Source organism: Cryptomeria japonica, chromosome 6 (assembly GCF_030272615.1).
Source record: "Cryptomeria japonica chromosome 6, Sugi_1.0, whole genome shotgun sequence".
In the NCBI taxonomy this organism is placed as follows: Eukaryota; Viridiplantae; Streptophyta; class Pinopsida; order Cupressales; family Cupressaceae; genus Cryptomeria; species Cryptomeria japonica.
In genome coordinates, this window is record NC_081410.1 from 10,327,979 (window position 1) to 10,400,067 (window position 72,089).

Genomic DNA, 72,089 nt, shown 5'->3' on the forward strand with positions numbered 1-72,089 from the left:
TAATTGTATTTATGTCCACTACTCAGCTTGAGGGAGGGAATACACCAACATCAAATTCTCCACCTACTTGAAGGAAAATTGAATTCGGCATCAATTGGTTGTTGCTTACACGCCTCAACAAAATGGAGTTGTTGAACAATGTCATTGCATTATCATGGAGATGGTACACAACATGTTGAAGGATTCTTACTTGGGACATACATATTGGGCTAAAGTTTTACAAACAATGGTTTATCTTATGAATCATGCACCAACCAAAGCACTTGATGACATCAGACTAGAAGAAGCATGGACAAGAATAAAACCATCTATCTCTCATCTTCGTGTATTTGGATGCACAACCTACATGCACATTCCTAAGCAACAAAGAAAGTAGCCTACTTAAAAATCTATGAAATGTAATCTTCTTGGTTATAGTAGAGAGTCTACGGCTTATCATCTTATGAATCCTACCACAAAGAAGATATATATTAGTAGAGATGTCATTTTTTACAAGAAGAGCGAGTTAAGTTTTACTCCCACATCATCACCTATTCTAGATAGTGCTCCTATTTTCATTTTGGGTGGAAATTTTGATAGTTGATCTAATTCAACATCCACAAATATCATAAGATCTATGTCTAAGTTGTCTACTAGTACTATTTACAGTGCAAATCTAGATAGAGTCCCAAACACTTCAACTTTAGGGTCGAAGACTTACGCCATGGATTGCAATGAGATAAATCTAGCTTTAACAAGTCAGTTGTTGATAATTTTGAGACACCTTATGTTTTAGAAGCACTAAAATCAAAGCCTTGGAAAGAGGCTATGGATGCAAAGTATCAAACTTTAATGAAAAACAAGACTTGGGAGCTTGTTGATCTACCACCTACAAAGAAAGTAATTGGATATAAATAGATATTCAAAACTAAGTATAAGGCAGATGGTAGTATAGATAAATATAAGGCTATTGTATCTAAAGTTTGTGCTCATAAACAAGGTATTGACTATGAGGAAAATTCGCTCCCACAACAAAAATTAAAACCATTGGAATGCTTTTTGCTTTATGTACACAAATTGAATGGAATTTGTATAAAACGGATGTAAAAAGTACATTTCTCAATGGTGACCTAAAGGAACAAGGGGGAGATTGTGATTAAGATTATAATTATTAATATATATGTTGATGACCTAGTTATCACAAGTAGCACATAAACAATGGTTGAGAAAACCAAGAATGATTGCAAGAAAGCATTTGATATGACAAATTTTAGACTATTGCACTATTGTCTAGGCTTAGAGATATGGCAATCTAATCCAAAAAATATATCAAGAAATTGCTCGAGAAGTTCAAAATGATGGATTCCAAACCCGTCTACACCTATGGAATCATGATTGCAATTATCTATTTCTGATCCATCTCGTCAAGTAAATGCAATTGTCTATCGATAGATGATTGGAGGTTTGATTGTCGATAGATATTAGTTTTGGTATTAATTATCTTTTGCAATTCATGCAAGAACCAAAGATGTGTCATTGGAAAGTAGCAAAATGGGTACTAAGGTATATCATAGGTACAACAAATCATGGTTTAGGATATGAAAGGAATGATCAATTCTTCTTGATAGGATATATAGATGCAAGTTATGCAAATTTTGTTGATGATAGAAAATCCACATCTCAATTCATTTTCTTCTTGGATTCAGGGCCCATTTCTTGGGCAAGAAATAAGCAAGCCATAATTGCTCCAACAAAAGCATAATATCGTGCAACAAGTGTAACAATTTGTGAAGCAATTTGACTACAACGCATACTAAGACTAGGATGCCACAAAATCAACCGGCAATCCTGTATTATGATAATCAAAGTTTTCTTAAGCTTGTTTGTAATCCAATGTTTCATGAACAAACCAAGCATATTGAAGTTAATTGCCACTTCTTATGAAAACATGTTCAACAAAATAATATTCAACTCCAAGTCTGCACTTCTCAAGAGTAGTGTGCTAACATCTTCATAGCCTCTTGGATTCTCTTCTTAGTACTTTAAAATAATGATGTAATAAGGGGGGAATGTTGGATATTCCATCATTCATCCTTTGATTGTTGTGTTTGTTTTGGTTTTGGTTTGTTATTATTTTATAGTATACTTATGATAGTATTTGTTATTTTGTTGAACTTGTGGTTCATGAGATTCATTATATTTTATTGTATAAATCTGACTCTTGATGTAATGCAATTCAATTAATCTAATGCTCTCAATACATCCATAGTCAACTCTCAATACATCCATAGTCAATCTCACCTTACGCGAGTTTGTTGACCAAAATCTAAGAGTAAATGTATATGAAAATCAAAAGTAATCCAAGTTGTTAATGCAATGTTGTACTAGAGAAAATATTCAATAGACAATAATTTAATGTGATTGATGTCAAAGTTATTAACACTTTCAATTCAAGAGATATATAAATTTAAGCTAATTATGTTGACTTTAACATCTAATATTCAAATAAACGTGATGGCAAACAATATAATTGCGAATATTAATCCACATTACGAAACCCCAAACGTAGCTTTATTGGCCTCCCATTGTCGTCAACTCTCTTGTTACAAATTTACGTCAGAGATCTCCAAATGTCAAATGTAATTTAAGTCCATGTTAATGGGGTTCATGTGGAAAATATATTCCAATAAGCATAATTCAGCTATCACATTACAACAATATGTAATTCCATCGAGACTTATGAATTGATCCCAATTCTTTGTGCCATTATTCTCAAATTATATCTAAGTCATAGTGGTTTCATACTCTACCTCTTCTTTAACAATCAAGCTTTTTCAATGGAGGGGATGTTAATGTACATACCCACATAATCTTATTTAGTGGATTGATCCCAACTCTGTGTGCCATTATTCTGAAATTCTATTGAAGTAATAGGCAGTTAAAGCCTTTTCAACGTGTTAATATACCACATAATCTTAATTAGTTTTTAATCATCACTCCTAAGAGATACAACTTTTCACCCTGATAGGACATATCCCATCAAACATGCCCTTGAATCTGTATATAGGTAACATATACTCTATGTATTAACACTTATCTATTACTATTTTCTTATTTTATATTTCAATATATTAAGTATTACATATTTATCACGTATACACCTACTTGGTTTGTGACAAAGCAAAAGATACAATAAATACATCTTCTATCTTTTGTTTTCTGTGCTAGACATCTCAATATGACATTTTATATTTGAGACTTGCAAGTCCTACAGATGCTTGAATGTTTCATATTATATACTTCATATAAAATCACGTGTCTTTTTACAAGAGCTAGGTAATTTACACAGTGAATGGACATTCCCCACATGAGGAGAAAGAAATGACTAATTCCTACATTTAACAATTTAATCTTCATTTTGAGGCAAAAAGCACTTCAGTACTTGGTGGAACCAGACACTGTTCCAACCAATAACCAAAACTGCTCTTCCTGGTGTAAACATGACATGGACTCCAAAATCATATGCTTTGTGGCTTATTCTATATTCAAAACTTGCATAGCAGATATCCCATAAAATCCAATGTTTGGCCACGGTTATTTAGCAAGATCATGGTAGACCAGAGTTTACCAAACCCATTGCAGCTGCAGCTTCTCTCGAATATAGCAGGCGTTCCGTTTGTTCCTTGAAAGTACATGGTAAAACACAAGAATATGTCAATTTCCTTAATGAAAATATAAAGCTCAGCTTTTCCTGAATAATAAAATGTGCTGTCATTTATGGTGATCTTTAAAAGACAATTTATATTGTACGGTAGATTCAAATAGAATCCCCCAACAATTTTCCCTATGGCAAGCATGAGACTAAAATAGGTTCTTCAAATGATAAGAATTATAGGATGTCCACCCTCAGTTATTTTGCACCAGAAATAGAATAAAGTGAGTAGCATCAGGAATGGGTATAAATTTAGAATAGAATGTCACAAATTCCCACATTATCTCCTAGATGGAGTAACAACCTTTTTCGTATATGGATTTTATATTGTGATTGAATATGCTTAATTGGTAATGCAATAAAATGTATTCAAAGATCATATCAAATGCATTAAGCATACCTGAAGACGATGCAACAGGTAAAGTAGAAAAATGTGAACAAACACCTACAAGAAGATACACATGCATTCAAAAACTAATCAGCATATCACACATTCCTTTTACCCAAAAGATTGCATCTCAAGCGTAATTGTACAGTAAATTGTAAAGCCATATGGATACTTAGGTCATGAAATTATTCTACCAAGTAGAAGAGTAAGATGAGTCGAGCCAATGGGTGGTGCCATAAAAATCTTCCAGCACTAACTGCTCCAGAGTCCAAGAACTTCGCTGCTTTCTGTAAGTCAAGATGTATTTTATTTCAAACTTCTATGTGTTTTCTTGACATTGATTAGACCATTAAATGAAATTTAATCAGTAATTGCAATCCAAAACCTTGTGCTTTATACAAAATGTCACAAGGAACTTAAATTTAATTAGATTTGAGGTGTTACCCGAATACTTGATCCAACCATACGTCGACGTTGCAATGCAAGTGGCCTGTAGAGACTTGCTACACTTAGATTTAAAAAACAGTAGAATTCAAAACATGTCTATTTTATTTCAGTCTTGAATTAAATATTCCTATATGGAAAACTAAAAACACTTAATCCCCAAAGTAAGTTTAAACTTTAAACAACGCTTAAAATATGCTTAAAGCAGAGTAATGAAACTTGGTAAAATAAACAAGGATAGAGTTTACAGCAGCTGCTCCAAGAATTATATTTGACTAATTTTATATCATATCGACATATTTTAAACCACCTCATGTCCTACAATATCGTATCAAGATATTATGAAAAAAGCTAACAGTACTTACACAAATTATATGCAAAAGATGCCTATATATATGGAAACTCAATTTTTACAAGTTTACCTATACATGCCATCAAAATTTAAGTTTAGATATTAATAATGCATACAATGTATCGAAAGACATTGCAGCATGTTCATTGATTCAAGTATAGCAGCAACTAAAATAAAAATATTTGATTTCAATATTTTATTACTTAATATCAAAATGAAAATGCAAAATTGTGCTTCATCTAGGCTATCAATATCCAAAGAGGCATCTGACTCTAAGTCAATACATGTATCACATTACGACTAATCTAGAACCCCAACCAATCCTGGCTGCACCTCCTCATTAATCTGTCTATAATCTTTAGTAGCAACATTCCAACATGTAGTTGGAGTTTGTCGCTAGTGATACTATGAGCTACGACTAGCTTTTCCATTTGTCTATTTCTCGACTGAGTGGATGAAGTTGTAGGTGGATCAATTCTTGTTTGTAACAAAGAAACTAACAACCATGAGAGTACAAATGTCAAGGTACACCAAGTCTGGCGTAACATGTTGTCAAATGTTCCATAAATCTCTCCAAGGCTAGGAGAGTCTTTATTGGCATGCCTGATTAACCCCACAACAGTGATATAATAGAACAAATACATTTGCAAGAAACATTTAACAATTTAATAACAATATTTGATAAACAAAAGGTAAAATTGAATGCTGAAATTTATCAAACTAAAATTCATAATTTAACATTAAAAATAACTTAGCAAATGCATTTAAATTTCTTATGTCATGATGGACCACCAATCGCCATCAAGTACCTTTGGTTTTGGCTTCTTCCTTTATTTTGTCTTTGATGTAGAACACTTTCTCCACACCTCAAGAAAAGGCCTGAAGAACATAAGTGATTTGTGGTGATTACATATTTACATTTGTACATCTCTAGCTTTTGCAACCTTTGTCTTCACCCAGTCTATTCTTCCGAAGTCTTTAAAGAATGAACACAACATTAGATCCAAAAACTATGTTTGCAAGTGCTCTCAATCATTGAACTAGTGAGCTTACAAACATGAGCTAAATCAGTCACAATTTGGATAACATTTGAAGGCCCAACCTCCTTTCAAGGCCTCCTTCAAGAGCTTAATGAATTCCTTGCATTTTTCAAATGAAACAATAAATCTCATACAGTAGGATACAGTTGGACATTTAACAATAATATTAATGAATTCCCGATGTCAAATATTAATCCATCCATCTATAACAATGGAGCAACTTGTCCTAATTCATTTTTGTCTCATGTCTTCCATCAATAAGTTCATCTTGGAATATTGTTTGTTAAGAGAGGTATGCTTTATGTTCTACAAGGGGACATTCATGGTTTATTACTATTTTCTATTGCCAATTGTAGTTTATCCAAGAACTCTCCAATTTCAGTGGTTGGAGATTTCCAAGCTAAATCTTACCTATCCCACTGCCAGTGCAACAAGACTTTTGCAGATCATATAAAATATTTGATACACTGGTAACTTGAGCCTATATGCTGCAAATCTCACCGCAATCTTCATTAATTTATCCATAGTGTTGATATTAAAGGTTGAACGTTCTCAATTGAGCCACGATTACTCATTCAAAGTTGTTCTTCACTACATCTTGGTTATCCTCAATAAATGTGAAAGGAAAATGCATATAAAAAGATAAAATATCCTGTTCAACTATCTTCAACTTCTCTTTGATCTTTTTAATTGCCTTCAGAGTTGGCTCCTGCAACTCAAATAGCACTTTACAATTGGCTATCCACTTCAGAATAATTAATTTGTAGATGAGTTATCACCTTCAATCTCATTAATTCATCAACTACCCAAAATTCCATGGGTTCTCATGCCATCTTCACACAAAATCTCAATCCACTGCTGAGTTTTTCTTCCATGTGACTCCAACTCAACAATGTTGCCTATGCAGTCCCTCTTCTAGTCTTGGCAATGAATGAGCTCGTTCCTGCTTCTTATACTAGATTCATAAGATGGGCAATGTATGCCCCCAACTCGCGTTTTGTGCCTTTACTTCACCATCTTTTCCATCATTTCCTGTACATTTTCTACAGAAAAACATAATAAATCAATGCTCCCATTTCTGTTTGCAAGACCAAGATTAGTCTCAGCAAACTAGAAATCAGCCACCCACACTTCATGAACATTTTTATCTATGGGCGAATGACAGTCTTAGCAATCTATGTCCTTCATTATTCTTGATGGCACCATTACCACTTTTCTTTTACCATTAAAAGTTTCTTGAACCCACCCATTATTGCTTGTACTTAATGCTAGAAGTTCTACCTCCATGGCTATAATTTCTTCAGTGGACTGCACTGTTGGAAGAGAAGTTGTGCGTATAGAATAATTAGGAACCTTTGGACTATTCTGAGTGAACTAGTGTCAGCGCAAGAAGTACAACCAATGAAACAATCTGCCCACTCTATGATAACCATTCTAGCTTGATACATAACTCATTCATGGCTTTCATTTTCCAAACCTCTGACCGTGGGCATTGCAAAGATGTCATTAACTATCTTGAAATGTGTCATCCCTTCTCAGTACTCCAATTGTGGACGCTTCAAGAAAAAATGTCTTCTTGTCTAGATCTTCTCCAACCTTGTAAGCCTTTGCCTGCACCAATTAATAGACTAGATAGTACTATAGGACACAATATGGAAAAAAATGGTATTGGAGAACTTTGGCAATCGAGAAATAAGCCCAATCAACATGTTTTCTTCCATCACAAATAAAGTTGATGACATGAAGTGATCATAAGGCTGAGCTCTTCTCTAAAATCACTTTGGTACAATATTGACAAATGAGAGGCTCTCTTGGTTTCATTTAGCCACTTCTGTTCAATCTCCCTTTGGCATTCTTGTATGTTATTGTTGCACTAAAGCTTACATTCTTCTAAATTGATCATCTATGTCTCTTCATAGAGCTGCAATCCAAATGCAAATTCAGGAGTGACACCATCCAATTTACAAATGACTTGACTGTCGGAAGATATGATTCTTCTGCTACGAGTTTCAAAGTGATGAGCACATGCTATGACAAATTTAAGGGACTAAATTGTCACAGGTACTAACTGGACTGCCAAATTGCTTCCAGCTCTCACCTTCTCATCCATCTTCAAGTCCAAAATATTCATATGACTCGATATGGTATCTTTGACATGATAGGAACTGTTGAAAAGGCATGTGTTGGGCTCCACAATGTCTTCATGTAACAAGGTGATTGAAAGTGACTTCTTCCCTTTCATAGCTTGAAATCAAGAAAATTCAAAAAGCAGAGCTTGCTGTTTACTGAGAAATCAGAACTTTGAAAAAAGGTTTTGATATGAAAATTGGAAACTCTAAACATATATACCTTTGGCCTGGCATCAAAATCAGTCTTTATCAGCATGTGACAGCAGCAAACTGTGATTCAAAACATAAAGAGAGAAAATTTGGAACCTAATGACAGTCCTAATGTATGATAGTAGATTTAAAAAGCCAGGAAATTTGAAGATGCGATGACCCAAGCATTATAAGATTGATAGCATTTTAGTTCAACAACAATAAAACTTTAAAATCTAGAAAAGGAATTGTTAGATGGCTATGTTAACGGAGGTAGGATAAAACTGTTGGTCAGATTGATTGGTTGTTTTGCCATTGATGTCAAATACATTTCAGGTTATCATAATCTTTATTCCAGATTAACATTCAAAGTGATATACCTTGCAATAATCATTTCCAGATTATATCTTGCAATGATCATTTTCAGATTTCGCGTGATTCCTTTGTTTATGTGGCTCAAGAGACCATCTTGGGTGCCATCGCATAATGTTCTCATTTTCAGATTTTCCAGATAGTAATTTTCTGAGATTGACGGGTTTCATTCTGCTATCGGATTCTTCAATGATTTTTCAGATATGAATACGTTTCAGGCAGTTTCTGTGTGCTGTTGTACCATCTGCATAATTGAAACCTTGCTAATAAATATGGTTGCTAAATTATTAAGTGTTTTGATTAGTTGAAATCTTCAACTAATTAATAATTTGGTTGCCAACTCTCAACTTCCTCTTAAAAGTTTGCTACAACCAAAAGGAACTTATTTATGTTTTAAACAGAGATATGATTAGTTATTAGTTTGCTGTAACTGTTTAGACAGTTACAAACTGACTTTAACTACTCTATAACTTTCGATAAGCTTGGGCATTGTTATAAGAGAAGTTTGACAGTAGTTTGAAAGATAACTTTTTGAATATTGGAGATAAAGATACGTATTTTCTGGAAATACTTATAAGTGCAGTGAAAGATCATTGAAAGAGAAAAAGTTTATCAAAACTTGGATCCTAATAATAGTACGATAAGGAGAGTTCTGTACATCCACAGTGTGTTATTTGGAGGATAAAAGTTTGAAGACAGATTGAAAGCGATTCAGTGTTGCTGGAAATTCTAGAGGCAGCTCTTTGATAATGTGTGGTATAATCTTTGTTCATTTATATCATCCAAAATTCTTAATTCAGCTTTGATATACAGAGGTAATTATTTGTCTTTGGAAGAACACTGATTTTATGCAGATTTCTAATAAAGAAACACAGGTCTTTTCTAGTGTTCAGATTGATCTTCAAATGCAAATTTATACCAGATAGACACAGAAACATTCAGATCAGATTATCTGACTCGGTACTTCTTCTGCAGATTAAAATACATGCTTTCTTCTTCTGTGTTTTGTATTGCTAAAAGGCTGTAGCATTTAAGATTCAGATTGATAGGCTTACACACAGTCTGTTTTGAATTTGTATTACATTTCCAGATTGTTCAGGGAATACATTGTCAAAAACTGTATCTGTATCTCTGTTTCTAAAAGTGTTTAGTGGCAGTGAGATCTTTTGTAAAACTTTGAGTTGGCGCTCAAAGGGTTTGGATTGGAGTGTTGGTGCAATTTTGATAGGGGTTTGGAGACCTCTTAGGGTTGGTGCTCTTAAAAAGCATTGTAATTGAAGTGAAGATTGTGAGGCCAGATTAGGACAGTAGATCCTAGTGGCATTTCTCACCGTGGTTTTCCCACATTCGGTTTCCACGTAAAATCTCGTGTGTTGTGCTTTTGATGTTGCATCTTTCCTAGTTTCAGTGGTTGCATTTTATGTCTTTCAGTTTTCAGATTAAAGTTCAGTTTCAAGTTGAAAAGCAAAATTAATAGTTTTTGTACTACTGATTCACACCCCCCCCCCCTCTCAGTAGTACTTCTGTGTTCTACAAAAACCCTACTATGTAAGTGATTAAGGGATATCAAATTTAGGATAAAAAGTAATGCAACGAGGGTAGTTGGATGCATTAATTACAAAAATGCCCATTTTCTCTATGTAAGAACTTCAAATGCAAGGATTGAAAACACAATACAATAAAGGAGAAGAATAGGGTAGAGTCAAAATAAGCTTATGTGTGTAGTGAAAAGAGCTACAGTTGTAATAAGAAAGTTGTAAGGGATAGAAAATAAAAGCTCAAGTAAAGGTGAAAATGGATTTGAAATCGGTGAATTCAAGATAAAACGGTTACACATTTGGATGTCATTAATGTCAAACCTTTGTCAATCTCATATTGCCCCGGTTGTTATTGGTAATCTTGATTTTGAATAGGATCAGTTGGTGGTCCGGATGTTTTGTTCTCTTGACATTATGCTGATGAGAAGATATGGAATGATGTGTCTGTTTTTGGAGGTTTGGTGTTCTTCACCTGGTCCAGAAGTACTTCTATTCATTGCTCTGGAGAAACTTATCGTGGACTGGAATTAGTATTTGTTCTAGATATATCTCAGGAGATTATAAGTTACTGTTTTGTTAAGACAGATGTCATGGGTCCCTTGGGTGGACCGCTTTATTTGCTTTTGGTTCAAAATAAGCAGTGCGTTGCACGGAATAGATTTTTGGTACCGGTTTGTGCTTTTTGGTTCAAGCAATTGGGTATAAAATATTTCTGATATTAGTTGGAAGGAGTGCTGACTTTGTACATATTCCTTTTACCTTTCGGATAATATATTTTGGGGTTTATGCTATATACACGTCACATACATGCTTGGCTGACCTAATGATGGTTGTTTTTGGATCTGATTGGTATATATATATATTGGTTGTAATAAATGTGGAAGAGAAATAGAGAAGCAATAAAAAAAGCAGATGTGATGTGAGTGCAGGAGGGATAGATGACCGATAGATGCGAAGTGAATAAAAGCAGTGGTTTGGAGGTATAAAGAGCAATCAGATGAGTATACTCAGGGAACTGTTATCTACATTTTAACAGATGCTTTTTGTATACAGTTCAATTTATTATTCTTATTGCTTTATGAGATCAGTTTTGTATCTTGCCCTGAAGAAGTGATCTTCAACAAAGCAAGTCTTTTTTGTATCTTGTCTAAGGTTGTGCATCTCAGTCTGCAAGTCTGGAGCAATAAGTTCTCTTGGCAGGAAGCCTTGTCTATTGTAAAATTGTTACTATATATTGCGAGTTTAATTCTCACTGTGGTTTTTCCCAGTTTGGGTTTTTCACAAAACAATTTGGTGCCATTGTGTAGATGTTTTGTTGTTATTGTGATTTACTTTCAGCTCATTAATTGGAAGATAGCATAAGAAAGCAGTTGAAAAGATTTATTTTTTAAGAACCTTGCTAGACAGAGGAAAGAAGGTTATTGATGAATTTGAAACTAAACTCGATGAGAAGACCAAGGAATGTGCAAAGCTTGTTGAAGAAGTTGTCAAACTCAAGGAGGAACTAAAAATTGCAAAAGATCAAATTGATAATGGGATAAAACTCAAAGGTGGCAGCAAAGTATTGGATGCATTTCTGAAATCTCAGAGGCAGAATAAAGATAAGAGTGGGCTTGGCTTTATAGAAGGTGAAAGATCAAGAAATGACAAAGGCAAAGAAAAGGTTAAGGACAAAGTTCAGAATAACCGAAGCTTTCGAAATGTTCGGAGAGCTCCTCGTGCTCCTATCAGGTATTCTTCTTTTAATGGTAACTGTTTTACTTGTAATAGATTTGGAAATAGAGCTAATGAATGCAGAAGTTAGAACAAAAATCAGTCAAATGGCATGAGATGTTTTTCTTGCAATAAGTTTCGTCATAAGGCTACCGAATGCAGAAGTAGAGTAATGAGGAATGGATACCAAAATTTAAGCTATGTTCACACTTTTAATGGAATATGCTATGCTTGCAAAACATTTGGACACAAAGTTGTTGAATGCAGGGCAAACAGAAACATTGGGAACATCAAGATGAATGATAGAAAACCTCAAAAAAGGTCTGGTATGTCATAATTGTAACAAAATGGGTCATATTGCAAGAAATTGCACAAGCAGAACAAAAAGATCTAATGGTCTGGATAAGAAATTTGATATCAGTAAGGAAAAGGAGAAGATGAAGATGAAATGGGTGAACAAGTCAGATGTTGAAACTAAAGAAAAGACCGTGGATGGATCCGCACCTTCCGAGGGTGCAGACCCTTCTTCCGGTAACTAGCTTAGGCAACTGTGTTTGAGGGGAAGATCTCAAAAGAATATCTTTCATCCCCTCTTGGATTGGTGTTGAGTGGCTCTTAGCAGTACGGATTCGTGGAAGTGTTTTATGGTGGAGTTTAAGCAACTTTGATGGTTCGAAACATTTTTGGCAATTGCAGGTGTATAGTATATCGGCTTTTTGAAAACCCCTAATTGATGATTATATATTGCTTATTCAAAAGTCATTTGTGCAAATGTGATCGAAGAGTAGCAGAGCGCAAGGAGAAGTGAAGAAGATTTGTTGAAGGTATTTCTCTTGTTTGAATCTTTTCTCGGATGGTAAATCCTAAAATTATCAGTAAAAATATAAAAAGTATAGACCTAGTTCGGAATTCAAACCATTTATTTCGGCGTCAGATGACAAAATTGGAGCATTTTCCACTATTCCTGACAATGTGGTATGTAAGGAAGATCTTTTCAGTTGTATTCATGTCCCTTTGGAAGAATATGATCATAGCAAACTTAAGGATTTCAAGAGAACTCATTTGGTAGATGGCGCACAAGGATTTAGGGCTGAGTATGCTATTCTAGGGTACAAGGGTTTGGATGCATGGAGTGACTTTAATATTTTTCATGATGAGGAGATTATGGGTAGGTTTGGTGGAAGAAGACCAAGTAAAACGGCACTGGTACCTGTTGACGTGTATTTTATACACCATCATACACAGAATAAAATACCAATAGGCATCTTATCCTCTCTTGAGAAAATAGTCTCTAACTGCTGAAGATTCGCATAAAGGATCAGTTAGGAAGACTCCAAGGTTCTTTTGGTAGGGTCTCTACGTGTGGATAAGCTCTTCGTGGTGTGATGTGATTTGCTGGAATCACAAGGGGACTTACATGTGATGATTGAACTTCCGATCTGCTTTGCTGGACACAAGCTCTTACTAACTTAGATTTGAAAAAAAAAATGAAAAAAGGATAAGGGCGAAGAGAGGATCTAATCCTAATACTAAGAATGTAGGAGCAATGACTTGATTTTTGATGAAACTCTAACTAGGTCTTGTTTTGACATCAATGGAACATCTACACAAGACTAGTGCGATCTTCTAAGGGAAGCTTTATGATGTTCAAATCATCACCGCAGGCATAGATACCATCCAAGTTGATGCATATCAATGAAGAGGCAACAAATTGAAATTGAGCTTAAGCTGAACGATTCCAGTTGACTACACAAGGCAAGTCTGCAATCAACAAACTGCTAGTAGTATGGAGATACGAATTCCACCATCAATCAATCACATTTCCTCCATTCATCTAATCATCTACCATCTAAGATTGAAGACTCAACAAGAAACCATGCAAATTGCAAGAAAACGACATATTTCACCATTACTTCAATGAAAATGGAGTTTGTTTACAATCAATGGCAACAATTTCTTGCCTTGTCCTCCTATTCTACTCTAATTACTATTCTATCAACTATATTCTAACTCTTCAACTATTTACATGCTATCTCTAACTTATTGCTAATTCCTCTTTACAGATGAAATGTCTGGGCTTATATAGTGCCCACAATACAATTTGATGGCTTAGATCAATTCAAGATCAATGGCCAAGATTCAACAATGAAAACCCTAATTAGGGTTTGTTACAACCATTACATAACATTTAATGCTTGACCAATGATAAAATTGTATTGCTTGGACACATGTCCCTTCTAGAAAAATCGACCAATGGATAGCCAGGGTAGGTACATCGGAGTTTGTGCCACCTTCCATGAGTTAAGTACATTGAATCTGGACATGCTGAGATGGACCTCACTGATTGGAGACGTGATGACTAGGATGCCACCTCATCTGACACTTGTAACTTTGGTAAATATTCAACTTGATGTTGTTGAGAAGCTTGCTTTAATTAATTCATCTGGAATTATTTGCTTCTTCAACGAGCCCTTGTTCTAACTCCTCGTGTCCTTGATGTGCAGGATGATGATGTACCTCGCCTTGGAACGTTGGATTGAAAGAGGTTGCCCCTGTCCTGGCTTGATCGTCCCAGCGAAGACCGTCCTTGATTCGGCTTGATTTTCCTTGAAGAGATCTCCATTTGATGCCTACACAACATTTCAAAATTAGTACCATGATTTAGCAACACATAACATAAATTAGAGAGCAAATTTTAGGAAACTTAATGATAAGTCCTTTATTAATCATTTCCTAAAAAAGATTGAGCTAAGGATTCAAAATTTCAAAATTTCAAAATTTAAGCTACAATAAATCCATATCGCTATACCTCTCTTGAGAGCCTAACTCTAAAATGCAAAACAAGGAATTTGCCTAGGCAAAATCAAAATTAGATGGCTTCAACGTGATCTCCTTCTTCAAAATATCAACTTCGCCACCTTTGATATGTCCTTGACCTGATCCTCTAACACCTTGGCAAGTTCGCCCAATATAGATTCGCACCACCTTGGAAGTTACTAGCGCCTTCTAACTTGAAATGAAATTCGCTCCTTGAATACAACTTCGCACTTTTCCTTTGTCTTCCTCAAGATCGCATGTAAGAAATGACAAATAATGATGTGAAAATAACAATTTTCACCCTCCCTTTATAGCGCTCACCTCTTATTCACCTTTAGGCCGACTTTTGTAAAAATATAGCAATTGAAAAAAAACGATTTTTTTCATAGATAACAAGGCCGACTCTCCAAACCAAACACTCCATTTGATTTTTTTATTAATTAATTAATTAATTATTAAATGCCTTTCATTTTTAATTAATAAATTTCGATTTTTTTTTTTTTTACAAGGCAAAATAATTAATTGATACCAAGCGCAATAGTTAAATGCTAATTTTCATTAAATTTTCGAAACATATCGACTTTTAGCATTTAAAATAAATTCAAAAAAAACTTGCTTTGGGCGCCAAAACTTGAAAATGGAAGATACGTACCTCATCGCCCTGGTCCCTTGGAGAGGGACAGGAGCGATCCATCAACTTCTTGCAATTTCCACGTTCAACTTCTTCATTTCCACGTTCAAATCACCCATTTTGTCGGGTCCTTCAAGTTAGATCGCCTTGCATGTGCGCATAAGTGGCTTTGGATATATCATCGCCCTCGTCCCTTGGAGAGGGACAGGAGCGGTCCTAAGGTTTTTGCTTGAAATTCTCCATCTTGATATGAACTTTTCCTTGTATCATCTTCCAAATGCCATTTAAAACCTTGTGCGTCTTTTATCTTAACGTGATTTTCAAAGGATATCATGTGTTTTGGCTAACATCGCCCTAGTCCCTTGGAGAGGGACAGGAGCGATCTCCATGTCCTGGCTCAAATTCGTAAACATCTAACCTTTGTTCATCGTTTATTGCCTTCCAAATAGCGTCTTTTACCTTGTCCATCCTCACCTTGCCTTGACTTTGAAGGAGTATGAGTGCTTTTGATGAAATCGCTTTGGTCCTTGTCCAAAGGACAGGAGCGATATGAGCTTTTTAGCTTGTTTGATAACATTTGGACGTTCCAAACTTTGATATATCACTTTCAAAAGACACCTTGAACCCCTTACGACCTTGTGAAGTCTTGTCTTAACGTAAATTGATCAATATACCCAATATCGCTCTGGTCCCTTCCTGAGGGACAGGAGCGAAGTTCAACATTGTGAGCTTGTTCTTGTTTCCTTCAACTTGCAATTATCTTCAATGCGTGAAATGACGTCCTTTCGATTCTCTTGGTAGCTTGACACTTGCTTGTCTTTTGAAATTCATGCCTTTATGGAAATATCGCTCTGGTCCCTTGGAGAGGGACAGGAGCGAACTGGGTCTTAGAGTGCAAATTCCTTCAATGTGATGACCTTTGTAACCTCGTGCTTGATCGAAATGCCTTGAAACGCCTTTGCCACCTTGTTCCTCGTCTTGGAGTGTCTTGAATTTTGAAGGGACGATAATATAACCATTATATCGCCCTGGTCCCTTGGAGAGGGACAGGAGCGATTTTAGCTCTTGTGGTCTTCATTTCACTTTATCACCTTCAAAGTTATATTCAACGGGTTCGTAATGCGCCCTTCCATTCATCCATGCCTTGGAAATCTTTCAAACTTGGCAAAAAATTTGTCTAAGACAAAAATCGCTCTGGTCCCTTCCTGAGGGACAGGAGCGAACTAGGCATTTTGGGTCCTTGCTGACGTTTCAAAATCTTCAATATGTCTTCAATGAGTTCATTTCATCATCTTCCTTGCCATCAAACACAAACTTGACTTGATCTTTGCCCAGATCGTACCTTATGAAGAATTTCGCTCTGGTCCTTCAGTGAGGGACAAGAGCGAATTTGACCCTCTAGGCAAAAACTTCATCATTTCGTTGTTTTTGATCAAGTCTGGATGCTCTATCATGCTCATTTCGTCCTTCACCATGCCTTTGATGTCTCGATTCGTCCAAACAAGGTCAGGAATGGCTCAACTAAGCATTTTCGCTCTGGTCCCTTGGTGAGGGACACGAGCGATTCGCCTTGGTCCCTTGGAGAAGGACACGAGCGAAATTTGACTTTTCGAACTCTCTATCAGGATAATTTTGATGGAATATAACATTTAAGTATAAGTGACACTTATACTTTAAGTTATATTCCATATATACTTTCAGGATGTTTGAGAGTGGTTTCAGACCTCCAGGAGTTATATTGCAAAATCTAGTTTTTGGAGGTTTTTCAGTTTCCAGACTTAGTCAAATTCAGGATCAGGACATTCCAGACTTAGCCAAATTTCAGGATCAGGACCTTACACAAGCCGGACTTGCTTATCCATGTGATCCCCTGGGCGACGTTCAAAATGCAAAGGCTAGCTAACAAAACCCTAAAAAACCTAAAGAACAAACCCTAAAAAGCAAAAAACATGGGTCCCCATTTGCAATGGGGCGATGTGTGAAAACGTCACAACAGTACCAAAAGGAAAGAAAATGAAAAGATCAACTGATGAAGCACCTGCTTCCTCCTCCAAAGTGTCAAAAGGTAAAAGAATTGCAAAGAGATCCGAAGAAGCTGTTACAGTAGAAAAGTGATGATGAAGATCTAGAGAAGGCTAATGTTCAGCAGAGTGCCTTAGTCAAGGAATTGGTAATTGCCTCCCCTGAAGGCATATTTGGTGAAAACAAAGTTCTTGAGATGCTCTCTAAGCCTGATAGTTTGAAAAGAGTAGGTGAATTGTATCTCACTATTTCGTCTTATGATCAGGACACCATTGAGTAGGCTTGTGCTACTTACATGCTTGGGAACAATCTTGTTCCTTTGAATGTTGCAGATGTGCTTCCAAAAGCATTAATTGAAATGTTGATTGAGAGAATGGCTACAATTATTGGAGAAGAAAGTGAATCCAATGAACCCTTCACTGAGGACAATATAGTAGAGAAGATGACAGAAAGGTGCCTAAAGGCACACCATGATCTCAAGTTGAATCTAATTAACTTTAGAAAGATGTTGGATATTGTATCTTAGCTATAGAGATATTGTCTTAGATGGCCTGCAACTACAAAGCAATTTAAAGATGAGATAGACTCTATTGAGTCTCAGCTTACAGACTTGGCCCCATCCTTCAATATTTATAAAGATGCAAACGGTGCCGTGATAGCTAAGGCTCGGGATCTTCATTCTCGATTGGTCATGAGACAGAAGCAAACGGAAGACTATGTGAATTTGTTTTGTGGACTTAACGATGCTATGGAATTGCAGTTGTCCCTGTTTTCCAGAATGCTAGGTGATGCAGAAAAAGTTGAACAAAGTGTGTTTAATTTTGATATCTTTGATGTTGCAATAAATTTGTGCGTTGATTGTGAAACTCAAAATAGGATGTTATCTGCTACTATGCGTGCTTGGAATTCATTTGTTGTTGGTTTGAAGAATCGATTCAAGGACATCTGGCCTAGAAATGTCTGATTGGCATTTCTTTTTTCTTATTTGTTTTCTTAAAATTGTTCTATTGAAAAGAAGGCTGCAGTTTTAGTTTTGTATGTTTTTGTTGTTTACCCTTTGTCATTGTTGTCAAAGGGGGAGAAATGGAAAAATGGTGTTAGGGGGAGTGAGAGAATGAATATCTTTTTTGTTTTGCCATCAATGATAAAGGGGGAGGTTGTTACACATTTGGATGTCATTGTTGTCATTGATGTCAAACCTTTGTCAATCTCATATTGCCCCGGTTGTTATTGGTGATCCGGATTTTGGATAGGATCAATTGGTGGTCTGGATGTTTTGTTCTGTTGACATTATGTTGATGAGAAGATATGGAATGATGTGTCTGTTGCTGGAAGTTTGGTGTTCTTCACCTGATCTGGAAGTAATTCTATTGATTTCTCTAGAGAAACTTATCGTGGACCAGAATTAGTATTTGTTCCAGATATATCTCAAGAGATTATAAGTTACTATATTGTTAAGACGGATGTGATGGGTCCCTTGGATGGACCGCTTTATTTGTTTTTGGTCTGGGATAAGCAATGAGTTGCACATAACAGATTTTTGGTACTGGTTTGTGCTTTTTGGTTTGAGTGGTTGGGTATAAAATGTTTTTGATATTAGTTGGAAGGAGTGTCAACTTGGTACATATTCCTTTTACCTTTCGGATAATATATTTTTGGGTCGATGCTATATGCTCGTCACATACATGCTTGGTTGGCCTAGTGATGGTTGTTTTTGGATCCAACTGGTATATATATATATATATATATTGGTTGTAATAAATGTGGAAGAGATATAGAGAAGACAAATTAGAAAATGCAAAAGTGATGCGAGTACAGGATGGATAGATGATCGGTAAATGCAAAGTGAATAAGAGCAGTGGTTCAGAGGTGTACAGAGTAGTCAAATGTGTATATTCAAGAAAGGGTTATCTGCATTTTAACAGATACTTTTTGTATACAATTTGATCTATTATTCTTATTGCTTTATGAGATCAATTTTGTGTCTTGCCCTGAAGAAGTGATCTTCAGCAGAGCAAGTCTCTTTTGTATCTTCCCCGAGGTTGTGCATCTTAGTTTGCATGTCCGGAGCATTAAGCTCTTTTGACAGGAAGCCTAGTCTATTGTATAACTGTTACTATATATTGTGAGTTTAATTCCCACAGTGGTTCTTCCCAATTTGGATTTTCCACGTAAAAATCTAGTGTCATTGTGTAAATGTTTTGTTATTAATGTGATTTACTTTCAGCTCATTAATGATGATGAATGATGAAGTTATAATCACTTTAATTTGATGTTATTTTGTGAATGCTGATTCACCCCCCTCCCCCCCCTTCTCAACCTCTGGTAGTGTTCAACAAAAACTACTCTTCAAGGGTTTTTTAGTTGGGAGTTAGGGTTTACAGGAAATTTCAGAAATTATAGGAGTAGAAATTTGAGGGAAATGATGGTGCATTTAAGGGAGCCCAAGTTCATAGAAGCAAAGGAAAATTCATTGCCCAAATACAAGAAATACCCATGGAAGGCTATGGAGATCAATAAGGATGGGACGTTTCCAGAATTACCTACAGATGTACTATATGCCAAGGATGCCAAAAAAATATATCCACAAAGTTATCAAAGATGGATAATATGTAATGTCCCCACTTAGGCAAATTCTTCCTTTTGCCCTAAAAACACAAGTTTAAGGCAATTCACTGATAGAATTTGGTGTAAACCCTAAAATAGTGTTAGCCAACATAGGAAATGTAATTCATAAGACCAATTTATTCTATTAGGGTTAGGGTTTAATAACAAATAATTGCATCTAACAACAATTGCATTTATAATCATTAGTGATAACATTGAAGTATACTGAACTTAATATATAGGCAACATACTTAACTATAGTAATCAACCATATTGGAGGGTTGAATGAGGCAACACGATAGGGCACCTAAAACATCCCTAAGCTAAGCCCAAGAGCAGATATATCATCCCTCTTGGCCTCATGTGGTAGGCACATTGGACATCCAACATGGGGTGGTCTACTCAGTAGGGGAGCCCATTTCTTCCTTCCCTATTTGTGCTACTTCATTAACCCACATACAAGTATGTCCACAACCAATCAATGCATAGGTTGGAGAGGAAGCTGCAATAGGGTGCCCAAAACATCTCATCTAAGCCCGAGAGCGTGACTCTGAACCCCTTGGCCCCAAGTGGTAGGCACATTGGACATCCAACATGGGGTGGTCTACTTAGAAGGAGGTTTTGTCTTTGCTCTCCCTTCTTGTGCTCCCTTACAACCTTGTTATGATTGATTGCAGAGATAGAATAGATATTTAATATATGAAAGATTATGTAGTAAATACATTAATATGCTGCATACATATTATATATTGATGTGTGATTATTATGTATAAAACATTATCATTGCCGCATATCACAAGGATGAATAATAGTGCTATTATCTGCTCTATTTAGTAAACCTTTCATCTGATCGATTATATGCCTGATTTTTGTTGTCTACTTGCTTGTATTGATCGCTTGATATGATTCTGATTGGATCAATTGCCTTGATGGTTTGACCCCTTCTCCAATCAAAGTCTTTTATTTTTAAATGCTTCTATTATTGCTGAAAGGTTTTGTCTTTTTAGGCGGCCATCCTCTCTTGAAGAGTGGCATCTCTTCTAAACTACATCACTCCCCTTCCAAAACGTAATTGCTGCCTTGTGTTTTAATTATTAATTAAATTGCTGTCTGCTATTCATTTATGATAATCGATGCCTTAATCATATGGATCGATGTTTATTGAGTGATCACTGCTTTTAATTGTTGATACTTGGATCGCTGGGCAAGATTTATTTAATTTGTTTTTTTTCTCTTCCTTGGGGAGTCATGACATCATAGTAAATTTGAAGAGCATCCAACCCTAACCAAGATAATGTCCAAGCATGGGAGAAGCTAAATACTTGCCTCAATACAAAAAAGTGGGTGAATTGAAGTTGGATGTATATTAACATTTTCCTAATTTTAGAGATGAATAGTTGGATAAGACTAATATTGAGTAGAATTCACTCAGATTTCATGTATCTGGACAAATCCTACCAAATTACAAAGAAGTCCATCAAGGTGGTAATAGAGATTTGTGATAAAAAGGAGATACCTACAAAGAAGAAAACTGATAACAAGCAAGTGATAGCATTAACAAGAGCCACCTTTGATGGGAGGAACCTCATGGTAAACCGAATTCAAAATGTCATAGTAACATATTGTAAGGGGTAAACAAGAAGTATGATCTATGGGGAACACTACAAGAGAAACTGCTAGACAATATCAAGCACATAAAGAATAGCCATCCTGAATTTAGGTATGGTTCCCCCATTATATGCATGGCATTTTATTTTATGAGGAGATTACTGGGGATATTAGGGTACCATTAGAAGCAAGATGGATCATTTGGAAGCCAAATAAAGTCTCATATTGGGATTTTCAACAACAAAGTACAAACATGTATAGGATGATTTCTTCACCACATCCCAGCAAGAAATGTAACAATGGGAGAGGATTTCTTATGATATGGTGAGGAAATATGCCAACCAAATTACATTCACCGTGACCAAAAATCATGTATATATAAAGAAAATGGAACCTAGAACATTTTTTATACCCACATTATCAAAACAGGTTAGCAATGAATTGATTGAGGGCATAGTACAAACCTTGTCAACATTACCTAAAGATACAAAGGCACCAATTTGGTACATATAGTGAGTTCATGGATAAAAAAATTATGTAGGATAACATTACTCAAATGAAGAAAGAAAAATTACAAAACAAATCAAAATAGAAGATCCAAAACCTTCCCATATTACTAAAATCACATTCACCACCATCAATTGAGATAAGAGAACAAAAGGAAAAGACACCAAGGTGATCACCTAGAATTAGTCTAGAACCACCATCTTCCTCAACATTTAAAATTAGGGACTCTACAACCTAGAAAACTTTAGGGGAAGTGGAGTTAGAAAGAAAGTCATCGTGCTATAAGGTAGCAGCAAATACACAAATAAACCCACCACAAAAAGGAAAAGTAGAAGAAAATTTAACTAAATTCCCACTAATGCAGCCACATAAGCATTAATATGAATGAGTGATGAAAAAAGGAAGATGGAGGCAAATTTGTCCAACAAAAAAGGAGATTCAAGACAAAAGTTAAGAGGAAGCTAGTAGAGTCCAATGACACATCCAAGGAAGAAGAGAAGAAGCATGTAGAAATAGTAGAACAAAAGCAGAAAGAAGAAGAAAGACCACAAAAGAAAAGCAAAAACAAAAAAAGAACCAGTACAACCAAGGGTAACTAGAAGTAAAATTGAGAAGAAACATGAGAAAAATGAAAAATAATAAATGCCAAAACCCTAATTAAATCATTGTTTAGCGATGGGAACCCCTTGGACATGGAAAATACCTATCCTATGACTTTGGGATTCCGAATTGATCTGTTGAAAACCCATATATTCCCATTACGTTGAAAACTCTCAAGGGTGGCCTAATGGAGACCAATGGTGAAAATCAGCAAGAGCGCCAAAGGCTATTATTACATAAAGCCATCGATCAAGAGCAGGATGGAAAATATGTAACAAAAAATTAGCATTGTGGTACAATTAGAAGTTGTGCAATGGCTCTAGAAGGGTTCAACCATGAAAGAATAGGCCTAGGGGCATATCCCTATACATAAGAAGGTTACAACATACATGTACTGCATATAGAAAGTATATTAATGTTATAGAATCATATATAAAATGAAAGAGGAAAAAGAGAGAAAGATTGTAAAGGAGATAAATGATATGATTCAGTATCATACTACGAATATCAAAAATTCAAATGCCATTATTATTATTATTATGAAATATAATACAACTTTCAGCCTTGCACAAGAAAGTTAAACGAATTAGAGGTGTTCATTAATTCAGTCAAATCAGAGCCACAAACACATCCTTCAATGTCAAGTGAGGAGCTACGATAGAGTGCACAGATTAGAACCTCCCCAAGTTTTCAATATACTAGGGAAGAGGATGATGTCAAATGTTGATATATGCAATTTATGAATTATGATGATGATTTTCAGGACAGCCAGATAACTATTATATTAGGATTTCACATGATGATGCAATTTTGTACACAATTTGTATTCAAATGAATCAAATCTGACAGGAAACACTTTTGCATTCATTTATGGACTCATTGGATATATTGTCTCTTTGAATTTTGCAAAAGAATTGTGGTTTTAAAGAAATTTAAGCAATTTTTTCACAAGTCTGAGTTTTCCAACTATGGGTAATCCAACCATAACCCTGCCATTCATTAATAGGATACAGCAGGATCAGATACAACATGCTAATAGTATGCACATATAACACATTCAATGCTACAACTTTAAGTGGCACATTATTCTTGGTTATTCTCTTAGTCATCCAAATCCTCAATTTTTTGTCAATCATTGACTTTCTCTTAACATAAAAAATATAGAAATTTTGGTAGGAAGAACCGTGTTGCGAAAATAGCAGGTTGAGCATTTCTGCTGGGGCCTACAACTAGATTCTCAGTCCTAGCCTGTAAATTAAACTCGTAAACCAAGCATCTCAGAACCACAGGTAGATATTTCATTGTTTCATACTTATGGTAATCTTATAAATAAACAGAAAATAGTGGAAAATGTAATGTCACTTCATACTCAAGTGGCTTGAGTTCACTATCATCTTCATCCCAAGGTGTTGATGTACGTCGCAAACTCCTGTTCCTTTCAGATTCTGCCTGTTTTATGAAAATGACAAAAATAAATTATTTATGGCATAACATCAGCCTTACCAAAATCAAAGCAAAAAAATTAAGAAAATGAAACATGCATATTTTAACATTAGTTGAATACAGCTGACAGAAACCTGTAAGTCTCTTAAACGTTTTGCTTCTTTCTCTAGCTGAAACACAGCAGCAGCTTTTTCACTAGACATGGCTTCCAATTGTGTTTGCTTCAAATACTGTATTTAAAACAATTTTACATTGAGCTCATGGTGTGGGCACTGTAAATACTTCAAACCCACAACCAAAAATGAATCAAAGAATAGATGTCATTTTTCTTATGCTACTTTGCAGAGACTTCAGTCTTTACCATACCAATAAATCAGTCAGCTCACGGTACCGTTTCTCTAATTCCATATGTGCCTGTTACAATACAATCAAAAGAGTAGTATAAGAATACAGACAAAAGGGATACAAAATCACAAGCAACCATACAACTTATACTTTAAAAATGGCATGGAATGGCTTCACATTTCCTACTTTGCTTCAAATTTGTACAACCCTTAATTTTCATCCTACAACATATGAATCCCTATCAAGAACATAACTTGTATAATCAAACATAAATCATAGTGAAAGTGCACAGAACTATTACTTACTTCACAATTGCAATTTCAAAGCTAGCTTACTCTATGATGAAAGCAAAAATTGGAATTGTTACAATTTACAAATGAACTTTTACAGAACAAAAACATTCACAAGAACTTGAATGTTCCATATAGGAATCGGATGCCAAACCCTGAAGTCAGTTGTTATTTGACATTTAGAACACATCGCTAGAACATAAGATTTAAAAGTGTTTAACATCTCAAGAATCTTTCCAATATCCTTGAATAAATAAATTCAATAAATAATAATATTATACTTGAAATCTCATCACAAAATAAATCTCTGAAGCCAGTACTTCACAAATGGACCACCGAAACAGTACTAATAGCATAATGAGTGGCATCATGTTCAGTTATTCAAATTATACTTATTTTATTACCCTCCTAATTATTCAGCCATGTGTTTCCCCATACACAGATTTGACCATAATGTCTGTCTAGGACGGTAATAAAATAGGTATAGCAGGGTTAAGCAGATTCAGTATGGTCAATTAATCATGTCGGTTTAACCATTTGGATTATGAATATAGATAGGAAGATAGAAACTCTCAAACATAATGGTGTAGCTCCCTTTTTCTCCATAGATCATTTGTTAACTCTTTAATATAAATCAGTAGTTAGCTTTCATGATTATGTGTACTTTCATGCAAAATATGAAATATTGTCACATATTCAGAAATCAATGGTAGATAAATAAAGGAAATTAAAAGTAGACTTCCTCAATAATGCCCTTGTTAAGGAAACAACACAAGCTTTACCTGCTTGGAGTACTGTTCTGCATCCCTTTTCATGCTTGACATTTCAACTCTCATCTTTTGAGTTTCAGCCTATTAAGATCAACACACAACATGATTTTGCGGTATTATGATCACAGTTAGATCATAATCACCAGAAAAATTTATGTCAAACTATAACAAAATCTACATTTTCTTACAAGTAAAGAGACATTAACTTACGTTCAAAAGCATTTCAACTTAGATGTGAGATTGAGCTAGAACACATTAAGATTTTCACATTTCCTAAAACTGACTAGTAAGAATAAATAGCTATTCTCTAGAGAAATAAGGGATCCAACCCTTACCTCCATGGCAAAAAGCTTGGCCTCTGCTTCCCTCTGTGCTTGGCGAGCCCGCTCTGCTTCCTCTCGCCATGCCTGCCACTTATTGGATATGTTAGTCCAAAAGAATTTCTGAATTTTTTATACATAGTTTATAAAACAGAAAGTGGCAAAGTATGAGTGTTTCTTAACGTGAAGCAGGGAAACAAATACAAGGAAATGTGAAAAGCAGTAGTACTGGAAGAATGAGCTGATTGGTCCTAACTAAAGATTCATCCTAGCTTTCATATTTCTGAGGAAAATTTCAAAAATAGGATAGGGAACACAAATCATCCTAAGACAGCAATATTATACGTGTAAATATGAGATGGGTCCTGAACACCTTTGAAAATGTGAAACTTTTCCTTTGTTATCAAGGCAATCAAAATAAGAAGTTCTAATTTTTTATTCAAGTGTAAGCTAAAATATGCTTATATGATGTCATACATTGTTTCCCAATAAAGGGAAGCGAATAAGGTAAGCGAGATAAATTGATCCCCTTTTAGGAAGGGTGGGCCAAATTAATAGCACCTCATAGGTAAAGTCAGTTCAAGTGGGAGCGTGCTGCATCATTCAGGACCAAAAAGGTATTAAAAATCTTAGATGTCACTCCAGAAACATAGCAGAAGCTATCAATCTTCAGCATGGCCCAAGACAATCTCATAAAGGAAACCAACACCAGTTCTGGATTGAAACAAACTCTAAAATTTTAGCGAACTACCTTCATCAGTCAATTAAAACTCCCCAAAAGGCTGGAAGACAAGGGCTCTTGTGGAGGAAATACGTGTTCTAACTCCATATTTCAAGTTATTTCAAATTAGCCATATACCTGGCCTGTCAATGGACTTGCCTAGGTTGATCCTCTCTCAACAGACCAGTCAGAGGTGGAATGGAGCAAGCCAGAAGATGGATGGATCAAAGTAAATTTTGATGGGGCATCAAAGAGGAACCGAGGACCATCCGGGGCTGGTTTTGTGGCAAGAGATTGGAGTGGAAACATTATCGCTTTAGGGGTGAAGAAATTGCCAGAGGGAATGAACAATGAGGTGGAAGCACAGGCAGCTCTTTTCGCAATAAAAATGACAAAAAAATTAGAAATAACAAGATTGCATTTAGAAGGGGATTCAATGATAATTATCAGCGCAATGACAAAAGGGGTGGCCCTCTCATGGAGATTTAACAAATATATAAAGGTGATTAAAAATTATTTAATTACTTTTAATGATTTTATAGTATCTCATGTTTTAAGGGGTGGAAATACTATTGTGGACACTGTCCAGATTTGCTGTGTCATTAAATGATGGGCAATTAAATGAGGTATTGGAGGACTATCGAAATGTGAGTCTCCATTCATGAGAAGGATCGTATGCCGCTAAACTCAAACTCAATTATGGTAAGTGATGGACAATTAATGAGCTAGGTTGGCGGTTCTATAAATGAAATTGGGAGGTGGCGAAGGACTGAGCAAGATGGGAGAGAATTTTACCCTCATCACTACCAAACAACAATTGTCGTTATTGAGCAAGATTATGAAGAAAAGAATGCAGAGTCTTTTCAAGTTTGAAAACCCTACTATTTTGCAGATTATGGATATATTGCTCGTGGAAGAGTTTATAAATGCAGAGCATCACTACCAAAACAATATTTGGTTTCGACGTGGGGATTGGAGCTTGGGAAGAAGGAAGAGACTGAGTGGGTGATGCAGAAATATGTAATGGAAGAATGGTTGTTCGATTTGAAATCCTTGATGGCTATGGTGCAACCTGGAGTCAGGTTTTTGACTAGGGAAGGGGATTGGATTTAGGTTGGAGAGCTCACTTTGCCCATGCAACCTTTCATTCACTAGAGTGCATCCTCAAACAAAGAGGAACATTGTGCGGAAGCATACATCGACTAGGAAGCACTGAAGGACTTTTTGCGTGAGAAAGAAAAGGAACGGATCAACGGTGCTAGGTGATGCAAAAGGGCAACAAGCGAGGAAAATTCGACGTGATTATTGGGTGAACGGCCCCATGAAACCAATGAAAAAAGAATGAGGATTTGATTTTATAGTAAACAAAAAACATGATGAATGGTGTTTTTGTTCGATTATAGGAGATGTCTGGCATTTGGGGTTTATACTGAAAATGAAATTCAATTTTTTTATTTTGTAGATATGTAAAAAGTTGTATGTCAGGTGGATAGGAAAGTGAATGTATGGACAAGTAATGGCGAGGGTTTGTAGTGTGGTGACTTTGAAATTTTTTTGTTTACCAAATGCATAAAGCAATAGTAATGGTAATAATAAACCGGTGGGTTAGGGTTAGACTCTGAAATATGTCGATGTTTATGATGTAAGCTTTACTTTAATTTAATAAAAACTCTATTCTTACCAATCAAGAAAAATTAAAAAAATAGCCATATACCCATGAAAAAAATAAGTTGGCAAACTTTCTAGTGAAAGCTACCTCCAAAATGTTATCCAAATCTGATCACCTATGATTACCCTATAGAGTTTATTTAAGTGATCATGCCTACATAGAGGGTCTCATTAGGCATACAAATATGAATGGTTAGTCCCCATGAGAATATGCATCATGCTACAATAGATTATAGCAGTTCTCACCCAAATCTTTCTACCGTGATTACCCCAAGCATAGTACCCCCTCTTAGATTCCTACCCTTTAAAGCCATATTTAAGCTCAATCATTATCCCTCACATTCCAGTTATCCTATGCATAGGAATGGCTGCCGCATTATTTATTATACCTTGAGCCCCCTGTTTTCCACCATATCACCTCCCTCTGCAATCTGATGACTGCTCTTGGAATCATGGTCCTTGGGCATCATGAGGAGTGTTGAGAATTCCTTCCTCCACCTTCAACCTGCACATGAGAAGGATCCTGAACCATGTCCTCCAGAGGATACTTCTTTCCTCTCTATTTTTACTTGTGTGATTTAGAGATGGAATTGAATTGCTCTTTTCTTTTAAAGGTTTATACAACTATTTCCTATGAAAACTGGGCAGTTCAAATTTATCTTTCGTTGCTTGTTCCCTTGTGTTGAGTATGTTGTCATTGATGTCAAAGGTTGATGTCAAGGTCGTATAAATTTCAAAGAATCTGTTTGAGGTGCTTGAGGTGGTTGGTTGTCTGTCTGAGCTACCTGGTTGTCTAGTTGAGCTACTTGGGTGTCTACTTGAGCTCCTTGTCAGCTGCTTACTTGTCCAGCTGCTTACTTGTCCACCTCTTTGCCATGTGAGATTAGTGTGCCATATCAGCATTTGAATATTCAATGGGTCGATTTCTATGATTTTAATTCTGGATGGCTTCAAGTTTATATTGTGTGGGTGAATTTAATGTTTAGCGTTTCTTTTTGAAACCAATTCATTAAGTCTTTCATTTATTCATTCTTCCTAAAGCTGGCGATCAATTATTAAGACGTGGCCACTTTGTTTCTGACGGAGGAAAGAAGTATCAATTAATCGCAGATTTCTTAAGTTCGTGGTCGACAATAAGGAAAATACAAGGCGGTTCATTGTTTAATTGGTGCATCGGTTTTCTTCTATCAAAGCATATTAAATTGATTTTTGGGTTGGTGCCTCATTTTTGGTGGAGTGGGTGCTTCATCAGTTATTGTTCATGATTCAAGAAGAGTTGGTGCTCTCAGAGGGTTGTTGCTCACATTTGTAATCTGGGTCAGTGCCCAATTTTCAGTTAAAAAAAATCTTACTATAAGCCATGGTTTTTTACCCGAAAGGGTTTTCCACAAGAAATCTGTTCATATCTTGATGGTTGCTTTATTTAAGTTTTTATGTGGTTTCATGCTTTTAAAATTTAAAAATCTGAAATACCAATTCACACCCCCCCCCCCTCTCATTATTTCTTGTGTGCTATTCACGTTGTTCTCACAATGAATATGGCTCATAGCTTTGGTGCAAACATACCTGGATGAGTGATGATCAATAGACAGCCAATTGGAAGGCAACCAAAAGATAAATTTCCATAAGGCCTCAAAGGCTGTTAAGGCCCTAGAATCAAAAGGAATAGATGACACAGAGGGTGATTACCTCATTAGAGCTAGAGGAAATAGAAGAGAGAGACCCTGAAGATGATGGAATGACAAAAATCTTGAACAACATTTTCAAAAAGGCCATGATTATAGACAAAGAAGCAAAAATTATGGTTATTGGAAATAATATTCCTCCGCGGCGAAATTGAGGCCCAACACACCCAAAAAAAAATGTTATAGAGAAGATAGAAAGTAATTAGGATTGCTTATCAGAATGGAGCAGTGAAATTGTCATGATGGTAAATGTCTCAATACAGCTAGCTGACCAAAACCCTTGCTTTACAAACTTTTGTTGTCAATCTAGTCATGTTGAGATTCACTTCTCGTGACAAGTTGTTACAGCCTATGACTTCACCTACTCATGAAATGATAGGGGGTTTAAGTTGTTTTTCTAGTTTATCTACATCTCTGACAGGCAATATGGTAAAAACTGAGAAGAATGGAAAGGACAAGATTGTCTTACTGTATTACGCTGGATAAAAAGTAGGCTTTGGAGGATGACCTTGTTGGAGTAAATATCATTTACTCTTGCTTAATTTTAGTTAGGCATCACTATTAGTTAGATAAATAATATTAATAATGCTTATCTTGCATTAATATTTGTAGTTGAGTTGGAGGCGGTTGGTTTCTACCCACCCCAATTACTCTCGCATCCTATTGAGACACATGTCATTTCCTGTGCTCTCACCTCTCTCGTTTCTTGCCTATATAAGCAAGCTATTATACACATTGTCAGATATCTCAGCAATATCATTTATCTTTCTTGGTAACATATTGATCTCTCTCTCTCTCAATCTGTGGAAGTTGTTGTAGTCGTGATCCTAGCTTATGAGGTTGCAAACTCCAACATGGTATCAGAGCATTCAACCTACACTTCTATCCAGCTTTGAGACCCTTCATTAGATTATTTGTTGAGGTCACCAGGAATCTGCATATATTTTATTATCGGTTTATTGCATTTGCTATGCACATCAATCTGTGTTGGAATTTTGTGGCTTCATATTAACATATTTATGGTTATTTGGCTTAATCCAACCATGTTTTTGGGCTATATCTCAGGCACAAATCAATACTTTTATGTAGATCCGCAGAAGGCACACTCATCGCTCCAACCTCAAAACCGTATGTTATTGTTGTGCATTATATTTTGGAGGTGATACTCTATATTGTGCCGATATTGTTTTGTCCAATACGATTTCTTTTTGTAGGCATTTAAATTTTGCTTCAAAATTTTATTTCGCCTTGCAATGATATGCATTGGTGATCCAGCCATATTACTGTGTGCCTGGCTACTTTGTCCAGTGGCATCAGACAATACACTCTCACACGTGTTTTCCTTGATCTAATACCACCATATTCTCCATAGACCGATGCCTTTCCTCATTGACCAAAATTTACATTGGTGATCCATGTTGGTGATTATTATGAGGTTTTGACTGCTAGGCACGAAGTGCATTCATTGGACTGCCACCATCTTTGGATATTGTAGGTGCAAGACCATATTTGTTTTTGGCTTGCATTTACCATTCAACATCGACAAGTTTTCGTAGATCTGTTGCAAGCTCGTGGATTGCTTTTTTCTTTTTGAGTTTTTGACCGGCTTTTCTATGTGCATGTTGTATGGTGCATTGGTTGACTATTGAGTTGTGTCCACTACTGGCAGTCCTTTCTAATTGGTGTAATCTTCTGGTTGAAAATTTTCATTTAACTTGCTACTATTTTGGAGCCCATGCCTTGTATGGTCAACTTTGTTGGCCTGAGCACCATCTTTCCTTTGGCAACATATTGACAAGCCATGTGTGATTGGCGGCTTCATTTAAGCATAGATTTCAACTCCTTGGCTCAGTGGCTGCTTTCCATTGACTGATTTTTCATTGTTTTGGCACACTCATTGGTCGTTTATTTCCTCTGGCGATTTTATTGACAAAAGGTTTGCAGGCCCATTTATTCTGGCATATCGACACTCATTTTAGTGATCGGGCTTTAATTATTGTTTCCCCAATCCATGGACTACATGATTAGGAGTTTGGATGCCCATCTGGAGCAACTTCATAATCATTTGATCAGCATCTCTCAATGGTTATTTCCTTGGCTCTTATTTTCTTCTTAGGCCCGCATTCCTATCCTCCTTGCCACTGGTGCTTTTTGTGGCTCGCATGGGTATATATTGGTGGTTGCCTAAACAGGAGGGCTCTCTCCAAGTGTTAGCGACTTTCTTTGAACGCTCTCATTCTCCTACGTGCAGGAAATGCCCTTTCACTTTTCTACGGGATCCTCTCATTCATAGCCAACTATTTAATCTCTGGCAATTATTCATCACTTTTCTAAAGTCAGGGTTTCAAATCAATGAGAGCGCTAGCTAGTAGGCCTAGTCACAACTTTGTTTGGGCATTGTAAATGGGACTTTAGTCCCAAATGTGCTAGGCATTGGAGTTTTGACCTCTTATATAGCCTGACACTCATCACTATTGTGTAATCAAAGGCTCATGTGGCTCACGATGGATGCTAGCTCACATGCGTGTGGACTTTGGAGCGCTCAAACTTTGGCGACTTGGACTAGGTAACCAACTTGGGGGAGTTGACGTGGTGCAGGAACCCGCCACATCTCATACATCGAGCTCCACTTTGCCCAATCAGTGGGCCATATTATTTTGGCAACCAATCAAGTTTTTTTGTTGCCTTCTTTTTTTTTGTTGCCTTCTTTAGCCTCATTGGCTATTATTTATTTTTGGAAGTTTATTATTTTGTGATGACTCTATCTTTGTATATTTGAATAATCATCATAGTCTACAATGGGGTTTCCATTTCATCCTTCATTAACTATTTAGGGTTTTTCACAAGCCAAAGACACAAAAAAGTCAAACAAAAACATTTTGAAATCGACAACTGAGGTCTGATACCCTATCGGAATCACATTTTGTTACCTAGAATCACTGTGTTCGAATTTGTCGATCGTGAAAATTCGTCAAGAAAATGATTGAAATTGTTGGTCAACAATTCTACATGAAATTCTGAGTTTTTTGGGGGGGGAAATCAGCATTCTAAATGTTTCACGTTTTTTGCTGATTTGCAATTTTCTGCCGATTTTTGCTTCTTTGGTTTATATAAATACTCTTTATTAAGGCCCATTTTAACCAAAAAAGCATAATATCCTTTATTTTGTTATCTCCCTTTTAATTTTAAAGGGTTATTTCATGGAAAAATAACTTTCTTTCATTTTGAGAAAAAATTTCATAGCATGGGGAACTCTACATCGGTTTACAAAGGGGCTTTGCAGGAGATGGAGGAGGTTGTGGCAATGAAGCAAACTTTTGAAGCATCATTCTATCACATGAATGCCCTTGCCCTCTTGTCTTTACCAACCACCTGTAATGAAGGATATTAAATTGAGAAGAGACGTTAAAACTTTAAATGAAACGAGGAATTTTCTAGCAAGGATTTTTTTGGTGACATGAGGCAATTTTCCGAGCACGAATGTTTTCTTAAGAAGCTTTTCCGCTAATATCCTTAAAAATAAACTCTATAATGAATTTATTTTCTCCTATAAGAGTATTAAAGTATTTTGTAAAATAACACAAAAACTACTTAACAATCCACGCATATTTTTCTTCACTATAATAAATAATTATATACTAATGCAAACAAAACTAGCAAGCCTAGAACCAGCACTGGCTGCATTCACAAGCTGCCCAACTTTCTCTTGCGATGTGAACTGCCGAATGAGATCCTTCACTCTCTGCCCAACAGACCACACATCCCAAGAAATTGAAATCTAAATCAAATCAAAACCAATAAAATAGATTTTGTCGCAAGGCATGGAAGGTACAAATTCATTCTCAGGAATGCAGACTTCATTCTAGCTTGAAATTATGTATTTAAATAGCATATCAGCTAAATAACTTAATCTGGAAATCTTCAAGATTCAGGTTGGTCCCTAAAACCGTGAAGATGTAATTTGCAGCTTTTTTCAAAGTTTTTTTTGCCTAATTATCCTTATATGATATGTAGTAATTGCATTTTTTTGATAAATTGGCATCCATTTCAAATCCACAAAATAAAGATGAAATTAAGAGCAAAAACGATCAACAGACTCGTGATAATGTAGGAAAAAGTTCCAAGCATTATTTGTGCAACTTTCTTTGCATAATTATAAGCTCCAATAAACATGATTAATTTTGGTACCTGGGATGTTAGATTAGCTTCTTCTGTTGGCCTCTTTTGTTCTCGACGAGATCGAGCTTCCAATTCTTGCAGTTCCTGAGTTAAGGTTGCACATTCTATCTGTCAAAGGACAAGAATTAGAACAAATATATGTAAGCTATAAATGGCTAGCATTGTTTCTTTGCTATTTACACCCAAAGTCTCTGAAAGTGTATCCATTAAAAGGTAATAGATTGTAATGCAAGAAAACAGAGGTGAAAATTACCTCAAACATAGACACCTTGTGTTCCAGATCAGTTGCTCTCTGAGTCCTCTCATCAACTGTTCTCTGAAAGGGCACATTCGTTATTTTTTCCTGTCAGGATGTTTTTATTGTTTGTGTGTGCATGTGCATGTAGAGATATACATATATAGGTTGAGAAATGCCCTTGCTCTTCCAAACATATAAAAATCAATTATAATGCATTCCCAGACTAGAGCTAATATGAAACAAATTTCCAAAGATAAACATCAATCTAATTAGAATAGTTTATATGCTATCGCATATTTTCTTGGCTAAAATATATTTGAGTTGGGATAAAGCTATTAAGTGAAGGAACACCAATGCTCCTACAATACTTGAATTACAACTCTGAAAAGAAAATATAGGTAAGTCAAGTATGGTACTAGCTGTAAATAAAAATATTGGACATTATACGTGGAAAGGAAATAGGATCATAATAACCTTCCATAATAAAAATATTTATAGATATCATATTAGTAAGTAAAAATTGAATGAACATCAGGAACAACGTATCAATGTCACTACAAAGAACATGAAAAGTTAGAGAGCGATAAGGATTTGAATATGACATCTCCATGATCAATTTAACTCTGCCCATAATAATTAATATTTAAGAATGACTTGAAATACAGTAATAAGCTAAGTAAATTAAGAGATTCAAAAGATGCCTTTAAAATTGCATGAAGTCACAGTCATAATATATATTCCATAACATACACCCGATTCCAAATTAAAAACAACCTAGGAAAATGTTTGCATTTGAAAGTATGACAGTTCTATCTTAAACGATAAATTCCTGGCATAGAAATGATATTTATTAATAAAAATTAATCCAAGGCCATGAATGCAGGTGCGGCACCTAAATTAAAAAATTTAAAATAGAACCTTAAACCCTCAAATAATAGGGACACTATCATTCAGGCTACTCTAGCAAGGTAATGGTACCATCCTAGATGCGGGTAAGTCCTTAGCATGGTACAGCTTAGGTCTAAGGGCCCTACCATTAGCAATATTTGCAACAGGAATAAATATTCTCCTGAGTAACCTTAATAATCTTGCTCCTAATCACTGAGATTCCTGGAGAAGCAGCCGGAGATAATCTATACGTTAGCATTCTCTCTATTTAGACACACATGGCATGGACAGCAGAATCCATGAGATCAGATATAGACCCAGCTTCTCTCTAGAGCATAGAGCCAAATAATTCCATTTACGCCTCCATGAAGATCAATGAAAGGCACCAAATAATTGTTTTCTAAAATATAACTTCTCAGTTATCAGCCAATCCAGAAACTTTGATATCTTCCAAAGTCAGATTCAGACTGTAATGGCACCAATGTAGAGCATGTGCACTAAAACATTCACTACAAACTATCCACAACCAAAGATATAACCAGTTTCCAAGACATCTATTACAATGGAGCAAACTTACTTTCTAGATCAATTGTTTAATCAGATATAAGTTCAAAATTCAATTTTTTTTAGCCTTAGGTTTTGAACTCATGACATAGCTTCAGAAGCAAACAAGTGTTGCCAATCCACTTACGACATGGATGCACGTCAGCCTAGGCTATACTACATGTAACTAATATTGAAAATAGCAATGCAATAGAAAGTTCCTTTAATCTTGCAGTTAGTCTTATATTGCATGTCAACCAATGCTAAGTCACTTGGAATTAATCTTGGAGTTCAGCCCATTTACTGCAAAGTCCATTAATCACAAAAAAAGTTAAATAGCAGTACAATTGTTATTAACTGAGAAGAAAAGAAACATTAGTAAGAAATGCTACTGAAAGTACCGAAACCTCCAACTTTCTCAGACACAGAGAATGATCAATGCACTTCATTTTGGATAAACTGTGCAGTCGAAAAAAACTAATGATACCTGGATTTTTGCCAGTGCTGCAGATGCCTCAGCTGCACGTTGTTCCAATTCTGCTTCCCTCTCCATGGCTGCCTGCAGATAATCAAGCAAGATTGGCCTCAACTCTGCAGAACTCCACTAATGAAATTATTAATCAAAGACTAAAATTTAGTTGACATAATGATAAAGCCAACCATTCGTGTAGCATTATGTGCTGCACGTTCCTCCTCTGCCCTGCGTTCAGTTGATGCCAACTCTTCACGTAATGTCTGAAATGCAATTACAAAATGAAAAGAAATATCCACATGCATAAATGTCAATTTATAAGATTTTATTTGAGTCTAGAATGAGAGACACTAATAGAGCTTGAAAAAATATGGCTCAAAATAATGAGGCAAGCCAACACCTGTATCATCCTTGTCTCTGTCAATTTCTGGTTTCTCATTACAGCTTCTGTGTTTGCCTGAAAGAAAAAGTCTTATCAGAGAAATAACAAATCATTGTGAGAACCAACCATTTTCAAAGGAGGGATAAGTAATAATAACATATATGCAATAAGCTGCTGAACTATCCCATGCCATAACCATTTAGACAATAAAATCAACTAAATGCCTAGATATGCATACATAATTAGAATAAAAAAGAGCATGAGGTGCTAGAACCATGTTATACCATGCTCTCTACTGGACATGTTGAAGCCGCTTTAAAAATCAAATGGAAATACAAACTCAAAGAAAAGGGCTTTGTAATAGCGGGAAATGATTTAACTTATTCGATAAAGTAATTGTAAAGCAATGGAGAATGAAAGAAAATGATTATAGTAGTGTCCACCAACGACCAATGTCTTACTGAATTAAACAGTCAAAAGCCCTAAAAACATAAGTTCATACATGAGTGGCATGGCTGAAAAGATAGCTATTTTAAGCAGCGCAAAGCCCTCCAACAGAACATACATGAGTGACATGTGTGAAAAGATAGCCAATGGCCATTTATCTTCCACATAGAAAGGGATTTTTCTACTCAAGGAGAAGATTAGATTCAAAGCTAAGCAATAGCAGATGGTACCACACAACTTCTGGCTGCTCAAAAATGCACACTAACCTGCAGTGTGGCAAGTTTTGCTTCAGCAACAGTGGCCTGTTTTTTTAGGGACTCCATGGAAGTCATAAGTAATTCAATTTCAGCATTTTTTGAAGCTAATGCATCAGCCATCCCTGCTTCAACAGCACTTGTTGCAGCCTTTGATAAAGATATCTCTTGCTCTAGCTGCTTTATCCGAGTATCACATAAATTCTTTTCTTTTCTCTGCTTCAATATTAAGCATGAAAATCAACATAAGGAATGGAAAAAAATACCAAAAAAAGTATAGGTAACTAAATATGTAAAAAGTTATTGATACCATTTATATTTCAAATCTTTGTATCGGATAAGAATAATGTTCCTACAGATGCAAAAAGGTAAGAGTTTGCAGATCACCTCTGCAGCAAGTAGCTCCTCAAGTTGTGCATTTTCAGACTTGTATTCTTGCAAACGAGATGAAAGTCCTGCACAAACCTGAATACAAAAGCAGTAGGAAGCTAATAAAAAACAATAAATGCCAATTTTTTTGAGAAGGCCAAATTTTCACCGTAGCATCTCACTATAATACTTTTGTTAATTGTACATGTACACAAAAGAATATTTGTTTTTGATTGTATGTTTTAGTTTTAATATTTTAAATGTATATATTTGTACAGATCATTTTTTTTAAGCCATTTTGTTGCAGCCTTTAAATATTTTCAATAACCCTAATCAGATATGACTCTGGATGGCATAGCACCGTATCTAAATGTATTGGATATGGACCAGATACAAGCTCATATATGGATACATCCAAATAAGGTATTAGTAATTAACTAATTATGATAAAATTAGTTAATCTGTAAATTTTACTAAATATAAACTGTAATGTGAAAAACATGGACAATTTTTTTTAAAATCTTATATTATTATTCTGTCCTGGAATGAGAGATGACCTTCTTAGCTTCATTTGTTCTAATTTTTAATATAACAAATATTACAACGAGAGCCTGAAGTTGGTGTTGTATTTGTCTCAGCCCCAAGCAGGTTTTCATTACAGGAGAAAGCAATCGACTGTGTGTTCAATCTATAAGATGAAAACCCAGGGTAATAGACACACAAAATACAAACCTAATAAAAAAAAAGCTAACATGTCATTAGTTGTGATATTTAATGACTAATCCAATACAGATCATTGATCGTGACTTCATTCAGACATTGTCATTGCATTGATTACAAATTTCCACAATTTTTAAATACAAATAAGCCAATTTTCTCTATACTTTCCAATCTGGCATTAAATGCAGCATTAACTGGGATGGTACAGCTGACTAGGCTGACAATACCTTAAATAGAAGAATATTTTATTAATTGCACCACTCAAGTCAGTTTCCCTCTTCTGAGCAACAAAATAGCAAAGGACAGAAACTGGAAAATTAGAGGATTGGACAACCGACAAACTACTGACATCAAAATGGCTGCCAGTGACATTGGCATTCTAGGGAATTAACTAACATATATATATTGACTTATGTTTTGACAGCATTTCTTGTTCAATTTGAAGATAGGTTTATCAACTTTTCTGATCATCTTAATTGACACATTAACCAAAAAGTGATTTTGCTGACCAGAGGACTGTTTTATTCACCAGATTTTCTAACACTTTGGCTGTACAATTTTCTGTTTGACCAGAACTACAAATGAATTGACCAGTTTGAGTTGCTTTTCACTGCTATACTTGTGCTTTGTCTGCCATCATTGCTGTCAATTTGACGAAATGGTTGACTATCTTAAATGAGAATTAAAGCCCATTAGATTTGCTGTACTTTTTCTACTTGGTTAATGTTCAATAGTCACAGATTGCTATAGGTTGGTTTAACTCAAGGGCTATTGATCAACTTGAGGCTCAATTGAGGTTAAGCATGCCCATGGACAATTGATTGCTTTGAGGCTCAATTGAGGTTAAGCATGCCCATGGACAATTGATTGCTTTGAGGGCCAGCTGAGTCAACTGAGGGGTCATTGATTGTTTGAGGCTCAGTCAAAAAGAGAAGACAGAAAAAGACCCCAAAATTAATTAATATGACTTAAAAGTGCATTCATTTACAACCAAAAAGTATTTGGTTAAATAAAAGCCTAGGTTATGATAAGTAACTATGTACTAAAAAAAAAATTTAACTAGTTGAGTCTGAATTGGTCAGTTTGACTTGCTTTTGACAACTGCTACTGAAATTGTGCTTTGACTACCATCACTGCTGTTAATTATGATTGTATTGTTATTAACATGATTGACTATCCTAAATGAAAAATATCAATCATATATACCATTGTACTCTTTTATTAGCTTAAGGCACAGTAGAAGTAACTCATGGGCAATAGACCAAGCAAGGTTCTGTAAAAACTTCTAGTTTATTAATTAGTTTGAGGCTCAAAATCGGGTTATTCATTGGCCATTGATTGACTAAGGCTCAATTGAGGTAAACTAAAGGCAACCAATGGCTTTGGGGATCCACTGAGGTAATTGATGGATGACCAAGGTTGAAAAACTCTCACTCGGAAATAACTCTTTTGGCCCAAAATTTTTGAAAAATAGGGACTTGGCAATATATTGGGAAAAAATCGGCAATAAATCGGCAAATTTATCGAACATTTGAAAATATATAATTTCTTAAAATATTCTTAAAAAATACACATATACACTAAATTTATAGAACATAATAACGTATTACTAGTTCTCATTATATATAAATCACAATTTGAGTTAAATACATACCATATACCAAAAAACAAGTGCAACCTTTGAATAAGTTTGAGTCAAATACATATCGTAGAGTCTAAACCACAAAACAAGTACAATCTCTGAAAACATATAAGTTCAAGCTTTCCTATCAATGAAAATTAGAAATCATATATTTCGTCTACGACTAAAGCTCAAAAAACTCTATTGCCGCTGAGTGGGTTTTGAAGTAGATGATGTTGCTGCTGCAATATCCTCAATAGGTGCCTCAACAGGTGAGGAAATTGCCTCGGTTAGATCATCAACCTCGTCTTCTGCCTCCTCACATTCTGCCACTTCTGCCACCCATTCAATTGCCTCCCTCTCCAACTCAGCCAAATGATTGTCAACGAAAAATGGTTCCACATCAACATCAGTAATAGCACCATCAAGTTTAGCAATCCAATCCGCTGAATATGGATCAATGTCATCTAGGTCAAGTGCTTCATGTGAAGCATGCCCTTGTACCCTCTTTTCATGCAATCAAAGGTTATACCGCACATATACAAGGCCATTCAAGCACTTTTGAGTCAACCTATTGCGCTTTTTTGTGTGAATGGCTTCAAAAACACTCCAATTGCGCTCACAACCAGAAGCACTACAAGGCTGAGATAATATGCAAATTGCAAGCCTTTGAAGATTAGGCGTTGTGGCACCATAATCTTCCCACCAAAAATTTGCAAAGATAAAAATTGTCATTTATAACTTGATAAAGATTTTTATAGACTTAAAGATTGAAATAAATGATAAATAAATTTAAGAACACGTTTTTTTTTTACCTGGCAGCAGGGTGTCTCTCTTGCGAACACAAACAGGTGAAGAAAACAATGGCCCTTCTTTCCTCTTATAAACTTTGCAACTCATCAAGTATGAGGTCTTGAATTTTCTCATCAACAACTAACCTCTGAATACATGTGTCGAGGCCAACTTGAACCTCTGCATCTGCTTTGAAAGTACGGGAGAAACAAAACTTGAGGTTCAAATAGTAGGCAGCAGCATGACTATGTTGGTGGAGTTGTCGGTTCCACCTCTGATCAATTATGCGCCATATGGGTTCATATTTGGTCCTGTCTGACCCATACAAGTGTTGAAACAAACTTGCATAAGTTAAGAGAAGATGTAGCTTATTCAAACTTGGCAGATCCCACTCTTTACAAGCAAATGATTGGGTCCTTGATGTACTTGGTCAGCACTAGACCAGATATTTGTTAGCACTTAGTCAATTCATGAGTGAACCAAGACAAATACATCTGGTTGCGGCAAAGCATATTTTGAGATACCTACGTGGCACAATTGGATATAGTTTAAAATATGATGATGTGGACCTGAACCTTCATGGGTATACTGATTCTGATTGGGTTGGGAGTGTAATTGATCGGAAAAGCACATCAGGGTGTTGTTTCAGTTTGGGTTTAGCTATGATTTCCTGGTTCAGCAAGAAGCAATCTTCAGTTGCACTCAGCTCCACGAAAGCAGAGTATATTGTGTGGCTCAGAAAACTTCTTGTAGGATTGTTTGGACAATCCTTAGACCCTACTATAATCCATTGTGACAATCAGAGTTGTATAAAGCTTTCTGTCAATCCTCTGTTTCATGACAGAACAAAGCATGTGGAGATTCCTTATCATTATGTTAGAGACATGGTGAAAAGGAATGTTATTCAGTCGAGATATGTTAGTACAGATGAACAAATTGTAGATATCCCCACCAAGCCTCTTTCTAGAATAAAGTTTGCATACTTTCGAGGTAAGCTTGGTATGATAGAAAATGTAGCTCTGGCTAAGATTGAGTCTCAGCAGCATTGATTTGTTTTAATAGTACTAATGTATTCTCTAAGATGTTTAAAGTGTAAACTCTTATTAATGCAATCTTATTAATCTGATATGGTTCATGATTAGTGTCATGTGTGTGACTCCATGACTACTTTGGTTCAATGCTTGATGAGCCCCTATGAACATTACTGTAAGGTGACGATCTCTCAATGATGAACACTTGTACTTTTGATCATTATCGTAAGGTTACAATTATACAATATTGATTGATCATACCATTATGATGGATATCATGAGACGTGATATCTATCGATATGTCATAATGGTTTATATCTCTAGTAGTAATATCTATGGATATGCCATAATGGTGGATATCATGAGACATGATATCTGTGGACAAGCCATAATGGTAGATATTACATAAAGAGATATTCATGGTGGATTTCACGTGACGTGAAATCCATGGACATGCCATGTAATAATTTATTTAGATATACCATGATGGTGGATATCATGAGACGTGATATCCATGCCATAAATACTTAATATCAGTGAGGTGATATCTTCCTCTTACACATACAATGAGGCTACTCATACCATCACCACAAGGTGATGCATCTTACTAAAGGATAGAAGGATTACTCCCTAGCTAAGAGGGAGTGTTGAATATGTATAGCTTCGGTCAGAATTCACTGATCAAGTCTATACAATTCAACTGTCTGATTGGCCTATCAGCCTCAGACATTTGAATACATGTTATCTGCTTGTCATCAATTACTATTATTATCGGTCTTCATTTATTATCGATTTCTTTTTCTTTATAAGTTGATTGTCAATGACCGATGATGATTGGTTACGGTTATATTTAACTAATGGTTATTACATGTTTAGTTAGTATTCGGATTCATTAATGAATCAATACGGGTTTCTCAAGCCACCCTTCGTGTTAAAGGGACACGACCCTTAAGGAAGTCCGTGGATATCACATTTAAGTATAATATGATTTCCTTAGAACGATGGTAGAAGAGGATATAGCAGATCGATATACTAGCATCGGTGGAAAAGATATACGGCCATTGAAGACTACAAATTATCAGTGTGTTAACCTATATATATATATATACATTGTAATCTAAAACTATATCAAATTGAAAGTGGAAACTGAAACTGAAGTCTATTGGGTTCAAATAATTAAAAATATTAAATTACCTAATCATATAAATCTGATCCAAAATTAACATGAACAAGATTTAACACCATTTTTTGACAATTTTTACAGATTTTTTCACTATTTTTTCAAGAATTTCTACTTTCCAAAAAAGTCAAACCCTAACACACTTTTATTTTCAAGTTTCAATGATGTCTAAAATTATTTAAACTAATTTAGTTTGTTTGCTAATTTTTTTTATTATAATATTAACTTTGTGTTTTCACTTTGTATGTGTAGGTTAACCGTTAATTTGTTATGGTAAAATTGTAAATAGAGAAGGTTTTACAGTTGGTTCAACTTTAGAGTCTGCCCCATCAGTAGATGCATGCCCATCTAGACATGTAGACACTCATCCTAAAGGTGCTAGAGACAAGGCTTGAAAATATGCCTTTCAAGGACCAAAACCTTGGTCGGTAATATGGATTAAATGTGAAAAACTATTTCATGGAAGCATAAACCATCTCAAATACCGCCTTGTAGGCATCAGTAAGCATGATCCTAGGGGTTGTCCTGGACTACAGAGGAAATAAAAAGAGAAATTAATGCCTTACTTGACTAGGGAAGAGAAAAAGTTGCAAAGGGAGAGGGAAAAACTAGCCATGAGAGCATCCATAGCTAAATCTCAAGAAGCTTCAATCGACCTTGAAGAAGAAGAAGCAGCATTTCAGGGCATGGTGGACTCTCTTCGTGGCCCACATATCCGCAAATCCAACACCACCTCGGCCACCACTTCAACTACTTCTACTAGAGCACCAGCTGCACCACCATCAGTGCCGTGGTCTATAGGTGATTATTTTGTGCATAGGAACACACCTAGAGCACAACCATCGTAAGAGGCCACTGGGTGGAATAGAGAGGTGCATGAGCAAACAGACATTGCATGTGCCAATTTTTGGTGCTTCAACAACATCCCATTCAATGTGGCAGACAATCCTTATAGGCTTAATTTGGTTACCGCATTAATAGTTTCGGCAAAAATGATACAAGGCCCCTTCTCGCAAGGACTTAGGTGGGAGTTTAGTAGCTTAATCCACTTGTTTTAGTTTTAAAATGTTTTACTTATTTTTTTATCAAAATTGTGTAGTAAGACTTAATTTCACTTTGTACTTGTAGGTTGCTCACAAATGCAATTGATAGAGCAAGACAAGTGATGGAAGACCAAAGAAAAGAGTGGGAAAAAAATGGCTGCATATTCTTTCTAATGGGTGGATAGATGGCAAAAACTGCACCATCATTAATGTTTTGGTTGCTTGCAAGACTAATGTGGTTTTCTTGAAATCGTGGATGCCTCCATAAGGTGAAAACTAGTGAAACTTTGGCTCTAATGTTGAAACAAATTGTCAGAGGTGAGAGTTGAAAATGTGGTGCAAAAAATAACCGATAATGCAGCAGCATATGTGGCAGCTGGTAGAATCCTCCAAGAGAAACACCCCTCTTTTTTGGACATCTTGTGCAGCAAATGTCCTTGACCTTCTTTTGGAGGACATAGGAAAACTTGATTGGGTGACACCAATTGTAGAGGATGCAAGGAGGATCACAAAATACATCTACAATCACCCTTAGGTTCTTCACTTGATGAGAGAACACACCCAAGGGAAAGAGTTCGTAAGAGCGGGTGTCACAAGGTTTGCAATGGTTTTCTTAACGTGCATTCTTGGTTCATTGACGGCTTTGAAACAAATGTTTGTGAGCCAAGCATGGCTAGACTCAACTTATTTAAAGAAGCTGAAGGAGAAGGTGTTGCATGCATAGTCTTCAACAACCTATTTGCACAAAGAGTTGCAAAGATTATGAAGGTAACTTCAAAACTTGAATATTTAATTTCTTTTGATTTAAGTCCCTCATTATTAATTTGTAACTTTAATGATTAATCTTTTTGTAATTTGTATTTTTCAATTGTAGGTGTCGGAGCCCTTGGTTAAAGTTCTTTGCTTGGTAGATGGGGATCAAATCCCAATGGTGTATGTTTATGAGGCCATGGATAGGGCCAAGGAGTCTATCAAAAATTACTACAAGGGGGGCAGCCTTAAATTTGATTCCATATGGGGAATCAATGATAGGAGGTGGAACAATCAGCTTCACCAACCCATTCATGCAATAGGATACTTCCTCAACCCTCGTTTTAAGTTCGAGGATTCCTACTTAGATCCCAATAGAGATGTCATGGAGGGCCTCAGTACATGTATGCAAAGGATGATATCAAAGGTTGAGGTGAGAGACCTCATTGTGACCAAATTCCAAATTTACCGAGGAAGCAAGTGGTAATCTATTCTCTTCAAAGCTGGCCAAGAGAGGAAGAACCACTCAAACCCCAGGTATAATATTTGGAGTCTTTCACATGTATCTTACAAGCTACAAATTTCAAGTTTACAAGTTACAACTATTGATAATTTGATAAAATATGTTTTCACTTTGCTTTCTAACTCTTCAATATTTTATTTTACAAATGTGCGGTGGCGAAGTTGGGGTGGAAATACCCCAAATCTCCAAAAAATTACCTTTAGAATCTTATGCCAGCCTTGTAGTTCATCTAGTTGTGAGCGCAATTGGAGCTTGTTCGAGGCCATCCACACGAAGAAGAAGAACAAGTTAGCTCAAAAATGCCTCAATGACCTTATCTTTGTGCAATATAATCTTCGATTGCGCAAAAGGAAGGTAGAGGAAACACCAGGTGGTCCAATTGATTTGGATGATATAGATCCTTACAATGATTGGACATCATAGGAGTGGCCTCCATTGTTTACTGGGGATGACATTGTTAATTCTTGTAACGTCGGTCGTGCAATTTCATGATTCTGATGCATAAATTTGATTACATGTTAACATATATAGATTAACTATTAGTATATACGTTAACAAATAATGAATAAATCAAAATTGAATTATTGTGTTTGCCACCGGTTACACCGTTTCATGTTATCGGGTTGAGCGATTCTTAATAAATCGCGCTCCTCATGATCGGTCAAGTAAATGATCCTTAATGCTTGTTAACGTGCTATGGTGAGTGGTACGTAGGGAAGAGATGTGTCTTCCCACGTGGGAAGACATATCTCTTCACTACGTAACCCCCCATTCACATATATAACATGCATACAATGAGGAGGATGAACACACCGAAATCAATAAGTGTTGTACATCCTTCAATTCACAGTACAGCAGTTCAAATACAACTTTCAGGTTATATCTCCATCTCTTCTATCTTCTTGATCACAGAATTTGAATAAATTTAACAGACATCTATGATTTGGAGAGGCAGGCTATGGAGGAGGAGGGTGGATTTGGATTCACACTAGATGACATTGAAGAGAATGAGGATGAGATTACCAGTTCAAATTTTAGCTGTAGATTTTTCATTTTGATAGCAACTTCTAGATGTTTCTATCAGCTTTTTTCCCACCAGGATCATAACAACACAGCAGCTACATATTGTCTTTGTGATGCAAGATTGAATATTTCCAGATGTATAAGAATATACCTTAGCTAATCTAGCCTCTTTTGATTGACCTGTTGAGACAGCAGTTTTAAGTACTCCTTGTGCCTGTGAATCAATATCAAACATCAAAAATTCAAAATGTATGCGTAGACTCTCGATTATAATTTCAATCAAGAAAAACAACAAAAAAGTAAAAGTAAAAACCTTAAAAAGCTACAAGTTAGTTCTCAGTTCAACCTCATCAAGCTGATCTTCTACTCCTATAGCAGATAAAGGTGTTTCTTCCTTTGGCTGTTCATTCTGAATGGTAGGTTTTGGAGAATCATATTCCTGAGCTTTCTCCTCATTAAATTCCTTCTGACTTCCGTCTGTCTCATTTCCTGATATGATACCAGTCCTCTCTGGAGTCTCCATTGATGGTGCACTCTTTGCAAGCAGCTCTACTTTCACAATGCCACTCTCCGCTGAGAAATTACATTCAACAGCCCCATGATCCAACTCTGGTGTTGCCAAAGAATCAATCGTATTCGCTGATAGTGAAGATGTGTCAAATGTTTTTCCCTGCAAGTTACCAGTTGTAGAGGTAGATGCAGCTTCCACATTATCCTCTTTAATAGGATATTCTGGCACTGTGTCATTTTTCTGGTTATTATCATTAGGCAAGGAAAGTTTCACAAGTTCACCAACAACCGAATCTGCTAGCTTCACATCCTGATTGATTTGAACTGGCTGATTGGTGTTTGGTGACTTGACCAAAATATTTTCTTGAGATAGAGATGAGCTGTCCCTATGGAGAATGCTATCAGATTCTGGTAGTTGTGTTGTAACTTGGACGCTTTCCTTTTGGGAACCATTGGCCTTAGCCAAAGGCTTAGTAAGAGAAGTCTTTTTAGGTCTCTGTGAATCAAACAGTAACTTAAATATGTTTGAATTTCAATACATATAATATATATAATAAAAAAATAACTTGTGAATCAAGTCTAGTACCTTCCCTGTAGAATTTCGTGGCTCTGCTCTTCCAATCACATCTTGCTCAGATGCTTTTTGAACAGAAAAACACATACAGTAGATACAAAAATTCAAAGACTTTAGTAAGATTTCTAGTTACTGATTTAAATCAACATAAATTGGGAAATAAACCTATGCAGTCAAGACCTAAGACAATTAGAAACTGAATGGTTTTATTCTCAACAAAAGAATCTATAACAACAAATGAGACAATAAGAGAGGAAAAGTTGTAGGTAACAGGCAGAACCTGCTATCTGTGCTTCAATCTGCTGATCTGAAAGCTCCCCAACAACTTGTTTTGCTCTCCGATCCACTTCTTCAAGCAAACCTGTTTGAGATGACTAGCTTCATAAATAACAATTATAGAAATGAAATTTGTCCTCCATATATCACCACAAACTGCACCCGGAGAAACAACATTCATAATATTCTCACAGTTCTAAAGCACCAAAGGAAACATTGATCCAAATACAGATGCCCTTTGTGATTGAAATTGAAAGGGAACCCCCACAATGAACACCCTAAAGCAAAGAAGCCGTTGCTAAATTCATATATAATTCAAATTGCTGACAACAAAATTTCTTTTCATGATAAAAATTTCATTGGTCATCCAGTTGACAACACAGAAAATGGCAGAAACCTGGAGTGCTGTTAAAACAATGAATAGAAGCAAAGGAACATATGCACAGTAAACACAAATACTACTGCAAAGTAACTGAAAGCTTTATTGAAAATGGGATTTATTTACAATTCACAAAATGTGCCAATTCCTCAGAAGAGATACAACACTCAGAAATTTTTCACTCAGATGCTAATTCCCTTTTATTGTGATTCCAGGAAGAAAATAAAACTCCAGACATAGAAAATGAAATGATTTGCTCAAGAATCTCAAAAACCATTAGTGTTGAAATGAGATTTTTTGATGAAATGTACTAATTCCTCAAAAAAGATACAACAGTCATGATTTTTTCATTCCAATGACAGTTTGCAGAAGAAAAATCTAACACAACCTACACACTATAATTCCTTTACAACTTTTACTGACGGAAGATGAGAAATCTAAACTTTAGAAAATGAAACAATTCACCCAAGAATCTGAAAAAACACCCAAACGATGATCATCCTGTATCACACCAAATTCACCCAGGGCCTGCATTGGCATCCTCCATTAAGGCGCCCCACACCAAGATCTTGGATGCAGGATACTATAATTGAAAGAGATAAAACACACTTAATTGTTACATTCCAATGAAAACTCCTTTATCGCCACTCTTTACAGAAGATGAAAATCCTCGACAAAGAAAATTAAATGATTCACCCAAGAATCTGAAAGTCGCAGTTGTCCTCTTATAGAAAATTAAGGTACAGCCAATTGGCACCTATACCATCAAATCCACCCAGGATTGAACTAGCATTGTCCAACCCAAAGGAAAAATTTATCTTAGATGTCACAATCAATGCTCATCTGTATTGTCAAATCAACCCACAATATCACTCATTAAGGCACCCCAAAGGAAACCTTTGTGTTGGATGTCACAACGAATGCACATCCGTATTGTAAAATTCACTCAAGACTTGCATTGGCATCATCCAATATGGCGCTCCAAAGGAAGCCTTTATCTTGGAATGTAAAGCTTAAAATGGCATTTAGATCAAGTACACAAGTAATTTTGGCAGTTCAATTAGGAAATTTTTGGAACAATGGGGAGTTCATTATCAAATTGAATAACAGAAAATCAGCATTTCAAAAAGCTTAAAAAACGACTTGCTGTCCCATAGGAGCATGTTTGTTAGAGGATCTGTTCAATGTGGAAACTTTTGAAAAAATGGGGAGTTCATTATTAAATTGAATAACAGAAAATCAGCACATCAAAAAGCTAAAAAAAATGGGACCTGCTGTCCCATAGGCTATCTTTAGCTTCGTGGACATTAAAAATCCTTTATTATATTCTATTCTAGAAGTCACAACTGACAGGCATAGGTATCATCAAATCCACCAAGGACCTGCATTTTCATCGTCTGTTAAGGACGCTTTCAACTTAGATGTCACAACCACACAGGGCAACTTCGTCTTAGATGTCACAACCACACACAACAACTTCGTCTTCGATGTCACAACAAACGGGCATCTTTATCGTCAAATTGACCCAAAGCTTGCAATGGCATCGTAAATTAAGCCACAATGCAGTGTATTATTCAATTTAATGAATGCGGTATATCTCTCAATTTAATCAAACACGGCATATCACTCGATTAAGACCATTAATGGAACGCCCTATATTATGTAGTTTTGACACCGAAAATTGGATGGTGCACATCTTCAGTTTTATTTTTCACCAAAAATTGGATAGAGTACATTACTCAGTTTAAAACCAAGAACGGCATATTGGTCAATTTAACTGAATGCGGTATATTAGTCAAGTTAACACCAAGAATTGGATGAAGTGCATTCCTCAGTTTTAACAGCAAAACTTGGATGCGGCATATTATTCAATTTAACATCAGGTGTATTCAATGGCAAGCTCTATCGATTTACCATTTGAACGCATCTCATTAACCCTAGGGCACAAATATGCCAGATCCTAAGTTCGTCTAGCTAGATTATTACGGCCGTTGGGAAGAACAGAAAAAAAACTCGGAATCAAAATTTTCAAGTACTGCCATTTTTATAGCATAATTCTAACTCCAAGATTTGATTTAATTGAATGCATAGCTTCGGTGGCCTTAACCCAAAATCAAAGGAAAATGAAAAGAAAGTAAAATAATGCATACCTTCGGCGGCCTTGAGCCAAAATGCCATTGCGGATCTGCCAGCTCAAGAAATTTTATCAATGGTACCGAAAATCGGACAGGAAAAAACCAAAAAACAGAAGAAAATTGTTCGACCTCTCTGATATTCGATGAAGATTTTTGTAGGTGTTTCGAGTTTTCAAGGGATCTTCCTCACTGTCCCTGCAAATGTTTTATGTACATTTCTTCTTTTTCTTCTTCTGAAAGGTTTTTGATTTGTTGGTGCGGTTAGCGTTAACGTCAACGTGCTTGTGCGTAGTTTTTATTGGAGTGTTTTTGAAAGACATTTTCCCGTTCCTTTTTTGTGTCATATCTCTCATTTTTTGGGAAAAAGTTAAGTAGTTTTATTTTTAAAAATGTTATATTTGAGCCGATAGGCTCGAGTGTGGGCTTTTGTCCAAATAATTGTCAGTCCGTCTCGGGAAATTGTCATCCCAGCAGTCGGAAAGAGGAGTCGCCAAGAAAAAGGTTAAGAAATGTTTGTTTTTTTAATGTATTGTTTTTGGTGGGTTTCATGGGAAACGTGGAGGTGGACACGTATGCGGCTTGGAGTTTGAAAAAGCTTAATATATTGTTTTGGCGGAGGGAATGTTGGGAGTGAGGTGGGTGGTGTTGGCAATGGTACGCCTATCAAGGAAGTAAATTTGCTTGCCTTGAGCATTGATGGTGGGTTAGAGAGTCATTTTGACGGTGGCATTGATTAGGTTTAGCAGAAGTGGATTTGGGATTAGGTTTTTGGATGCATGGACAAAGTAGGAATTTTATTGTGTTGGCTATCCCTGTGCAGGGGAAGAAGAGTGTAATGTGATTAATGTTAATTGGGATTGGGATTTGTTTATTGTGTGTAAATTTTATTGTGTTTTTCGCTAATCACCAATGTGTATACCTGTGTCTAATGCTAAGGTTAGATAAAGGATAATGCGTGTTTATAGAGGGGTATTTGGAGAACAAGAGGGTATTCAGAAATTTGGTTGTTTTTGTATTTCGATTTGTGTAGTCGAGTTTCTGTCTTTTCAAGGTAAGGTCTTCAACCTTACATTATTTAATTTTGATAAGCAGGAGGTATTTTTCATAGCAAGTCAAACTATGATATTGCTATCGGGGTTCAACTGTGTAGTTTTTTCGTCAAACTCATTGACCCATGTTTCATGAGTAGTGGTTCACAAGATTCCATCTCTCATGAGAATGAATGGTCCACTTAACACTCATTGCATCTAGGTGATGCTCACATGGGTGAAGCATTGGGACTTCCCAGAAGGTCACCCATCCCAATACTACTCCAACTCAAGCACGCTTAACCACGGAGTTCCTTCCAAGGTTAAACCTACTTAGCTTGCAACCCCATTTGCAAAACCTTCAGCAAGTGTTGTGTCGTGCTTAAACTACATAGTTGAACCTTGATAGCAATATCATAGTTTGACTTGTTGTGGAAAATACCTCCTACTTATCAATGGATGAGCTAAAGGGGCTCTATGATGAATGGTTCATAAGGCACAACACTTGTTGAAGGTTTTGCAAATGGGATTGCAAGCTAAGTGGATTTAACCTTGGAGGGAACTCTGTGGTTAAGCGCGCTTGAGTTGGAGTAGTACTGGGATGGTGACCTCCAGGGAAGTCCCAATGCTTCACCCCTATGAGCATCACCTAGATGCAATGAGTGTTAAGTGGACCATTCATTCTCATGAGAGATGGGTTCTTGTAAACCACTACTCATGAAACATGGGTCAATGAGTTTGACTCAAAAACTACACAGTTGAACCCTGATAACAATATCATTATTTAATTTTGTCTGTAATTTTTGCTATATCCAATTTACATAGTGAATTTCATTGCCTGTTTTGCCCCAATTTTGACAGTGAATTTCATTACCTCTTGTGCCCTAATTAGGAACTCGTTTTGGTGTTTAAAGTATTAATTTCATTTTGCTTGTAATATATATATATATATATATATATATATATATATATATATATATATATATATATATATATATATATATATATATATATATATATATATAACGGTCGCGATTATTTAAATTTGTCTTTGATTTTTGCTATGTATTTGGGATTTGTTTATTGTGTGTAAATTTTATTGTATTTTTCACTAATCACCAATGTGTATACATGTGTATAATGGTAAGGTTAGATAAAGGATATTGCATGTTTATAGAGAGGTATTTGGAGAACAAGAGGGTATTCAGAAAATCGGTTGTTTTTGTATTTCGGTTTTTGCAGTCGAGTTTCTAGCTTTTCGAGGTAAGGTCTTCAACCTTATATATATATATATATATATATATATATATATATATATATGCAACGTACAACAACAAAACTGATACATATATGTATATATGTATCTATGTATGTATACATACATACATGTATCTATGTATATATGAATATGTATATGTGTGTGTGTGTGTGTGTGTGTGTGTGTGTTTGTGTGTAATTACACACACACACACACAGATATATATATATATATATATATATGTGTGTGTGTGTGTGTGTGTGTGTGTGTGTGTGTGTGTGTGTGTGTGTGTGTGTGTGTGACTTTTTATGTTGTCGTTATATGTTTTGATGAGATGGTTGGAGTTGGCAAAGGAGTGTATGTTAGGGAAATTAATTCGCTTGCTTTAATCACATGCATTTGAGAGGTTTTGTATGCTATTAGGTTTTCGTCTATTACTAATTATTTAAAGCCAAAAGAGGGCATTCACATAATTCTTTTACATGTGACAATATGTATGTGTGACTTTTATGGCTACAGGTATTTAAGTTTCCATGTGCTTAACATTAACTAGACCCATTTTTTGTTCATTCTCTGCTAATAAGAAATTTGTTTCTTGGTCAGTACTTCTAGGACTTCATGCATGACATTGCATCTTTATTTTTTATTTTTTTTGCGTGTATAGGTGCTTGTGGTTTTTCATTGTGGGTTTCAGCTTGTCGAGGCAAAGTGTGTTGTGATCCACATTTCTCACGAAATCCCTTGAGATCATGGTATTAAACTATTTTAAAAAAAGAAATTTATATTTTTCTCCCCACTGTCAAGAAAAGTTGGGTTCCATGTGCACAAAGCCTCTTGAATGCATGTTATTAAAGCGAGACTAAAAAAATTTGAAGGGAGTTACCAATACTGATAAATGTATAACTAATATATATATATACATAGACAAATTATAGACAGAATCAAATGCCCAATGAAAATTAGTGTCGATTGTGTTTCCACAACTTTCAACTTATTTAATGTATTTAAATCTGTAAATCGCATTGTGTTTGTTGATGGTTTGTGTTTTGTATGACATAGAGTGGAAAATGAGATGCACGGAGTTGGTATTTGTACATTTGTAATGGAACTTGATTACGGCTCCTATTACCGACCATAAAACTACTCCAAAAAGAAATTAATAACTTCCAGCTCATAGCTATACCATCAAAAGTAAGTGAATTAACTTCCTTGACACATGTATGGCTACCAACTTTGTGCATCTCATTGCTATCTTTTGTTCATGAATACTTTGATTATTGTTGGCATATGTGTGTGTGTGTGTGTGTGTGTGTGTGTGTGTGAGAGATATATATGTTTGTGTGTGTGTCTATGTACATATATAATGCATTGCATTTCGTACAAAACCCGCCAAAAAAATTGCATTTTACCATTAAAAAAACAAATACATATATGTGTGTGTGTGTCTGTGAGATATATATGTAGAAATACATATATATGTTTGTCTCTGTGTGTGTGTGTGTGTACATATATGATGCATTGCATTTCGTACAAAACCTGCCAAAACAATTGCATTTTACCATTAAAAAAACAAACATTTCTTAGCCTTTCCCCGGCGCTGACGGCTCCTGTTTCCGACCGCAAACCACTCTAAAAAGAAATTAATAACTTCCATCTCATAGCTATACCATCCAAAGTAAGGGAATTAACTTCCTTGACACATGTATGACTACCAACTCTGTGCATCTCGTTGCTATCTTTTGTTCGTGAATACTTTGATTATTGTTGGCATTCATGTATATATAAGTACATACATACATACATACATACATATATATATACACATGTATATACACATGTCACACACACACACACACACACACATACAGACACACATGTATATACACGTGTATATATATATACACACGTGTATATACATGTATATACATGTGTATACACGTGTATATATGTATATATACATATATATACATGCACATGTATATATATGTATATACACATGTATATGTGTGTGTGTGCGCACGCACGCATATATGTACATATATGATGCATTCTTAATCGAAATGCACATGTAGCCGATGTGTGCATCTTGGCAAGCAAAAATTGAATATATAATTTGTTTGTCCCCCATCGACGAAGGAGGGAGGAGAACCATTGGATGGGAATAGAGGTTTTACCTATTGGAGAAAAATGGAAAAAAAACTTTGAACTATCAACTTAACTTCCTTGGCACATGTACCACTACCAACTGTTTCTATCTCATTGCTATCTTCCGGTCATCAATACTTTGTTTATCGGTCACACACGCGCACGCGCACACACACACACACACACACATATATATATATATATATACCTATTGGAGAAAAATGGAAAAAAAACTTTGAACTATCAACTTAACTTCCTTGGCACATGTACCACTACCAACTGTTTCTATCTCATTGCTATCTTCCGGTCATCAATACTTTGTTTATCGGTCACACACGCGCACGCACACACACACACACACACATATATATATGTATATCTTATACATATATATGTATATATATGTGTGTTTATGGTGAAAATGGATAACAATAATAACAATATTGAAAGACTAAATGGATTCAACCACAAAATCCTAGCCTAACAACGACAAAGATCCACCATAACATATGAAGATTACCTAAGACAATGTAAATAAAACAAAATCACAAAGATTATACCATCACATGTCCAATAGGGTTTTGATCTCCATTCTTCCTATCTCCATTGATCTTGCTTGATATATTTGCTCTCAGATTTTATGTGCACAAGAGCTCAACAAAGAACGGAATGTGGTTGCAAGTAGGATCGTAGTGTAGTCAATTGATCAAGTAGTTAGGCTGAGTGATTAGGATGCATAGAATGATTAGGGTTTGATAATGAAGAAAGCATCTTCTTATATAGAAGACACAATATGAAATGGAGGGTTAAGATTAAGAGGTGTAAAAGGAGGTCGGCTAGGATTAGAGGGTAGGTATAAGAAATACCAAAATAATGAAAGAGGTAGGTAGTGTAGGAATTAAGAGATGAATGACATGTGTCATGTGTAGAAAAGGCTAATGAATTAATTAAATAAATAAGGATTTATTTAATTAATAGAAGAAGTGGGATAATTAAATAAATAAAATATTTATTTAATTTAGGAAAAGGATAATTTAAATAAATAAATGTATTTATTTAAATGAGAAAAAAGGCTAGAAGAGGATAAATGAATTAATTAAATAAATAAGGATTTATTTAATTAATAGAAGAATTAGGCTTAGATAATTAAATAAATAAAATATTTATTTAATTAGACATGACAATTTTGAGTGTCTACATTTTGCCCCTCTTTGAGACAATGCGGCTTGTCGCGTTGTTTCAAAGAAGATAAGATGAACTGATACAGAGTTGCCCCAGGATGGGAATGATATGCCCCCTCGAGAGATTGGATGAAAAAGTCTGGAAAGATTGCAGACAATCTCTCGATAAGAAAGACGGGTTAGAATGGACTGACCGAATAAAGTAACAAAGTCACGGGATGAAGAATACTGACTCGGGAAATGAAGGCGAGGGCTAGGGTAGGCTATAAGATAGACCACGGGTAAAAGACATCCTCATTGTCATCCACACCCTTACGAGATCAAAGTGCAGAGCAAGAAAAAGAGCAGCAACAGTCAGCAGCGATGGCTTTGGTTCACAGATTCGACCGCGTTCGCCGATTCCAGAGGCCAGCAGAGGCAGGAGAGCCGGTAAGTACCACCAAACCTCCTCGTACTTTCATGCATTTCAATTTTTGTCATTAGTGCTCAATAGGTAGTAATAAATGCGCTAAGAATAGGATTTTAAAAAAATGCAAAAATGTATAACCACGTCTGTGTCGGTGCCAGGCGCGTCTGTGTTCAACTGGCGCGTCTGTGTCAGTTCCAAGGGCGTTTACGTCTGGGACCGCGTTTGTGATTGATGCGGGCGCGTCTGTGCATCTACGGGAGCGAGTCGGAGGAGGCAGGCATCTAGTGGTGGGGTCATGGGTCCTCCACCACCACCAGACAGGCAGGGTGATCCTGGAGCGGGTCCTTCTACAGCTCAGCGTCCGTTGAGGCCAGGCGGCTCCGAGGGAGGGAGTTCATCATAGCCATAGAGGGCTCCCCTTTGTATCAGTATATGTACCATTTTTGTATTGTAGACACCTGCGGGTGATTGTAGCCATATGATTCTTTTGACATCATTGTATCATGACACATTTGATTATATATGAGAGATGATTCATTTTTGCGGCAGCTATATGCATGTGTACCTATGTGATGAGATGTTCTTATAATGTATGTTTTATGATATGGATGCTTATGATATGGATGCAAATATGTACATGATGCAATGCAATATTTTTGTTCTTTTATGTTGTATATGTGATGCATGATGCAAATGTGAATGTATGTAATGCAGATGAATATGATAATGCAAATGTAAATTGTGCTAACAAGTGTTGTGTGCAGGATGTGATGCAGTTGTGATATCTATATGTATGTATGAAATGCTTATATGTGGTAATGCAGGTGCAACTACATGAAATGCAAATATTTTTGGTGTGTCATTATACTCAATCATGTGATAGCAGGCTACGTGGACTCAAGAAGGATGATGGAAGTCAACCAAGAAAGGGGGATGGAAGACAGAAGATATGAAAGTGAAAGAGCTTCTTGTGCGTTATCATCATTGAGCTTATTATGGCAAGTAGGTTATGACAATCAAGGCATATGTTTGACCCAGAAAGTCATTGTACCCGTTTGCATGGAGATAAGACAGTCACAAACAAGGAATGCCCCAGTTCATACTAGACTCACAGTGTCCTCATATCCTTGGACAAGTCATAGCATTACTAAGAGACAATCCACAGACAGCAAATGCAAATAGGTGACGATACCCCATCCTCGCCTTTCTAGTCAAAGACATCCTGGAGATAGAATCTCTAGTCAAAGACATCCTGGAAAAGCTAAAAGACATGTCACCAAAAAGATAAAATCAAAAGAAAGCCAAGACTCGACACCAACATCCACTGTAGTCCTCAAGTTTAGCGTCTCTTGTCACTTGTATAAGTCATGTTTGATTGTGGTCACAATGTTCACTTTCACAAAAGGGATAGATTAACACTGAACCATATGTTGTCTGAGTCTGTTGAAAGATTTGATTTTGTTGAAGCCCATTGTTGCTGTTGTGTCTCATCTGAAACTGATTGAATCCATGAAACTGATACTTTATTGCGGAGAAGATGAAACTTTATTGCGGATCTGTGATGCCAATGTTGCTTTATTGCGGATTGTGCGCGGATAGACTGAAGAAAGCTGGAAGAAACTGTACTCCTCAAAACATGTGATGTTCTTAGTTCCACACCCATCACTAGACATAGGAATTGCCTTAGTCACAGATAGGAGCTGATTTATTATGGATGGAAAGGGAGTGAAAAGGGGGGTTTATTGTGAATGGCTAACCAATCTTGGGTAGATCAATAACAAGCCATGATGGGAATGGGTAAGTTTATTGTGAGTGAATAGGTTGTGAGTGTGTGTAAAGTGAAGTGATGAAAGAGAATCCTGAAGGAGGGAGGAGCAAAGTCTCTACGCATGGCGCTGGGAACCCAGTTTTCACCATGGTACTTGCCCAGGGCACCACCGAAGTGGTTTTCACCGTTGGACGAAATTATTTCTCTTTACTTTTTTCGATTTTTCAATTTTTTTGTGTCACAAGGCGCCTATTTGCCAGGTTTTCACCAAGTAATGATTTTTTTGTTTTATAATTTTTTTTGTATTTTTGAATTTTTTTGATTTTTTTGTATTTTTGAATTAGGATATTCCAAAGAGCTATGTGTAGAACCTGCGAAGGTGCATGTTGTTGATAGGATCCTCCAAAGGTTCACCTTCTGTAGTTGAGAGCTGATATGCCCCAGATCCATATACTGTTGTGATGATGTAAGGACCAAGCCAGTTTGGTTCAAACTTGCCCTTCTTCTCTCTGTCTTGCTGATTCTTGGGGTTTTCTCTGAGAACCAAATCACCTACCTCAAATGTACGAGGCTTGACTTTGTGATTGTAGCTGCGACTCATTCGTTGTTGGTAAGCCTTGAGATGATTAAAAGCAATTTGTCTCCGTTCATCCAACAGTTCTAGTTCTTGTAAGCGAGAGATCCTGTAGTCTTCATCAGTGATGATGTTTTGCAAGGAGACCCGTAAGGAAGGTAACTCGACCTCAATAGGCAAGATGGCTTCAGCGCCGTAGACAAGTGAGTAGGGTGTAGCTCCTGTAGGTGTGCGGACACTTGTGCGGTAGGCCCAAAGTGCAGGATTGAGTTGGATGTGCCAATTACGGCCAGCATTGTCGACTGTCTTTTTGAGGATTTTAAGAATTGTTTTATTAGACGCCTCAGCTTGGCCATTACCTTGGGGGTAATAGGGTGTGGAGAAACGATGGGAGATATGGAAGTGCTCACAGAGTTCACGAACATCCTAATTTTTGAAGGAACGCCCGTTATCAGTAATAATGGACTTAGGAATACCATATCGGCAAATGATATAATTAAGGATGAAGGTAGCAATTTGTTTTCCAGTGACTTGTGTGAGAGGCACGACTTCAATCCATTTTGTGAAATACTCTGTGGCAGTGATAATGAATTTATGACCATTGGAAGAAGGAGGGTGAATCTTGCCTATGAGATCGAGTCCCCACTGACAAAAGGGCCAAGGAGATGCAAGTGGTTGTAGTTCTTGTGCTAGTGCATGTATGAGATCTCCATGAATTTGGCATTGCTTACATTTCTTGACAAACTGATATGAGTCTTTTTCCATATTGGGCCAATAATATCCAGTCCTGATGAGTTTCTTGGCCAAGGTAGGACCACTAGTATGCGGACCACATATCCCTTCATGCACTTCACGTAACGCAATCTGAGCTTCGTCGCTTTCTAAACATCTAAAAAGAGTGCCATCTAGACCTCGCCGGTATAGGATATCAGCTAAAATGACATGTCGAGAGGATTGGCGAATGAAAGTGCGGTGTTGGTTGTTTGATAGATCGGGAGGTAAGATATTGTTGCGAAGGTATGTGAATATGGAACCATATAATTGGGATTCGGGACCAACCACGCATATCATCTCAGTAGGCATTATCTCATATGAAGGAACCAACAGGTTGTCTACCAGGAACTCATAGCAGGTTTCATTTTGAGGCAGGTCAATTAGTGAAGCAATTGTAGCCATGGCATCTGCAGCACGATTCTGCTCTCTTGGTATCTGCTCAAAGTCTATCTTTGCAAAGTGTTGTTTCAGATTATCCACCATTTGTTTATAAGGCAGTAATTTTTCATCTTTTGTTTGGTAATCATCAGTTGCTTGATGGATAACAAGTTGGGAGTCTCCAAAAACACGAAGTTCCTGGATCTTCCATTGAACTGCAATTCGTAATCCTGTTGTTAATGCCTCATATTCCGCTATATTGTTGGTGCAAGGAAATGATAAGCGGTATGATTTTGGTATAGAATCGCCTTGAGGAGTTATAAAAAGGATGCCAGCTCCTGCCCCATGCTGTGTGTACGAGCCGTCAAAGTATAATTGTCATAGCTTTGCATGTGATGTTGTTAGAATGGATTCATCTGGAAATTCGGAATTTAGAGGAGCATCATCTATCATGGGAGCATCTGCTAATTGATCCGCGATTACTTGTCCTTTTATTGATTTTCTGTCCACATACTCAATGTCGAACTCACTCAATATCATTACCCATTTGGCCAGTTGCCCAGTAAGTGTAGCTTTGTTGAGAAGGTACTTTAATGGATCAATTCTTGCAATCAACTTAGTCTTGTGAGTGAGCATATAATGTCGTAATTTCTGTGAAGCAAAGACCACAGCGAGACATGCACGCTCGATTGGTGTGTAGTTTAGCTCGTATCCCACCAATGTGCGACTGATATAGTATACTACTTTTTCCTTGCCGTCCGCAATTTGTTGCGCTAGGAGTGCCCCCAGTGCTGTTGGAGTAGCTGATATGTATAATAACAAAGGTTGATCTGGAATTGGTGGCATCAAAACTAGCGGATTCAAAAGATAGTCTTTGAGCGTCTGAAAGGCTTGTTGACAGTTTTCGTCCCATTTGAACTTGATGTTTTTATGTAGCAGGTGCTGAAAAGGATTACACTTATCCGCAAGTTGTGCTATGAATCTTCGTATAGACTGGAGTCTCCCTTGTAAGGATCGAAGTTGACTGATATTTCTTGGTGGTGGCATGTCCAAGATAGCCTTGACTTTTGCTGGATCGGCCTCGATTCCTCTTTGAGACACAATGAATCCTAGGAGCTTCCCGGAGGTTACTCCAAAGACACATTTCTTGGGGTTTAATCTTACCTTGTACTTTTCCAATCGATCAAAGGCAACTGAAAGTATGTCCAAATGTGTATTTCTGTCTATTGATTTGACCAAGAGATCATCAACATAATCTTCCATGGTTATGTGCATGAGATCATGAAAGATAGTGGTCATTGCTCTTTGATATGTAGCACCTGCATTTTTCAGCCCAAAGGGCATGACATTCCAACAGAAAGTTCCCCACGGACAAGTGAATGATGTTTTATGTTGATCCTCGGGTGCAATTCTTATCTGATTATAGCCAGAGAATCCATCCATTAATGATAGCATTTCATGACCTGCTGTGAGATCAACAATCAAGTCAATATTTGGTAACGGGAAGTCATCTTTCGGACAAGCTTTGTTGATGTCTCTGAAATCTGTACATATTCTGATGCTGCGATCTGGTTTACTGACAGGTACTAAATTGGAGATCCATTCGAGATAATCAATTGGGCGTATGAATCCGACATCGAGTAATTTCTCCAGCTCTGCTTTGACTAGTAATGCCACTTGTGGATGCATTTTCCTTAATTTTTGTTTCACTGGCTTTGCCCCCGGTTTGACTGTCAGATGATGCATTACCAAATCCGGATCTAGTCCAGGCATATCAGCGTATGACCATGCAAAGTTGACTTGTCGTTCTTTGAAGAAGCTTATGAATTTTCCCCTTTCGGACTCTGTCAAGGATTGAGCCAGGAATATGTTGTGTGGAATCTCTTCTGTACCAATGTTTGTTTTGATAGTCTCCTCTACCAACATGGATGACTTTTCCTCATATGATGATGGGAGAATGTCGAGCCTTCCATCTTCGGGTGCCTCAGAGAGGTTTTCGCCCTCAGATACGTCCTTTCTTTTTACTTTTTTGGGGTCAGATAGCGCCACAGTGTGGTTTTCGCCATAAGACCCTTGTTTTGTTCTTATTTTCACATTTTTGCGACTGGAAGGTTCGACACCCTCACCAAAATATGCCATGTTGTTGAGTTCTATGGTGTATCCTGCTTTGTGGTCCCCAGGGGGAAGATCATCGCGTATGCCAAGATAGTCAATAATAGCTTCGTCATTTTGAAATGTGTCAAATTGTGTTGATCCTTCATAATCCTAGTCAATGAGTTGGGGATAAACAAGGGGAAGGCCTTTAATGTTTTCAGAGTTTGCAGGGCTAAGAGTGAAGATGTGGTTATATTCAGGTATATTGAGGCAATCGTCGAGGTCATCGATGGCACTTTCCTCGTCAGTTTCGATCGCAAGCGAATCCAAATTATCATTACTAGTAGCGCATTCCGGAACAGGTGTTCTCATCCTATGTGATTTCAACCTAGAACCTCGAGACAAGGACTGTGTAGACTCCTCATGGGTTGTTTCTTGACCAACTCTAAATTTGTTATAAAACTCCTCTTCTTCTGTGGGTTCATCTGGCTCTCTGAATGTCTCGGTGAGCTCGTAGTCACTGGAGGATTTGTCTGAACCCCATTCCCATTCGTTGGAGTCTGTGGAATAGCAATCTTCTTGTTGAATTTTGGCAATTTTGATTCGTGATGCCTCTTCTGTCGTTTTAGTGTGGATCTTAGATCATTTTCCATTGTGTTGCCCCCAATTTTGACATGAGGTCTCCTTGTGTCAAAATTTTGAGGATGTCTTTGAGTATCTACTTGTTTTGATTGATCCATACCTTGAGCATGCGATTGAGCATATCTATCCACATAAGGCTTCCATGATGATCTTCAAAGGTAAGTATCATATGTTTGAGCTTGTGTATGTGGGATTTCTGGTTTTTGAAGTAAAACTGATGGTGACTCTGGTATCATATTCGGTGCTCTATTTCCTCCACTATTTGGTCTCCTTTGATCCATGTTGGATTGAGTTTGTTGTGAGGGTCGACTTTCCATAAGTTGAGACATGTCAAAGTCATGAGGTATTTTAGCTCCACTTTGTGCCATCATGTGTAAGAAGTATTGTCTATCCCTCTTCATTATCTCTTCAACCAATCTATTGAAATGAGGATTCATTATGGATTCTTCTATATCTGCTGATTGTATTGAAAAGTTGTCCACATTGTCATTGTGTGTAGCGTTGTTGTTTGTAGTGTTTGTGTTTTCCACATTTGGATTGTTTGTATAAACATCCATGTCTGGTAATGTAGTGTGCTCAGGATTATAAAATAAATCATTGTCATACTCATAAGAACTCATGTTTGCGGACTCTTGAGCTTCTTTAGCTTTTCTCCTAGATTTTTGAAGACGGGTTTCAACCATGAACTAGGTATTGACCAAGATGTTAAGACTAGATGAAAAAATGGAAAGAGTATGGAAGACCAAGAGTTGTATGGAGCGTAAATGAATCTGAAGTTTACTTGCAATGTCCAAAGTGTAAGACCAAGTATGTATGTAGTAGAGTAGGTGTGACTTCCAAAGAGAGGATAGTTTCTCTTGATGAGGTAAGCTGACCTTGACTCTAAGTAAAACCAAATGAGACCCAAAGGTAAGAAACCTTGATGAGGGACCACCTAGCAAAGTGTAGTTGTATGTAGTGTGTTGACAAAGTATGATGAGGACAAGCAAGTGACCTTTTGACTCAAATTTAGACAATTGTGAATGTAAAATGAGGTGTGAAGCAATGATGGACTGTATGAGACCCAAGAACAGATTGAATGCTAGATGAAACCTGAAGAAACAACCTAGGAAGCTCAAGTATTCCGGAATTGATTTCTCTTGTTTGTTGGACTCTGAAATTTGCAATTTTGAACACAAACGCGACTGTATCCTTCACAGACGCGGTTTCCTGACACAGACGCTACTCTGTTAAACACAGACGCGATTCTGAGATTTTCTTGTTTATGTTTGCTGGACTGTAAATTTTTTTGCAATTCTGGACACAAACGCCTCTGTATACTTCATAGACGCGATTTCCAGACACCAATGTGTCTTTGTTCGACACAGACGCTTCTAAAGACACAGACGCTATTCTGCCCTTCACAGACGCGCTTATATTACCCAGACGCGGTTAAAACAGACACAGACGTGTTTCTGTAAACTTTGTGCAATTTTTCCAATATGTAAAGTTGTTTTGTTGTGACCAAATCTGACTGTTTGACTGTTTTTCGTGACAAGAGGACACAATGTTGACGAGGACTCAATGTTTGCTAGTGTTTAGACTCCAAAATGACTCCAAGAAAAGTGTGTTGTTTGATGTAAAATGTTTTGCATACACTTGAAGACACAAAAGACACAATGTTTTGTTGTTTGGTCTTGAATGTTTTGAATGTTTAACATAAGTCAAGCACAATTCTTATGGTTGGCCAAGACAATAGTTGTTGATCCCACATGGGGTTTTACCCCCGAGGCTACACTATTCAGAGCGGATACTTAGATGCTTGACCTCACTGGCTCCACCCTCGGCACTCACTTCTCGGGTCAGCCAAGCATCAGTCCCCATGAAAACTCCCCATGGCGAACTTTGTATCTCTACTAAGAACCGTATGTGTGTGGGCCGCTACCAGAGGTCCGACCTCCTGCCCCAACAACTAAAAGGATTTGGGCCTCTAAAACAAAATGGTGCTAGTAAGGGCATCCGCTCGTGTGGCCATACATGCGACACTTTCAGCTCTGTAAATACAGAAGGCTCCCAGCCAGTAGGGGTTACGCCCTACAAATGATCAAATAAATTTGATCAAACGGGTTTATGGGGAGACATAGTGTCGGTATGAACTAATCAGCACACGTTATTCATAGTTTTCACCATGAATACATTTGATTATAGTGGTTCGGATGAGGTGGGTTTTCCTCGCTACCACTTGGGTCGTCCTCTTCTCACTAATAGTCCTAATGACCACACGGGAAGACAGACCCTCTAAAGATTAAACAAAAAGAGCCTATTGCTCAAGACACAAAAGACAATGATTCAATTTTAGTGCACCAATGGAAGTGTTTGCTAATCTATGAAAACAAGGCACACAACCAAATTTCAAAACCCTAGCCAAGGACCTGCAACAAAATTGTTAGTAGTTTGGGTTGTTTCAAATGATAACCCCTTCCTGCAAGCACACAAGTTAGGTAAATTTTAGAAAAACCCAAAAGACTTTGTGAAAAGGGGCCTTCAACAAAAACGTTTTTTTTTTTTTTTTGCTCCCCAAAGCAAGCTGCACAACTTGATTAGCTAGATCTGCAAGGATTAGTGCAAAAATAAACTAGATCTGAAACCCTAAGCGCGAAATCTGAAAACCCAGATCAAAGAAAAATTGGAAATTTTCAAAACAGTAAACACAGACGCTGCTATACCAGACACAGACGCGTCTGTATGACACAGATGCGGTTCTGTGATGCACAGACGCGCTCAGAGAACACAAACGCTTTTTCCAAACGCAGACGAGGGTAGAGACTTCTCAGACGCGGCTTCTGGAAACCTGCAAAATAAATTTTGACAAAAACACAGACGCGATTCCTGATCTCGCAAGCGCTTCTGAAACTCAAAGACGCGATCTGAATGCTCACAGACGCGGAAATACCTAAAATGCCGTTGGAAAATGTCTGATCTGCAACTTCAAAAATGCAAAATCTGCAACAAAAATGTTAAATGCAAAGGGACAAGAGTCCCACCGGGCGTGCCAAAATGTTTATGGTGAAAATGGATAACAATAATAACAATATTGAAAGACTAAATGGATTCAACCACAAAATCCTAGCCTAACAACAACAAAGATCCACCATAACATATGAAGATTACCTAAGACAATGTAAATAAAACAAAATCACAAAGATTATACCATCACATGTCCAATAGGGTTTTGATCTCCATTCTTCCTATCTCCATTGATCTTGCTTGATATATTTGCTCTCAGATTTTATGTGCACAAGAGCTCAACAAAGAACGGAATGTGGTTGCAAGTAGGATCGTAGTGTAGTCAATTGATCAAGTAGTTAGGCTGAGTGATTAGGATGCATAGAATGATTAGGGTTTGATAATGAAGAAAGCATCTTCTTATATAGAAGACGCAATATGAAATTGAGGGTTAAGATTGAGAGGTGTAAAAGAAGGTCGACTAGGATTAGAGGGTAGGTATAAGAAATACCAAAATAATGAAAGAGGTAGGTAGTGTAGGAATTAAGAGATGAATGACATGTGTCATGTGTAGAAAAGGCTAATGAATTAATTAAATAAATAAGAATTTATTTAATTAATAGAAGAAGTGGGATAATTAAATAAATAAAATATTTATTTAATTTAGGAAAAGGATAATTTAAATAAATAAATGTATTTATTTAAATGAGAAATAAGGCTAGAAGAGGATAAATGAATTAATTAAATAAATAGGGATTTATTTAATTAATAGAAGAATTAGGCTTAGATAATTAAATAAATAAAATATTTATTTAATTAGACATGACAATTTTGAGTGTCTACAATATGTATATATATATGTGTGTGTGTGTGTGTGTACACATATATATATAGGGGTGTGTGTGTGTACCTATTCATATGTGATATATTCATCTTTTATCACACATATACGGAATCAAATCACATTACAAAATCTAATCACAGTGTCTATAAAGCCATAACAACTTACATCGATAAACTCAAACCTCAAATGGAAAACCCCAAATACAGTTAAATTTCTCTACAAGCTACAATTCGAATTTCGTATCCCATTTTTTACCATACATATACAAAATCAAATCACATTGTCCATAGACCCAAAATACCTTTTCTTCATAAGCTCAAACCTCAAATGGAAAACCCCAAACACGTATTGAAACAAAAAAACACAACCACACACACACACACGCACACACAAACCCAAAAGACCTTACCTCGATATGTTGATAAATATAATGCCAAATACCAAATACAGAATAAGCCAGATCTCTAAATACCCTCTTCTTCTCCTAACAACCATCTATGAAGATGCAAAACCCTCTAATAGTACCCACGACAAACACACAACCAAATTCACAATTTTATTTTTTTTCAAAATAAACAACACAGTGTCAATTAACAATGTTCATGAGACTAAAACCCCTCACCTCCATTACCTTTAAACCTAAATAGAGAATTCAATAAACCCTCACAACCCTGCAAACACCAACCTAGACAATTTCTACATTGCCTCACATGTCACCCTTCTACACATTTGAACAATAACAAATGTTCATCATGCCCATACCCATGTTTGTTAAACGCACACCCTAAAAAATGATCTTACAACAACCATCAATGCTTAAGGAAAGCGAATTAACTTCCCTGACAGACGTACCACTGCCAACTCCACCCACCTCGTTCTTAACATTCCCTTCGCCAAAACACATAGCTAAGCTTTTTTCAAACTCCACACCGCATACGTTTCCACCTCCACATTTCCCACGAAACCCCCTAAAAAATAATGCATTAAAAAAAAGCATTTCTTAACCTTTTTTCGGCACCAACGACTCCTCTTTCCAACCGTCGGGATGACAATTTCTCGACGGGCTAACGATTTTCCGAGCAAAATCCCACACAATATTAAAAAAATGATAAACTAAAAATTTTCTAATTTTGCGTCGCATCCGTGTCCTCCTCCTACAAATTATAGACCCAACAAACTATATAAAGATCTTTCGTTCATCAATACTTTGCTTATTGGTGTCATTTATCTATGTATATAAGTACACACACACACACACAAATCTCTCTCTCTCTCTCTCTCTCTCTCTCTCTCTCTCTCTCTCTCTCTCTATATATATATATATATATATATGCATGTTTGTGTACGTCTATGTGCGTGTGTGCATATATGTACATATATAATGTATTGTTCATTGAAATGCACATGTGCTCGATTGTGCATCTTGGCAAGGGAGGCTTGCATATATAATTTGCCTTTTCAGCAATTGACAGAGGATAGACGAGAACCATTGGATGGGAATTCGAGTTATAACGATTAGAGTCGAATGTAAAAAACTTGAACTGATAGTTTAACTTCCTTTGCACATGTACCATTACCAACTCTGTCCATCTCATTGCTATCTTTCTCTCATCAACACTTTGATTATATACCAACTCTCTGCATCTCATTGCCATCTTTCGGTCACGGATACTTTGATATATTTGTGTGTGTGTGTGTGTGTCCCGGTTTTGGCTCACTGGATCCTGTGGAGTTGGATTCTACATGAAGAATTGATCATCTTTCTTGCATCCAGACCGCATCGCATTTGGATCATTTTCTAGCAAGATGTCCCTTTGGATTTTCCGAAGGAATCTCTTGGCGGAAGTCGACCTTGTTTATTTTGCACGTTAGGTCTTGTTCTTCGGCTTTTGATCCCTTTTGGTCTGATTGGATCCTTTGGATATATATATATATATATATATATATATATATATATATATATATATATATATATAAAATTGTAATTGCGCATTAGATTGTAATAAAATCAAAGAATCAAGTAGCTAGACCGTACGTAGAAGATAGATCTCAGATTCAAGGTCTCAGTTGTGATCTATTATGTATGTTCTACTAGGCCTATGAGCCGGTATGTTGTAACCCAGTTGTTACTGGTTGGATGTTGTAGACACCTAAAATTGTCATGTCTAATTAAATAAATAAAATATATTTATTTAATTACTTTAGCCTAATTCTTCTATTAATTAAATAAATATTTATTTATTTAATTAATTCATTTATCCTCTTCTAACCTTATTTCTCATTTAAATAAATACCATTATTTATTTAAATTATCATTTTCCTAAATTAAATAAATATCTTATTTATTTAATTGATCCCACTTCTTCTATTAATTAAATAAATCTTTATTTGTTTAATTAATTCATTAACCTTTTCTACTCATGACACATGTCATTCATCTCTTAATTCCTACACTACCTACCTTCTCATTATTTTCTTATTTTCTTTACCTACCCTCTAATCATAGTTGACCATTTATCTTTTACACCTTTCAATCTTATCCCTTCATTTCTTATAGTGTCTTCTATATAAGGAGATGTTTCCTTCATTATCAACCCTAACTAACTCACTATGCATTCAGCCCCGACTACGCTTTCGAACTTGCATATGCAATCAAGCCTACTTGCAACCACATTTCCGTTCTTTGTTGAGCTCTTGTACACATATAAAATCTGAGAGCAATATCAAGCAAGATCAATGGAGATAGGAAGAATGAAGATCCAAACCCTATTGGACATGTGATGGTATAATCTTTGTGATTTCATTTGATTTGCATTGTCTTAGGTAATCTTCATGTGTTATGGTGGATCTTTGTTATTGTTAGGCTAGGGTTTTGTGGTTGAATCCATTTAGTCTTTCAATGTTATTGTTGTATCCATTTTCACCATAAACATTTTGGTACGCCCGATGGGACATGGATTTTTGCTAAATCTGTGTTTTTTGCAGGTTTTTTTAACCCTATATTGTTGTTTTGTAAAACAATTTGGAGAATAACCATGTGCAGCTAGGGTTTTGGACACAAGATCTTGGAGAGATTTGATCATATCTCACAAACGGCTTGGAAATTTTGCACCAAATTTTTTTTTACAGGTTGAAGACAATATCAAGAGCTCTCAAAGAAAAATTCAGATCTATTGGAGCATATTTTAATTTTTTATGAATTTTCATAAAAAATTAATTTTGAGAGCAAATGAGCGAATTTTTTGAATTTTCTTACATTTTTTGAAATATCTCATAATTATACATAGGATCTGTTCTTTGTGATTTTAATTTTGATGCAAAATATTTCCCTAAAAATGGGATCTTTAAAAATTAGGGTTTTTCCTTATTTTGATCAGATCTCACAAATGGATTCGAATTTTGGCATCAAATTTTTTTTGCAGGTCAGGAAAATTACCAGAAATGTTCAGTAAAAATTTCAGATTTTTTGGATCAAAGTATCATTTTGTATGAATTTTTTATGATGTTTCATAAAAAATTAATTTTGAGAGCAAATTAGCAATTTTTTCGGATTTTCTTACATTTTTGGAAATCTCTCAGAATTATACATAGGATCTGTTCTTTGTGGTTTTAAATTTGATGCAAAATAATTCCTCAAAAATTGGATCTTTGAAAATTAGGGTTTTGCATTATTTTGCTCATATCTCACAAACTGCTGGAATTTGTTGCAGGAATTTTCTTATGCAGGTTTGGAAGATCATCAAGAGTGTCCAGTAAAAATTTTAGATTTTTTGGATCCATTTTGCATTTTATATTAATTTTTTGTGATTTTTTATAAAAAATTAATTTTTGGAGCAAATTAGCAAATTGTTTGGATTTTCTTACATTTTTGGAAATCTCTTGAAATTTCACAGGTGGTCTTTTTTTATGATGAATCAGATCTTTGAATTGGTCAACAAAACGCATTGTTGAAGGCCCCTATTTCACAAAGTCTTTTAGATCTAAAATTTACCTAACTTGTGTGCTTGCAGGAAGGGGTGATCATTTGAAACAATCCAAACTACTAATAAATCTTTGTTGCAGGACCTTGACAAGGATTTTATTTTGATCTTTATTGTGTCTTGTTTTCATATATTATCAAACACTTCAATTGGTGCAATAAAATTGAACCAGTGTCTCTTTTGTCTTGGGCAATAGGCTCTTTTTGTTTCATCTTTAGAGGGTCTATCTCCCCGTGTGGTCATTAGGACTACTAGTGAGAAGAGAATGACTCAAGTGGTAGTGAGGAAAATCCATCCTCTTCTGAACCACTATAAACAACTGTATTCATGGTGAAAACTATGGATAACGTGTGCTGATTAGTTCATACCGACACTATGTCTCCCCATAAACTCGTTTGATCAAATTTATTTGATCAGTTGTAGGGCATAACCCCTACCGGCTGGGAGCCCTCTATATTTACAGAGCTGAAATTGTCACATCTATGGCCACACAAGCGGATGCCCTTACTAGCACCTTTTTTTTTTACAAGCCAAAATCCTTCTAGTTGTTGGGGCAGGAGGTCGGACCTCTGGTAGCGGCCCACACACATACGGTTCTTAGTAGAGATACAAAGTTCACCACGGGGAGTTTTCGTGGGGATTGATGCTTGGCTTCCCTAAGAAGTGAGTGCCGAGGGTGGAGCCAGTGGGGTCAAGCATCTAAGTATCCGCTCTGAATAGCGTAGCCTCGAGGGAAACTCCATGTGGGATCAACAACTATTGTCTTGGCCAACCATAAGAATTGTGCTTGTCTTATTTTGAACAATCAAACATTCAAGACCAAACAACAAAACATTGTGTCTTTTGTGTCTTCAAGTGTATGCAAAACATTTTTTTACATCAAACAACACACCTTTCTTTGAGTCATTTTGAGTATAAACACTTACAAACATTGAGTCTTCATCAACATTGTGTCCTCTTGTCACGGAAATACAGTCAAAATTTCAAATTGGGTCACAACAAAACAACTTCACAAATTGGAAAATTTTACAGTTCAGCAAACAAGAACAGTCAGTTTCAAACTTATTAAGCTTCCTAGGTTATCTCTCTAGGTTTTTCATCTAGCATTCAACCTGTCTTTGGGTCTCACAAAGTCCATCATTGCTGCACACCTTACATTACATTCACATTTGTTTAAACTTGAGTCAAAGGTCACTTGCTTGTCCTCATCATACTTTGTCAACACACTAGATACAACAACATTTTGCTAAGTGGTCCCTCATCAAGGTCTATCACCTTTGGGTCTCATTTGGTCTTACTTAGAGTCAAGGTCAACTTACCTCATCAAGAGAAACTATCATCTCTTTGGAAGTCACACCTACTCTACTACATACATACTTGGTCTTACACTTTGGACATTGCAAGTAACCTCAAATTCATTTACATTTCATCGAACTCTTGGTCTTCCATACTCTGTCCATTTTCATCTAGTCTCACACATCTTGGTCAATACCTAGTTCATGGTTGAAACCCGTTCCCAAAAATCTAGGAGAGAAACTAAAGAGGCTCAAGAGTCCACAAACATGAGTGTCTATGAGTATGACAATGATGTCTTTTTCAATACTGATCATAACACATTACCTGACATGGATGCCTATAGAAACATTCAAAATGTTGAGAACATGGACACTATAAACAACAATGGTACACACAATGACAATATGGACAATATTTCAGTATATTCGGAAGAAGTGGAAGACACCATTATGAATCCCCATTTCAATCAATTGGTTGAGGAAATAATGAGGAGAGATAGACAATACTTTCTACA

General features: G+C 36.3%; 1 protein-coding gene across 7 annotated transcripts; it reads right to left on the reverse strand.

Annotated features, from left to right (window-relative positions):
- Positions 1-3,254: 3,254 nt before the first annotated feature.
- On the reverse strand, positions 3,255-50,525 carry LOC131069537 (golgin-84). 7 transcript variants are annotated; one of them, XM_058005027.2, is made up of 21 exons: positions 50,235-50,524; positions 47,710-47,790; positions 47,442-47,494; positions 46,692-47,351; positions 46,497-46,559; positions 37,681-37,758; positions 37,306-37,509; positions 36,611-36,667; positions 36,399-36,473; positions 36,226-36,297; positions 34,323-34,385; positions 34,079-34,177; positions 25,832-25,903; positions 25,509-25,577; positions 24,458-24,505; positions 24,226-24,321; positions 24,018-24,097; positions 4,524-4,587; positions 4,274-4,366; positions 4,092-4,136; positions 3,255-3,661 (listed from the first exon to the last, which is right to left on the reverse strand). In XM_058005027.2, exons 1-21 carry the CDS (start codon positions 50,260-50,262, stop codon positions 3,587-3,589), a joined length of 2,175 nt encoding a protein of 724 aa, XP_057861010.2. In that variant the 5' UTR covers positions 50,263-50,524; the 3' UTR covers positions 3,255-3,586. The 7 variants fall into 7 exon arrangements, 4 of the variants coding, with proteins under 4 accessions (XP_057861010.2, XP_057861018.2, XP_057861029.2 ...); XM_058005035.2 differs by having other exon boundaries at positions 4,524-4,569; positions 50,235-50,522; XR_009112141.2 differs by having other exon boundaries at positions 3,570-3,661; positions 4,524-4,582.
- Between the last annotated feature and the right edge of the window lie 21,564 nt (positions 50,526-72,089).

Bases quoted from the DNA above. Each gene is read 5' to 3' on its own strand.
- LOC131069537 (XM_058005027.2), bottom strand. From the start codon at position 50,262: ATGGCATTTTGGCTCAAGGCCGCCGAAG. The intron at 24,506-25,508 runs GTAAAGCTTGTG...GTATTGTAACAG, and splicing joins CAGAACAGTACTCCAAGCAG to GCACATATGGAATTAGAGAA. The intron at 3,662-4,091 runs GTATGCTTAATG...TGTACTTTCAAG, and splicing joins ACCTGTTGCATCGTCTTCAG to GAACAAACGGAACGCCTGCT.